General features: G+C 44.9%; 4 protein-coding genes and 2 pseudogenes across 8 annotated transcripts; 4 read left to right on the forward strand and 2 right to left on the reverse strand.

Moving 5' to 3' along the window:
* Window positions 1-409: 409 nt before the first annotated feature.
* LOC117834667 (uncharacterized) lies at window positions 410-2,059 on the reverse strand. The gene is made up of 3 exons (XM_034714198.2): window positions 1,239-2,059; window positions 553-1,134; window positions 410-441 (listed from the first exon to the last, which is right to left on the reverse strand). Exons 1-3 carry the CDS (start codon window positions 1,615-1,617, stop codon window positions 410-412), a joined length of 993 nt encoding a protein of 330 aa, XP_034570089.2. The 5' UTR covers window positions 1,618-2,059.
* Window positions 2,060-4,255: 2,196 nt separating this feature from the next.
* LOC140220118 (uncharacterized) lies at window positions 4,256-9,054 on the forward strand (annotated as a pseudogene).
* A 570-nt stretch (window positions 9,055-9,624) lies between these two features.
* Window positions 9,625-12,997, forward strand: LOC117834668 (protein neprosin-like; annotated as a pseudogene).
* A 4,277-nt stretch (window positions 12,998-17,274) lies between these two features.
* On the reverse strand, window positions 17,275-29,884 carry LOC117866490 (disease resistance protein Pikm1-TS). 3 transcript variants are annotated; one of them, XR_004642907.2, is made up of 4 exons: window positions 28,877-29,884; window positions 28,240-28,311; window positions 17,955-20,331; window positions 17,275-17,688 (listed from the first exon to the last, which is right to left on the reverse strand). XR_004642907.2 is itself a non-coding variant. In XM_034750704.2 (3 exons), exons 1-3 carry the CDS (start codon window positions 29,623-29,625, stop codon window positions 18,069-18,071), a joined length of 3,081 nt encoding a protein of 1,026 aa, XP_034606595.1. In that variant the 5' UTR covers window positions 29,626-29,884; the 3' UTR covers window positions 17,853-18,068. The 3 variants fall into 3 exon arrangements, 2 of the variants coding, with proteins under 2 accessions (XP_034606595.1, XP_034606593.1); XM_034750704.2 differs by lacking the exon at window positions 17,275-17,688 and having other exon boundaries at window positions 17,853-20,331; window positions 28,240-28,308; XM_034750702.2 differs by lacking the exon at window positions 17,275-17,688 and having other exon boundaries at window positions 17,853-20,331.
* Window positions 29,885-33,638: 3,754 nt separating this feature from the next.
* Window positions 33,639-35,316, forward strand: LOC117867019 (protein ALP1-like). Its single transcript, XM_072295618.1, has one exon. The coding sequence runs from the start codon at window positions 33,656-33,658 to the stop codon at window positions 34,970-34,972; it is 1,317 nt and encodes a 438-aa protein (XP_072151719.1). The 5' UTR covers window positions 33,639-33,655; the 3' UTR covers window positions 34,973-35,316.
* A 2,144-nt stretch (window positions 35,317-37,460) lies between these two features.
* LOC117834769 (disease resistance protein Pik-2) lies at window positions 37,461-46,827 on the forward strand. Of its 3 annotated transcripts, none has more exons than XM_034714297.2 (4): window positions 37,461-37,707; window positions 37,802-38,000; window positions 38,364-39,453; window positions 44,447-46,827. In XM_034714297.2, exons 3-4 carry the CDS (start codon window positions 38,447-38,449, stop codon window positions 46,593-46,595), a joined length of 3,156 nt encoding a protein of 1,051 aa, XP_034570188.1. In that variant the 5' UTR covers window positions 37,461-37,707; window positions 37,802-38,000; window positions 38,364-38,446; the 3' UTR covers window positions 46,596-46,827. The 3 variants fall into 3 exon arrangements, with proteins under 3 accessions (XP_034570188.1, XP_034570189.1, XP_034570190.1); XM_034714298.2 differs by having other exon boundaries at window positions 38,367-39,453; XM_034714299.2 differs by having other exon boundaries at window positions 38,370-39,453.
* Window positions 46,828-53,319: the final 6,492 nt, after the last annotated feature.

Genomic DNA, 53,319 nt, shown 5'->3' on the forward strand with positions numbered 1-53,319 from the left:
ATGCTATTACGAGGAGCATAAGTTTTAGGCTTCGAGGACACGCAGTGCCCCCTCCAACTGCATACTGATACTGCTAAAACAAAAGGGGACTGAGGTGACTGGGATATCATTAGTATCAGATATACTAGCAGCTAGCAGCTATGTTCATGAGCTTCTATGTGGTGAAACAAGCTAGAGATGACCAAGGTATAGGAGCTTTTTTTCACAGAACAGTAGGACCATTTTCACGAGATTCAACTGACTGATCTTAACTGAATGGCAAACATAAGCAATACCAGTATGCAACCAACAAAAGATCCTGCACTCCCATCTTACATTCTCTAAAAGAGTAACAATTCTAAGTACACCAATCTAGCGGTACTAAAAAGTTCGATGAACGAATTTAATTTGCCAATGCCATCCTCCTGCTCTACAAAACCCAAAAACTCAAGCAGATTGAACCTGCAAAGGAGAGTTTAAAAATAGCCAACACTAGCAGAATACTACATGAACTAGCATCTGATGTATGGCAGTAAATAAACAGTTGAAACAACATAGCATAGTGTCACATACCAAGCATGTTTAGGAAAAATTCTCTCCTCAGTGTCTCATCCAACGTTAACAGCATGCTCATTTGATCTGGAATTCTCACAAACACACTAGCAGCTTTGACTTGTTCGCTCCCTGTGAACCCAAGCTTGCGCAGCTCTGCTGTAGCCTTTTCTCTTAACTTCTGCTGATGATCCTCTTTAGAATTTTTCTCTTGAACATCAACCTCACATTCCATCACTGCTGCCATTTTCCCAATATTTGTAGACACACCCTTTAGATCACCTTGAACTTCATGTAACATGTCCAAAATAGGGTCACTTGATGTTGCAGATACATGATCATTTCCCTTCCTGTCTGTCTTCTGCCTCTTCAAGCTTGATGAAGCTGAGTCAGTAGAGCATCTAGGGGTTTCTCTAGACATCCTATCCTCCTCCTCCTCTTGATGGTTACCACCTTCAACTGCAAGTTCTTTCTCTATATTTCCAACTGCTTCGCTAAGCCCTTCTGCGCCTTCACCAGTAGCTATGTCACTCCCATATACGGCAGCCAATGAATCATAATAAGGGAAAGCAACACCATATAGGCCCTTCGCTTCAGAATGATACTACAAAGGAATGCACTAGTGTTTCTCAACCTTGGCAATCGACACAGAATGTTGCATTGCAAGTTGAAATGAAATACCTACATTGAAGTAAAGTTTAGACATATCTTACAATGTGCTTCATATTGTGTTTTTTCACACTGAAGCATCTTTCTATTCTCATCCCAGTTGAAGCCACTTTTGTTAAGCATTACCTCCAGTGCCCCGAACTTTGTTCTAAAGTGCCTTACTCTTGACTCAATGTGGGAAACAACAGATATTCCACAGTTAGGTAACTTTTCAGCTAGATGAGTCTCAAGCACTGAACAATATCCATTCTTAAAGCCTCTCTCACCCTTCCACCTTGGGTCCAAAGATATCTCATACAAGGCTTTAACCAATTCATCATCCTCGGCAACAGTCCACTTCCTTTTATTCTTTCCCCTGCCACGGATTGTTGTTGTTGAGCTCTCAGATAAATCCATAGCTGCACAAAATGATAACATGTTAGAAGGGATTGTAAAACAAATCTACAAGTAAACTGAAAACAAAAACAGAAGCTTTAAACTCAGTAAACAGAAACAAAAAAGCAAACCTCAATGAGAAATAGAAGCCCTATAATTATTATACAACCCTTGAGCGAGAACATCTCGATAATTAGTCCACTCATTAGATGTCGACACACACGTGATAAATTCTGGTTCACTCATTTCCCCCTCTGTAATTTCCTCTGATTCCCCTGATGAGTCATCCTCCTCCATTTCCATTGGATCAACAGACATTCTTTGCAAAATTAAATTGTGCAAAAGGGCACAAGCCATTATTATTCGGCATTGAGTCTTTATAGGAAAATACTATGGTGATCTCAAAATTCCCCATCAACCCTTAAGCCTTCCAAAACACCTCTCAATGATATTTCTTGCTCTAGCATGCCTCATATTAAAATATTCCTCCGCACTGTGTGGTGGATTTTGTGCAGTCCAACCACCCAAGTGATACCTTTGACCTCTGTATGGAGCTAGAAATCCATTTGCATTTGCATAACCAGCATCAACAAGGTAGTAACACCCTTGAAGAACATGCAACCCATTTGGCCTTGAAATAGCATCTCGAAGCACACGCCCATCATGTGCTGAGCCCTCCCATCCAGGTAATATATATATAAATTGCATATCAGGAGCACAAACACCGAGAACATTTGTCACAATGTCTCCTTTTCTTGACCTATATCTTCCTTTCAGCCTAGTTGGAACTATTACCTTGATATGAGTTCCATCTAAAGCGCCCAAACAATTCTAGAAACAAAAGACACAACAAATAAAAGAAGGTCACAAAACTACTTCTTTAATTAGGATTTTTTCTTAAAACTAAAAACTATTTGATAAGTCATTTACCTTAAAATATTTCCATTTACCATCCGTGCTATTCTCTGGTATAGGTTCAGGGGCCTTAAGTAGCAAGTGGTGCAACTTTAAAATAGCTACAAGACATAAGTTGAACTGTCTACTAACTGTCTCACCACTTCGAAAGAAAAATTCTTTTATTGTTGAATTCTTCAGTGTGTATAGGAATTGAGCCACTATCTCCTCTAGAGACATATTCCGTGTTGCTTTCAACCCGCCAACATCACTAAGCATTTCACACAAAGTGTAAAATGTTCTCTTGTCCATCCGAAGCTGGCTGATACAAGCAGCATCACTATTGCGAATAAGGTTGCTCAACCACACATTCCTTTGTTCTATGTTTTTTATCCTTTCTTCAATTTTTAAACACCTCCTTTTATATGCCATTGCAAGGAGTGACTACATATAGTAGTAAATAACAATGATGAAGTCATCATATTTCTAAGGGCCATGTTCCTTCTTCGGGTTCTTGTGGATAAAGGAAGGCGAGCCATATTGCTGTACACAACAAGTCCAGAGTAAGCAACACATCTATGTACACCTACAAATGGCTCGAGATAAGTGAATACAAATAGCCGTTGTCCTTAATGCTTTTTTTCCAAAGTCCAAACGATGTACAATACAATAATCTGGGTTGAAAGAATGTTTCAGAAAGGTTCATTCCACAGGTGTAAGTACACTGTATTATTTAAAATCATGAAATACTGGATCAAAGAAGTGACAAGCGAACAAGAAAAACATAAACCAGATTACTATGCATGCACTTATACTAGTAGTTCACCAATAAGAGCTAGGTCAATCCCTAAATAGATTTGAAGAGTTCAGTGCACTGGTGACAAGGCCTACTACTACCAGCTACAGACAAAGAAATTTTAAAGAACTGATAATATGACCTCATCAAACCCAGGACAAAATGCAACACAACAAGAACAGGAAATAAGCCTCGACTGTTGAACTACAACATGCTCAAATCCAGTGCATTGCACTGCAGAGTGCGCTTGTGAATGAAGTCAAACCACACTGATGCCTACTTCAGTATGCAGCAACGATTATACTCTGCAGCGTCATTTCCCTTCTTTGTTCTCTTCAGTCACCAGAGGGGAAAACAGAGCAGCCGACTACACATTTTAGTTGCTCGCGTTCCCCCAAAACAAGAAAAGAAAAGGTCCGAGAAAAAAATCGCAAGAAGAATTTCACCACGCAACCGCGAAAATAAACCCGCACAAAAACGCAAAACCCCATTGAGAGAGTGGGAACGGCACAAGAATTCGCAAAATCCCCGAGAGATTGGGAAGCGCACGGAAATTTCGAGAGACTAGGAACAAAGACAAGTAGAAATAATCGCGAACAGAGAAACAAACAAATTTCCATTTCGAGACCTCCATGATTGCGCAGAAATCGCGCGTAATAATCTCCCCTATGAGCCGAGAGAAAATGTAAAATAGGGATACCTGCAACTATCCCGGCCGAGCTCGCTCCCTTCCCGCTTCCCCCAATCTTCTTCCAGGGACCAAACAATCCGTGGTGCGATCTGGTGCTAGGGTTTGTGGCTTTAGGAGGGCCGGAGGGTGGGGGGGACTGGGGGCAGAAGAAGAGCCGCATGCCCCTCCTAGCTGCCTTGCAAAGAAACGGATCTAGAGTTAGAAGAGAAGAGGATTTGAGAGAAGGATGGGAAAGGGAGGAAGATCTCAACACCTTTGTACCGGCGACGAGGGGAGCAACCGCCGCCGATGTTCGGGAGATGGAGGACAGGCCACCGGCGGCACACTCCTCCCCGGCGCGAGATGGGGGCGACGGGAGTATCGAATACGCGGGGAGTTTCCAGGGCAGACGGGGGGTATTGAGTGTCCGGGGCAGACGGGGGAGACGAGGGGAGCGGTATCGTGGGATACTGGGGAGGGAGCCCTGTAAACGGATGGAAACTGCGGGTAATCGGATTGTGGGTAATCGGATTGCGGAGGAGGTTGAAACAAATGGGTGTATGGGTATTGCTTAACACCCGTAATCTATTTACGTTACATTTACACGAACCAAACGCCTTCTAAGTATTTACCCTCGAAGTTGAATAATTGTTAACACCCAATAATCATGCAATCAAGGGGAAGGATGTGGTCGATTATCTGCCGAAAGGAGCGAATTAGAGCTTTTAAATTTCTGTGACATTGACTGAATAATACCTATACGTGGGTAAGACATTTACTAGTTGGATAATGTCTGCACCCATATTATATATCTACTTGGATATACAATCGTCTATATAAATGGATAATTGTCACACCCAGGTCTAAGGACAAACCCGGGTGCATTACATACATGTGTGATCCAAATTCACACATGTACAACAAATAATGGTCAAACAAAGTCTATGCCATAGAAAATAGAGAGAATTATCCAGTTACATGACCAAAGTCTGCATAACACAAATAAAATAAACAGAACACATGGGAAACGATAAACGACAACTCCACAGGTAGCCAACCGGTGAACGTTAAGCCTAGAAGTCTTCAGAGTCCCGCAGGTACTCCTCCGGGTACACTTGGTCTGTATGGTTGAATGCAAGGGTGAGTACATGTCGTACTGAGCAAGCCATGGGGAATCATGTGTAGTGTAAGGCCATCAAGGTGGGCTAAGGCTAAGCAGCAAGCATTGATTTTAGTTGGTCACATTTTATTATCCATAACTTAGGTGTAAGTTTATACCTCCCAAAGATTAAGCAAGAACATATATAAAGTAAAGCATGAACAAATGATTAAAGTAACAACGGTTTAATGACATATTTCGATAAGTTAATCATGTGAGGGTCTAGGCCACTCTTGACCGTGAGCACGGCTGAGCGATCAGGTTTTTAGACACTCTGCGGAGGTTGTACACTTTACCCACAAGTCGCGTAAAAGTTCAGAGGAACTTTGGACCCAACCACGCGATGCTAGCTAGGCATCATATCACACTTTCGAGGTGTGACCGTATAGGGACGCTACAAGACCTTTACAAAGGGCCATTAGTGATTGATAACCCGCTAAGGTTTCGGTGTCCGGCGCGCACAACCTCCTGAATGCCGATTATGCGACGACTCCGTCCCCCTCTTGCCTCTTCCTAAGGTTACCCCAAACTAATGATCCTAATTACTTAGCCAAAATCAGAGCCATTTAGTTCTCGTGGTTGCACTATTTTCCTAGGTGGTCGCCCCATGTTCCGATTAAATATTATGGTCTTGTAATAACAAAAGGTATAACATAAGCAAAGCCATTTAATGTATATCAGATCTAACCATGACTATGTTTGAGCACTAGACATATCTATTCATCAAGCTACCCAGTTGATCAAGGCATTGGACAATAAAGACTAGTCATCCTTAAATCGGACCCATCAAGTTATTCTAGCATGTGCATTGCGATGTAACGTATGAACAGAAGGTAAAGGAATAGGACTTTAAATGTGAACCAAGGGCACGACTTGCCTTCTTGCTCTGGTTCCTGCTGCGCGTAGTCTTCGTACGCGGGTTCCTCGAACTCTTCGACAAACGAATCGTCTACTCGTACAACACGGCACAAACATAGAAGCATACAAGAGAAAAAGGTAAGAAACAGTACATCATTTCATAAAAACAGAGAGAAACAGAATCACTAATCTAATATACATGTCAAGACGAGCGCGTGGGTATAAAATTTGCTCAAATCGGAGTTAGGACCTGAAATCTACACTAAAAACAAGCTACAGGGGCTTTTCTATGATAAAATAAACATTCCAGGGGCTAGACTGCGAAAAATAAGGACCTAAACGTAAATAAACATTAAGACCGAGGGCTAACATATAAAGACACTAAGGCTGGACCGCGGGTACTAATAGATAAAAGAGCAGGGGCTAACGCGCAAAAAGAAAGGGCTAAAACATAATTATTTTCCGATACAGAAGGACAGTGGGTTGATTAAAAAGAAAATTAGGGGTTCTTTAGAAAAACTGCCATTACGCGGCTCGGGCGAACCGACACAGCTCGGCCAGATTAAGTCTGAACCGTCGGATCGCCGATGGACGGTGGATGCGTGCGCGGGTCAGCTCGGCTTAGCGGCAGGGGCCGGACGGCTCGAAGCCGATAGCCCGCGGATCTGGGCCGTTAGCTGAAAGATTGACGGCGGGTGGAGGGTCGCGGGTACGATCTGATCTGGGCCATCCAGCCGAGATCGGACGGTGGCTAGGGGGTTGCGGTGCAAATTGAATCCACGTCGTTGGCCCGTGGATGGACGGTGGCGAGCGCAATTTAATCTCGACCGTTGGTGTGCAGATAGACGGCCAGCGGAGCTTCGCGTGAGGGGAACGACGGTGTGCGGCGGAGTGCGGCGGTGAGCTCGCCGGAGTTGCCGATACGGTGATTCCGGTCGTGGTTTGGCGCGAGGATGGCACGGGGAAGTAGAGGGAGACGGGGAGAACCCGTTTGTGGGGTTTGCGCGGGCAGCGCGGTGACGGCGTCGCCAGAACGCGCGCGACAGCGGCGGTGGCTGACGAACTACGCGCGGAGAAGAAAAACACGGAGGGGAAAGGGCACTGCCGGCTCACCTGCGCAGCGGCGGCAACGGCTACAAGGTGACGACGAGCACGGTCTTTGGCGAGGAGGATGGTGTGGCGCGTGTGAGTGGAACTTGGGTTGCGAACTGGAGCTCGAGGGCGCGGGTGTGTGGCGGCCTGGGATTTAATGGTGAGGGGAAGCAACGGCTCTGGCGGTCGTGGCTGGAACGTCAGGGAGTGGGTAAGAGGGGTGCATGCGGGGAGTGGAGGGAGAGGGAAGAGGGCGGCGGTTCCGGAACGGTGCGGGCGCGTGCGCCAGAGGAATCGGAGGCCGTTCGCGGCCGGCACGAGGGAGGGGATAGAGCTGACGTGCGGGCCCCGCGCGTCAGGCTCTGGAGGGGAGAGGGTGGCCAGCTGGGCCGAACCGGTGCTGTTGGGCCGGGTGAAAGGAAACGGGCCGGGGTTGTTCTCGGGCTGAGAAAGGTGAGGGAAGAGGGAGAGTGCTGTCGGGCCGAAAGAAGAGGAAAAGGGAGATGCGGCCCAACTGAGGGAGAAGTGAGAAGGGTGAGGTTTGCTCAGATTTCGAATTTGAAAATTGAATTCGGATTTGAATTCGAAATTCGAAAGTACTACTAAGGCAAACCAATAGCATGAAAGGCACAAACAATTCATGACAATTAAATTTATTCAAATTTTTATGAAATTTGGTTTGGCACAAATTTAGGGTGTTACAATGTCTCTGCATTTGCATCTTTACAAATTCAAGGTCAACTATAGCAACTAACCGATTGAATGCTAGATAGTCAAGTGACATAATCAACGTCTGTCCATGGAGTTTGTCAACTCTTGGAATCAGTTTGCCGATTGGTGGCTAGAAAGCTTTTTAGGGCCGGTTTGGGAGGGAGGGCTAAAGTTTGGGAGGGAGGGCTAAAGTTTAGCCCTGGGCTACTGGGTTAAACTTTAGCCCACCCAAATAAAGGGGCTAAAATTTAGCAGTGTTTGGGAGGAAGGTTAAAGTTTAGTACTTTAGTTATCAAAAGACTCTTTTACCCCGTCTCCTTTACCCCCACCTTCTTCCCTCTACTCCCTCGACGCCCTCCCCCCGCTCGTCAAAACCAACCAACGCCACCATCACCACCCCACCACCAGTTACTACTGCTCCCTTCCTCCCTGCGCCTCGCCTACAGGAATCCCTCCTCGGATTCCTTCCCCCGCTCCAGCTCCCGACCCCCATCCCCACGCAGCCGCCTGCACTGTGCTGCCGGCTGCCGCCTTCGGGATTTGGCGGGATCTGGGGCGTCGCATGCCATCATGGAGGAGGTAGCGGACAGAGGCCGTAGGGGCGGGCGAAGCCGGCGGATCCGGCCGGAGGAGGCGGGGACCGGCCAGGACCTCCCCAAGGCGCCATCGCGAGGCTCACCCTCGAGGAGGCTTGGATCGGGCGCAAGGCACCGCGCCCTCCACCGCCAGCGGCTGCACCTCGGCCCCCGCGGTCTCCACGACTCCCCCTGGCACCCCTTGCGCCTCCGCGCCGGCCGTGCCGCCGCCGCCGCCCTCCTCCGTGGCGGTCGGGTACTACTACGCGGTGGAGCTCTACTTCGACCCGGCACTCGAGAACCAGGTGCTCAAGGCGTGGACGCGCTTGCGCGGTGGCAACTCGGCACCCGCCTCATCGACGCCGCCGCCCGCCCGCACCTCCCGCTGCTCCACCTCCCCGCCGCCGCGCTCCCGCCGCCTGGGACCGGTGCCGGCGGGGACCTGCTCCTCCGCCTGGGTCCCTCGCTCCGGGCGCTGCTGGGCCTCCACGCGCAGCTCTGCGAGCTGCTGCGGAAGGACGCGGGCGTCGAGGTACGCGACGTGTTCCGGCCGGACCACTGGGTCCCGCACTGCGCCGTCGCCAACAGTGGGGAGGAGAGAGAGAGAGAGAGGGGAGGAGGCGGCAGGGCCGACTGGAGGCGGAGGCGGCGGGGCCGGTGGGAGACGGCGGGTGAGGCGGAGGCAATGGGGTGCCGTGCGGCGGGATCTGGCGGGGAGGAGTGAGAGGGAGGAGAGAGAGGGGCAAGGGGAGGAATTTTGGATAAGGGGGACCACTTTTAGCCCCTTTAGTCCATTCTAGCACCTCTTGGAGGGCTAATGGATTATGGGGGGCTGAAATTTAACCCCTCCATTTTAGCCTAGGTGTTTGGGAGCACTAGTGACTAAAAGTGACTAAAATGGGAGTGCTAAAATTTAGCACCCCTCTCCCAAACACCCCCTTAAAACAGCACCTCAATTCCTTGGTGACAATATACAAAAGAACCTCGACGGCACGAAACCTCGGCATCAGGTGCTGGCAAATGGCAATTCATGTCAGAAGGAGAGACATCTTGCAGCTCTGACCAATCCATCCGTGGTTCCGCGAACATGCTAGAAACTTTCGAAGCATCTTCTTCTTGTGTCAAAGCGTATGAAAAAACAATACTCTGACGCCAAATGGTAATTATAGAAGGTATCTTGATTATAGAAGGTAGTAGCTAACATAACTTTGTTTCATTCCATAACCCTAAAAGAAATACTCTGACGCCAGAGCCAGGCCGGCAGAGACGTACATCTCCTGCCTTTTAAAAGCCCATGCTGAAGATCAGAAACCGATTTAACAACAGGGATCTTACAATGGCAGTGACGCGAGCGTGCTTGATCGCGCTCGTCGTGGCGGCGGCGGGGGGCGCTGCCGGGACGTCGGAGCAGCGGCGGCGGCAGGTGCGAAGCCTCCTCAAGAGGCTCAACAAGGATCCTCTCGCAACCATTCAGGTACTCTCTTCATTCTCTGGTGTTGTCGTTCAGTGGCTTCATGATTTGCGTGCAGCACACTAATTTACCAAAATTATCTACATATTTTTACTTACTTTTTTGCAACTGAAAAATTTCACATGACCTTCGGATTCATTCCAGTCCTAATGTATGCATAATCCTCTGTTTCTTTTCTACTTTTATTGCGAGTACTGATTCTATGAAAATTAACAACAGAGTGCAGATGGAGATATCATAGACTGTGTGCCCATCTCCAAACAGCCTGCATTGGATCATCCACTCCTCAAGAACCATACTATCCAGGTTCCTCTCTGCTGCACCATTGTCCTTCCCTTTTCATTTCATTGTTGGGTGCAGATAGACACCGCATAAACACATTGCGTGCATCGTCACCTTCCAGATGCGGCCTTCTTACCACCCAGAAGGCCTGAGGGATGACTCCAACATCGCACCACATTCAATCACCCAAACATGGCATCAGAATGGCAAGTGCCCTCCAAACACAATACCAATCCGAAGGACCAAGGAGGAGGATGTCCTGAGGGCTAGCTCTGTCAAGAGGTATGGAAAGAAGAGGCCAAGGAGCATACCGAACTTCTTTTCAGTTGATGACCCTAACAAGCTCAATGTGACGATTGGCCACCAGGTACAAAACCTATTCAAGATCAATCACCATTGTACAATTATTATTTTAAAATGTATCATTTAACTTCATTTGCTCTCTCATTGAGCAGCACGCCATAGCGTATACACCGAAGGCAAGGTACTATGGAACCAAAACCAGCATCAATCTGTGGGAGAGGGCCCAGCTATAGATCTCTGGGGGTTCCTATAGGCGACCTCAATACAATTGAAGCAGGATGGTAGGTTAGACCTCCAAGGGAAACATTAACCCACCTTCATAAATGTTCTGTGAAACGCTGACTTTCAGCTTCCATGGTATATGTGATGCTCAAAGAACCACAGCTATGGCGAGTAGGAATTATCGATCTAAAAAATACTCTTTCATGAGTTGTTCTAGCAGCATTATTACCAGGGGAGAAGGGTAAGTAGAATGCTACAGAGCATATACAGCTCTTGTGTTTACACATGTTCAAATTTTTTGCAAAAACACGGAACAGACGAAGACATTCACATATATGCATGCACACTCACCCACTATAAACACCTTAGTCGTACAGATGCACGCAATATCCACCTTTAGGAAGGCATGCATGCACATCCAACCCCTATGAAAGCTTCGAAGGACAAGGCTCCCACATCTTTAGATTAATAAAGTAACCAAAAGGCGTGTCGTTTTTTACAAGCACATCACCTGCCACTAAAGGAATAATTAGCCAAGAAAGTAAGCACCTATGCTAAGTCAGAGACTTGATTACTTGATGGGCAGGTTCCACCAATCTAACCAACTACTCAAGTTGGACCCTAGATCTTGTAATATTATTGAAGAAAACATCCATAGTCTGTTGTCTTTACTCTATAGAAGATCTTGTAGAATTTAATTATCAAAAAAACAATTGGAATCCCTACAAATTTTGGCAATATACGAATGATTAAGGTTGAGGCAAACTCACTTGGCAAAATGGAATGGGAGTTTTCATCCACATCATGGCCTAAAACAGTAGCTCATAGGAGGAAAGGACACATCTTAAAATGACGAAACTAGCAATAGCCATGGCACCAAGTTACGATAGAAGGCTGCAATAGGAAGTGAAATCGATGAAGCTAACTTTTAAGTAAACACATATCCAAGGGAGTGACAAAAATGGAGAAACTAAGGGTTGGGATGAAAGAGAATATAGAACATTTAGTGATTAATGGAAATACTTCATATGAGGACCAAATTAAAATGTATCTACATAGGTATTTTGAGAAACTCTTGGCAATAAATTTTGTGATTCCTATGCATTTTGTAATGCATATTATTAAGTCATGCAATCTCTTTCAGTATGGCTAACGGTCTGTTCTCTCCACAAAATTGCAGGTTTACCCTGAGTTGTATGGGGATACATATACAAGACTCTTCATATACTGGACTGTAAGATAAGCATCACGTTCCTTTTTATCTTTATCAGTAAGTTAGGAAATGGCATTAAGTTACTAATTCTTTATTGCTACGGAATATAATATTGTAGCGTGATGCATATCTAAGTACAGGTTGTTATAACCTACAGTGCTCAGGGTTCATCCAAACAAACAATCAGATCGCCATCGGTGGTAGCTTCTCCCCTGTATCCAGATACGGTGGCTCACAATATGAAATAACTATTTTAATCTGGAAGGTAACACAAAAAAATCTTACACATTCCGAGCATAGCAAATCAAATTCATGGATGGACACAGAAAATGTGCCAGCTTCTTGTTCTTTATTGAGGCAAAAGTTCAATTGTAAGTTGAGGCTACAACCGTGATGATGTTGGCCTGTTTGTGGCCTCACTCACGAGTTGAGTTGTTCCCATGCACGCAACAGATTTTTTCCACAAATGCAACTAGATCTCTGATGTTAGCCTTCGGAACAAAGATTGAGCTATATCCCCTTGCCATAATCCTGTCTGACTCCCCAGTAATTTTTTTTGCCTCCAGGATCCAAAGGGTGGCAACTGGTGGTTGCAAGTAGGAAACCATATTTTGGGCTATTGGCCATCAACCATCTTCTCCTACTTGCAAATTAGTGCATCCTATGTCATGTGGGGCGGAGAGGTGTACTCGCCTTACGCCGGCCAAACTTCGTCAGACATGGGCAGTGGGCACTTCCTTGGGGAAGGGTACGTACAGCAAGGCCAGCTACATCAGGAACGTACAAGTGGTCGATTCGTTCAACAAACTCAAATCACCAAATGTTGTCGGATTGCGGAATAAGCAGCCCAACTGCTACAACGTGCAGAGCGGCACCAATAGCATCAACTGGGGCACTTACATCTTCTACGGAGGACCAGGGAAGAACCCTAGCTGTCCATAGTAGAACCCTAGCGGCACCATATCTCCTTGTCACATGACGGATAACCCTTTAGCAATGCATTACGCATTACTAGAGGCCCAGTAAGTATTGCTAGTGTCTATACTAGCGCTTGTATATGTGTTGCAACATGTGGCGCTGCAAGGATAAATTACTACATATGTATGTATCTACATATGCATTGGGTAAGATGTGTGAACAAGTATATGAAGTTTGGAAGAAATATGTTAAATTAAAGTTTGCAACAATTATATTAGAGTTATGTTGCACGTTTTGAAATGTTAAATTGTTAGTGGAACTGAGTATGCACTGCAAAGTACCCTAATATATTGGTAAGCAGAGGCATATTAGAATTATGTTGCACGTCCATGAGCACAGACACAAGCAATTCGTGGTCTCTTAAACCTATTGTCAGTGACTCCATACAATTGCTGACCTTTTTGTCATATCCGGACTTTAGTTCAGGGTCTCCAAAGTACATATACCCGCAGCCAAAAAAAATTCTGTCACATTGGAAATGACTTTTAGTTGTCCGGCGAGCCTTGAGGACTGATGAACTTCGTCGCTCTTGCACGCAGGGCAAACAGTGAGACGTACACGTATTATGTATGAACGACATCAGGGGTAGGTGATACAAGATGGCAGGAGTTGTAAGTAAGGCAATGACATGGCACCCGATTCCCAATTCAATGAGCTCGCCGTCGGGGACTTGCTTCTTGACAAAGGCCACTATTGGATCCCAAATCTCGACGAGGTCAAGTCTACCCTATCTTGAACTCGGGCGAGGTTTAGACACAACGAAGATGGAATAATGCTTGAAACGTCTTTTCATTCAACAGTGAACGTAGAAATTTACAACGGGGTAGGGCTCCCCTTTTATAGTGCCTCGGAGGATATTTTACATTCCGCAAATGCCCTCAACCAACCACTACATTATGGGAATATGCTTTACATCAAGATCATTTGGAGGTCACGCTTTTCACGCCACTTGCAGCTCCGCAAATCACACTCTCACAAGGCTCCGTAGATCACACCTTGACAATCGTATAGAAGCCGCAAGCGAAGAAAGGACGGGTTGAGGAGAGCTGGCGGCGCACGCTAGAATCCAAAGTGCATTCTGTAGAAGTAAGAATGTAGGACAAAATCAATCGTCAAGTGGCCCACACAGTTGCCCAATCTGGAGCACAGCCGGATCCAAAATTCGCTAGCCCTTCTCAACGCCTCGGGAGCAACTATGCTTCCACAGGGCTCCCCGATGCGCATATGCCAGGATTACCCATGGACGAGTAACGGTTCGCTGTAGATTTCATCACACAATGCACCTCATGTGAGCCGCATACACCGGTCGGCAACCTGACCATTAAGGTATACTCTTATACATAATATTTATGCAATCTCTCAATCCATCGATCCACACCTCAGGATTGGAGTTTAATAACATCTTTATTTCTGCCATATGTACAGGTGGCATATGGGAGTGTCTTACAAATCCTAGCAGGACAGACAAGCCATGGCATAGAGATTCCACCTGGCTATGCTAGCGTCAGCGTAGAGCGGCTCCCTCATAGCCAATATGAAGGCCTCGAGCTCAATGTCCTGGGAGGTGATAGGGAAAGCACACTAGGAGATGCGCTTCAAGGCATCATTCTATGGTGCAAATATTACATCATCATCCCCAGCACGGAGGCATCACCACTCCCCGCAGATCCCCAGCCGCAACCATCTCCTCAAAGGTCAAGACCGACTTCTCCACCATGGCTTCCTCCAGGACCGTCACCACCAAGACCATCGCTTCTTGGTCAATCAAGGTCTCCATCTCAACCACATCCTGGCGTTGACGACGACAACAACACCCTCCCCGATCACCGACGCCGGCCCCCAGCAAGGAACCTGTGGCACCACTTAAGAAGTCGCGACCACCGCCTCCCAAGCCAACACAAAGAAAGAGGGAAACAAAGGAGCTTGAAGTGACTCCTGAGGAACACTGGGAGGCAATGACTCATGAGGAACACTAGGTCGAAATCCATGCAGAATGCAGGGAGTGGTCTAGGAAAAGGGCCGAAGAAAAAATAGTAAGGGAGATGGAGCCACCTCCAGTAGATCCAAATAAATTACAATTTTTTATTAAGATGTCAAAATCAGTCAAGAAGATGATGAGAGGAAAAAAAAGGAAAGGAAAGTCATCTTCAAGGATAGCAGTAATGCCCTTGGATCAACAAGAATAAGTATTGAAATTCATGGAAGATACAGGTATGGGACTTGATGCATGTCTAGGGCAAGTTGACCTGCCAGCTGCATGGCCAGTTCAACCGAAATGGACCTTTGAGCTGCAAGTCTCTAGTAAGGCCTAAGTTGGTAGGGAAGTTATCAGCAAAGATGTATGAATTCCATGAATGGTACATGAGGACGTCCGCCGACCAGACGGCGATGTTTGGCCTTAAGGTAAACTGATAGATTTTTTCGACGAAGGCGAGAAACTCCTCTGGCTGGAATTCAAAGATATATATGAAGTGTACCATCATGATGCCCTAGATGTCTCTCTCATTAGCGCCTGGGCTCTGTAAGTATCCGTTTATCTATATACAAATTTTGGTTCATATCATTATTTTTTATGTGTGCGTCGCCCTACTAACTTTGTCTTCCATTTTATATAGGACGCTAATATAGAAGTGCCGACGAGAAGGATACTTCCATGTTAGCTTCATGGATCCATCCCTACTTAATCAAGATCAAATATGGGATTTTTTTAGAGAAAATGTTGATGGAAGTATTCAATTTCCTGGACAAACAAGCTTACAAGTGTTACATACTGCTTCCATACAACTTCAAGTAAGTGTTTATATACCATCTATTTTTGTTTTCTTTTCCTTACCTGATTAATGTTAGGTAGCTCTAATATATATGAACATTTACATACGTAGTTTCCACTGGATCCTCATAATAATTTAGCGTGATAGAAGCCACGTCACTGTCTTCGATTCGTTGAGAAAACCACTAGCGGAGTACCAAGACATTGAAGACATCCTAAACTTGTAATAATTCTGGACCTTTATCTCAATGCAAAAGTTTGTTTCCTAAATTTTTGGCTAACACTGTATCATTCATTATTTTAATCCGTAGCGCATGGAGACAATTCCACAAGAAACACAAATGTGCATTCAAAGAAAAACTTACATGGAACACAAAGTACCCGGTACGTATGAAGTTTGCACATTTTTGTACATTCTATATCATGAATATTTCATAACTTGTTTCTTTCCCCACTGAAGTGTTGAAGATAGTAACCCGTGAATAATCTATGTGGCTACTACATATGTGAGAACATGCATAGTTTTGTGTCACACATGGTCAGGTTGACGGAGCATGAAAAAAAGTATGTAAAATAAAACTATTAATAGTTAATTGTTTTCTAGCTCCTTATATTTAATTGTTTGTGTAACATTATTCACATATTTCCAAATTACAGATGCATAATATTCAACATAGTATCTTGGAGAAGGAAAGAATAGGGGCAATATGTGAAGGTCTCGTAGGATTCCTGGTGGACAAGGTGATAAATCCACAAGGAGAATTTCATTACGATGGATGAAATTAAGATGCTCCGAGCAACACCTCGACGGGAAGATCCTAGGAATTGTTTATATACTAAGAATTGTATGTATAATAATTGTATATACACTAAGAATTGTACATATTCTAAGAATTGTACATATAGTAATTGTATAAATACGAGTTTGATTTATTTAAATACTAGTTTGATTTCATTATAAAAAAAATTTCAACTACTAAAGGTTAACTAATGGGGTTGTGATGCATGAAATTACAGGCGCCATGCAAGCGCCTGCATGGCGCGCACCTGAAATTTCGCGGATGCACAGTCCTTAGTTCCAGTTGAGGGACTCGGGACTAAAGACGCCCCCCACCCTTTTGTCTTGATTGGTTTATCCGGGATGGTTTTTCAGAAGATTTGCTCCCTATCAACCGGGACTAAAGGTCAGTTTTCCACCAGTGACTAGCACATTATGGTTTGGTGTTCAAGGGTCAGTTGCTAAGTATACATCTACATTGCATTAGTAAGAGGTTTTAGCGACTCAAATATATTCATGTTTCCTCGTATATGTTATGGAGTATAGAATAAGCAGGTTTCATCATTGTTATTACAACTGTATATGAACTATAGATACATAAATTGGATTATTAAGGAATATCACTGATGATGGAATCGAAAACTGTTCCAGCATCTACATCTTGAATGTGCAACATTCATGACGCATTTGATCAATGATTATCAAGGAACATACGACTCCATCAAGAACATTCAACAGTCAATAGACGACATAAAAATAAGGTCTGAATTCTAGAGCTTAAAAATACATAATCTAAGTTCTTAGTATTGAAAACATTTTCCTTTGAGAACTTGTTCTCTATTTGAGAACTAGTTCCAGCTTGTGCTAGTTTATTTGTCTAAAAAGAAAATATTGTGTTCAAACTGAATGCATAATGCACTAAAATATTGTACAAAGGTGACTTTACAAGGATATATTAAGTTTACAAAATCAGTGGTTGGTGTGACGTTAGAAATATATTTGTCCGGTTACAAAATGAATGAAATAGAAAAACGGACAGAGCTGGCTGTGAGTGTGTCGGCCCAATTTATCTTACACTTTTCTTTCCTTCTCTTTAATTTTTGTAGTAAAATTATATATTACCACACCCACAGAAGCTTGGTGAGCCCAGAAAGCCCCCCGGCCAGTCATTCGACAATTCTCGAAGCCGTTTTGAATCTGATCGACCATGTTGGAAGCTGCTGTCGTCAAGGCAGAGTGTGCTATCATGTGTGGGCAGTTTAGCCGTGGCTCCAACAGGGCTCCCAGAAGGTACAGTAGGGCGAAGTGAAAAAACTGTTGGGAAGAAGATGACATAAAAGTCTGCATACAACCACATTAGCACATGGATGAGCCCATTCGCATCATCAAGACAATCTTCTTGCAACTGCTCCAGAATACGTAGTATGGGAGCAAATTATTAACAGAACTGGATCACTGGCATGAGTCATGGCTACATTAGCTACCATATGACCAACAGAATTAAGTGATCTGGAAAAAATATTGAGAATGACGAACAAGCGTGCGTACAGATAATGTGTGACATATATAGAGAAGGAAGACCCAAGTTCAAAAAATACGTAACTTACTTGAATCCAAAGTTGCAGAAATTATTATTACATAAATTGTGTTGTCCCGCACAAACGGCGCATCGACCTCTAATTCACGAACGGCCACCAACCCACTGAAGCTGAGCTCGCTTCTCAAGGCAATCTTTTCCGTGCTGCCCAGAATAGTTTCTCTCTTTTTTCGACAATGGCACTATCGGCAAGGCTTATCCATTTTGCACCCGTGCCGAAATCCTGTGGCAACATGCCATTGACCCAAAGCGTGATCTTGTTAGGGTGCTCCACGGCTTCTTTTCTCAGTACATCTATTGTCTCGCGGATGCCCGGACCGTCACTTGTATAGTACTCGGAGCATCGGAACACGACCTTCTCAAGACTGCCGAGATGCTTGATGCCCATGTAGTAGTCTTGACTTGCTGTTCCGGTGTAGAACTTGAACTCAAGATGCTTCAGCTTCGGCATCGCTCCTTCCCCGAAGGTGATCACCCGTGGCAGACGGCCATCGACGTAGAACGTCTCTAGCTTTGGAAACCCTCCACCAGTGATGGCAACCGCCTCCCGTGGGAGGACCTCGAACCTTAGTTGGAGAGCCTGCAGGTTGGGCATCTGCGTCTTCAGAAACTCGAGGTCTTCGTGCACAAGTTTGCAGAGCCTGATATCTAAGGAGCAGACATTCCACAAGTGTTGCTTGACCCACTGCGGGACTTTCATGTGTCTCCCGGCAACTCTAAGCATCCGAACTGGTAGGACTTCACACCTCCAGCGGAAATGGTTAAAGAGGATGAGGATGGATAGGTCATCCCTGCACTTTGCTTCAGAAGAGGAAATAATAACCTCTTCACCACCACTTGAGCTAATGACACCCGGAGGCGACATAATCAACTTCTCCACTTCATCATAATCAACAACCACACTTAATAACGGATTCGGGTCTCTACTGCAGGATAGCTCTCGGACCTTAGTACCTCTTATGTCCAGAGTCCTCAGATGCTGCAGTTTCCCGATTTCCTTAGGCAACTCTCTCACCCGTGTCCAGCTTACATCCAGAGTCTCCAAACGCTCAAGGTTCTTGATTTCCATAGGCAGCTCCGTGACCTTTGTGCGACTTACATCCAGAGTCTCTAAGTGCTGCAGTTTCCCAATTTCCCTTGGTAGCTCCGTGACCTCTGTACGACTTACATCCAGAGTCTTCAAAGATTGCAATTTCTCGATCCACGTAGGCAGCTCCGTGACCTTTGTGCGACATACATCCAGAGTCTCCAAGCGCTCAAGGTTCTTCATTTCCCTTGGCAGCTCCGTGACCATTGTGTCACTTACATCCAGAGTCTCTAAGTGCTGCAGTTTCCCAATTTCCGTTGGTAGTTTACTAATCTGTGTACCTGCCACGTACAGGGTCTCCAGATTCTGAAGTCTCCCAATCTCCCGTGGGAGCTCTGTGATTTGACCGCAGCCCATAAGATCCAGATACTTGAGCCAAATCAGCCCACATATATCGACCAGATGACCATTCTCTAGACGACTGCTGTTACGTATTTCTAGCACTCGCAGCACCTTGAACGCCTTGAAGGGCACACCATCCAGCTGGCATTGATAACCAGAAACAACAAAGGAGCGAGTATGAGACAGCACATCCTCATCTGGACAGCCATACGTGTTGAGACAAAGACGACGGATCTGTTTGGCATGCGAGGAGTTGCCGCCCCATCCGTAAGCAATAAAATTATCTTCCTTTGCTTTGCACACGAGGATGGCTGCCATGATGGGGTGAATTGTGCACTTCGCATTCCTGGAGACGAGCAGATTCCTGGACACGAGCACCTCCAGGTAAGAATTTGCTACTTCAACTTGCGAAACAAATCCTTCAGCAATCCATTTTCTCACCATGCATCCCCTATTAATACCATCATCCTTCGGAGGATATATGGTACAGTATAGCAAGCAAGTCTTCAGCTGAACGGGAAGATCGTCGAAACCAAGGCATAGACTCTGGACCAGTGGTTTCAAGGATGGAGTACTCAGAAACCCATCATCCAGAATGTGGCTTGCCCATGTATTATATTCCCCATGATGGTGGCTCTCTGCCCATGCTGACGACAAACAGATTACTGCTAGCGGACAAAAACTAAATTCTGACCCGCCGCACATATTCGCAATCTGCTTCTGCGCGTTGGTTCCCTTGACAGATTTGCTCAGTATCATAGCTGATAGTTTTGCAGCTTCCCCAACAGTAAACTTCTGTTTGTACACATGTGCACCTTGTTCAGTTTCACATTTCTCGGCTAAACTCCTAGCCCGGGTCGTCATGATTAATTTACAGCACAGATTATTCTTGGGAAGAGCCTTACGGATGACTTCCCATTCTTCCCAGTGCCAAATGTCATCAATTATGACCAGGTACCTAAAAAAACAAGACCAAAGAAACTTTAACATTTGGGCCATCTTATCCCTGTTGGGATCGCCCAAAAGACGATTGCCCTCGAGGTCACTCGAATCTAGTTAAGTCCACCGCGAAGTCATGCAAAACAATTGACTTCGGAAGAAAATCACCGGCTTCAAGCAGAACACAACGCAAGGGAACAATCCTAACCTCCAGATTCTAAGGTCGGGCCCAAAGCTAAGGCAGGATTTGGCTGATTCACTAACCAAATAACGTTACCTTGGGCACTCAAAGTTAGGGGTACCGAGTTGTTTGGCTACTTCGTTCAGGATGAAGTGGCGAGCACATCCGAATGTGAACGAGCTTCGGGTGCAAGGTCAAGGACTCCATAACACCCATAGCTGAACGAGCTTCGGGCGCGAGGTTGAGAAGAATGAAGTGGGAAACGTTGAAACAGTCAAAGCGTTGAAGTAGTCAAGGCGCAATTTGTGGGGCCTTGTGAGAGCGTGATTTGCGGAGGTTGTCGGGTGGCGTGACAAGTGTGACCCTCCAATGACCATTGTGTAAAGCATATTTCAGGAATGTAGTAGTTGGATAGAGGTAAGTGTGTAATGTAAAGTGCCCCCGAGACACTATAAAAGGGGAGCCCTACCCCGTTGTAATTTTCACATTCACTATTGAATGAGAGGATATTCGGCGGGAAACTCTTTTCGTTATGCCCTAACCTCGCCTGAGTCCGATACATTCCCGACTTCGCCGAGGTTCAGAACACAACAATCCCATGTTACTATTACTAATTGATTGGAATGTTCATACTCACATGACATACTATAAAAACAGAATCCTAGAAATTCCCAAATACATGCAGCCATCAATTTGGTAGTTAGCCTGGATAACCATAGGCACTGGGTCTAATTTGTTTCTAAATTTTTCAATTCACGCCTGCCATTATATGAAAGAGAACAACAACTTTTCATGCCATTGCAATAACGAAACACTATAATGTATCTACACAAATAATGTATCTACATTTTGACACAAAACATTATAATGTATCTACGCAAATAATTAAATAATATACGACCAAACATAGTTCCTTCATAGATGACATCTTGGTACTAAGTTGTGTGCTGAACCAACTTTTCATTCCATTGCAATAACGAAAAAGTTCAAATTACTCCCTTCAAGTATCGCCGAAGTCTAGATAACCCCCATAAAGGTTTTTTTGGTTTATTTTAGACCTAGATTTATGCCAATTGGTCCAATTTATCCTTATAAGATTTGTCTTGCTAAGGGGTAAATCGGACCAATTAACATAGTTGTAGGTGTAAAATGAACAAAAATAGTTCAGGGGTTGTCGGGGATCCACCAAAAAGACGGTCACCCTCGATCGCATTTGAAACCTAACTTGCCTCGCCCCTGTGCCAAAACCTCTAGCTTTGGTCGGCTTTCACGACATGCCAGCTTCGGATTGGATCGGAACTTGTTAGCTTCACCGGATCATCCCGAAGCTAATAGAAGAGCTCGACAAACTAACTGGCTAAATAACCTCGCTGTGAAGCATGTTTGGCTTTTGTGTACAGGAAGAAAGGTGAAATGCCTTAGAGGATAGATGGTTGACGGACTAGCACAGGGAACTTCTCCTTTTGAATGCAGGTCAAGCGCTGGGATGTCGGAGTAAGTTCGAACACCTGCCTTGCTTGAGCACGATGGATCACTTCTTGGCCTCAAAGCCAAGAAGGAGACGGCAAGCGAAGCCGGAACGGCTTTGGGCACAACACCAGGACCCGAAGCTAAGCGAAGGGAGACGTGAAAGGCGTGATACCTAAATGACCATCCCTAAGAGAATATCCTGCGAATGTAGCAATTGAGCAAGGGAAAATGTGTAATGAAAAGTTCAGGACGTGATGAGTAAAAGCCCCGAATGACCTTCATGTACGACATATTCTTAGGATGTAGTGGTTGAGTAGGGGTGTTTAAGGGATGTAAATGTATCACTTAGGAGCACTATATAAAGGGGACACTACCCTGTTGTAACGGATACGCAATATACATTGATAAGTCCACCTGAGGAGAAGTTGTAAGTTCTTCCAAACCAAAGTTAAGACGATCCTATCCTATCCTTGTGTTGTGATTCCACTTCCCGCGAGGTCGACTCCAACATTTGGTGCCCACCATGTTATAAGCCACTAAGGAACTCACGATGCCACCAGAAAAGAAAACGAAGACTGCCACGGAACCCGAAGTCACAGGAGAGGCAACTTATCCCTTCTGAACCAATACAACAAATTGAAATTAACAAGGGAGAAGGATACAAGAGAATTGAAGACATCCTACGAGCGAAGGCACATAAATCAAATGCCACACAACATGCCCTCAACAAAGATGACCCGTTAGTGGAAACAGAAGATGAACATCAAAGTGATTCGGAAGATGAACTAGCTTCGGTCCTTATAAAACTGGAGCAAGTGAGGAGGCAAAAGGAAAGTTATGCACAACAACTGCAAGCTCAAAGAGAGGCAGCAGAGAAGCTCACCGTGCTGAACGAAGCCAAAAGGCAGTTAGAGCAGCTACAGCAAGAGCTGAGAGAGCAGGAGAATCTGCAAGGCACGCCGTAGAAACCAATATCACAGCCTACACAAACCTACAACACCAACGCCACTCGTATGATATTCACAAACCATGGTTTCGGTTCACAGGGCACACCACCGACTTCGAGCTGCCATGTAACCATAGACAAGACCTCGCCATTGTCTGTCCAGCTACAAACAGCTCCGTGGGCTATCCACTTACATGGCAGTGGCACTGCCCAAGTTCAACGATCAGTCTGACCCTCATCAGATTCTCATGAGCTATGAAACTGCAATCGCCTCGGCCGGAGGGGACGACACAGTACTAGTAAAGTCATTCATTATTGCATCCGAAGGAGCAGCATTGAACTGGTTGTTGGGGGTGAGCCTTAGGTAGACTAAGGCTAGAGACCCCCATTGTGTGTAGAAGAGGCTCGAAAAGGGGGCTAAGGGCCTGTTTGTAATGATTAGGGACTCGGTTGTAAACTCCAAGGACCTTGTTGTAATAATCTAGGGACCTCGTTGTAATATTGAACCCCACTAGTGGAACAAATATAAACAACCTCCTCCCCCTCCTCCCTATAAAAGGAATCAAAGTGGTGGAAGGAAGGACTCTTGGCTATTTGTTCACTTGATTCACTAGACTTGCTCCATCCTCTTTCCTTCTCTCTAACTTGTTTAGGGTTCCAAATCCCAACACTGGTACTCCCTGCTCCCACCATAATCAGTGTACAGCTGGGCTGATCTGAAGGTGAAGCTAACACAAAACTTCCGGGGTTTTCACCAAGCTCCAACTGATGTAGGAGACCTCTACAGCTATAAGCTAAAAGACAAGGAACCTCTGGCAAGTTATGTTAAGAGATTCGTTCAGCTCAAGGCACAGACATCGCAAGTTGCAAATAGTATCGCTATAACCTTGCATATTGGGACTCAACCCCAGCCCAACTGCTTCAAAGCTGTCAAGAAAACCACCAAAGACAATGGAGGCCTTGTTCCCGGAGCTAGAATAGTATTGCAAATTAGATGAAGATCATAGAAGAAGGGTTGCACAAAGAAACCAAGAGAGACGGATGGAGAAAGGAAGAAACTAGCAAGCTTCGACATATAATAACCGCCATCAGGCCAACCAAGTCATGGAAATTGAGGGTAACCAGGCACCTAACCAGAGCTAAAACTACAACCACAACCAAGCCCAAAACCAACACCACCAAAACCACACCAGCTTCGGCAACACCCACAGAGGGGGACATAACGGAAGAGGAAGAGGGTGAAGCAATGGCCCCCCAAAGCCAGACAATCAAGCCAGGCAGCCAAGGCCATTCTACTGCATATTCCATGGAAAAATCTCAACCATGCAACAGTCTGGTGCCCCGACACTTTGGAAGCTGCAAAAAGAGAGGCAGAAAAGAAAGCAGCTGAAGAAGCAGCAAAATCAGCTAAAACCATACATCAAACAACCTTTTATCCACAACCCCCATACTACCCGAACCCAACTGGCTTCGTGCCTTTTCAGCCAACAATGACTTGGCAACCTTCAACCCAATTCCAACCCCAATTCCAGCCAGTCCCGCAACCTGCAACCTTCGCGCAACAACCTTGTCACGAAATCCCACCACCACCACCAAACATGTCAAATGCAATACCCAAAGTCGAACCAAACCCACCAAATAGAAATCCCAATGCCTTACCCATCTATGGCACAATCATGCCAATCTCTAGGGTATCTTCGCAAACTAGGCATCGCGAAGATGACTCAAAGGCCCTACCAACCTACGAGATGATAATGTTGATCGCAGGAGGCTCCGCTCACGAATTTGAAAACAAGATGCATAGGAGGGATTACTTTAGGCGAGTGAACACAATCATACTTGATGGCCCCCCGGCGAAGCCAGAATGGGCGCATTTGCCAATCACTTTTACTGAGGAAGATGTTAAACTAAAGACAACCTCACACAATGATGCCATGGTAATAAACGTTATCATCGCTGGCTGGAAAATTGGAAAAGTCCTGGTAGACAACGGGAGCTCCGCAGACATCATCTTTGCCAATACTTTCAGAGAAATGAAGATTGATCAACATTTACTTCAACTAGCAGAGTTCCCACTGCTTGGCTTTGGAGGAAGACCAGTAAAAGCCTTGGGAAAATTTTCACTCATGGTCTCCTTCGAAAATCGAGAAAACTCAAGAATGGAGAACATCACGTTCGATGTAGTTGAAATGTACTACCCCTACCTTGCCGTTCTCGGGCGAGGCTCTATCAACAAGTTTGACGCAGTCATCAGACAACTCTTTCTCTGCATGAAGATACCAGCTTCGGGGGGAATCATCATAGTTTATGGTGACCAAAAAATAGCAAGCAACATAGAGAAAGGTGAGACAGGCCAAAAGAATGTGCATCACCTAGTACCAACAAAAGAAGTTGAAGAACAGGAAAAGAAAAATCCCTATGTCGAACCTAAGAGGGACAAAGAAAATGTAAGCATGAGTGTAGATGGCGAAACTAAAAAGATCTTGCTGGACGGTTACGTTGAAGGCAGATACATTACAATTGGGGCTAACCTCGAGCCAGAGGAGGAAAAGCAATTGATCGAGTTCCTAAACAGGAACAATGACATCTTCGCTTGGTTCACTAGTGACCTTACAGGGGTGGATAGGGAGATAATTGAGCAAAACCTTGACATCAGACCAGGGGCGAGTCCCAACAAGGATTATCAGAACAGTGGGCATACTTGAGAGAAGTAATTTGGAAATTTTCCTTATAGTAACAAAAAATGAAATGTTTTGTCTTGATTCCAGATTTTAGTAACAAACAAAGAGATGGGTTGGAATTAGATTACACCAAAAGCTAGGTTTTCAAACTAACATGTATCACCTATGGTTTTTCTTGCAATATTAGTAGGCAAGAATGAATTGGGAAGTCAAAATCTAGATTTGTCAAGTCACGAAAGATAGTGTGGGGGCCACTCTTAAAGGAAACCCCGAATGTCATTTGTATTATTTCCTAGATCAGTAGATGATACTGGCATTTCTCACAAGAAGTATCACATCCATACTTCGTATAGTTTTTATCGACATTTTACATAAGTTTACAAAAGAGAAACAAAGTGCATACCACTAAGGGTAGCCTCAGAGTAGCTATACAACGGAGTTCTATGTAGTATTTCCAAGTCCACAAGCAACTTGGCTCCTAAGGTCGATCTCCAAGATCCTCATCATCTTCAACAACCATTTCTTCCTCTATAGAAAGAAAGCAGTAAAGCAAGTAGAGTACTCAGCAAATCCCACTGTCATAGAGTTATTCATGCTATTTCTTCATGGATGGCTCTAGTTTCATATTTGCCAAAAAGCCATTTTTATGCGGGGTGAAAAGTTATAGCTTTAAAAGGAATATAGGACATTTAGCAATAGTTTGTTGGTCCTGGAAGGGGCAAACTACATCCCTTCCTGTCCCTATATTTTATTTAGCATCAGGATCCGTCAGGGACTTCCTGAGCTAGCTTTGCCTTATTTAGTAACAACTCCTCAGGTCAAGGCCTAAGACACAAGATTTTCACAAAAACAATGTTATGACTAATCAATGGGAGCTTTGACCAAGTGAGCTCAAATCTGTGAGCCTCGGCTATCCAGATACATCCCGGGAAAACAGATGCATCATAAATGTGGTATACAATACCACTAGGCCACTCTGGATCTCAACCTATGACCTGTGTCGACCAGACCTAGGACAAAGTGAAGGTCATGTTTCAGTCTACCCATTGCCTACCGTGGCCCCTTGGGGTGGTTCACTATGTTCAGCTAGTGGGGTGCGAATCAAGGCCTCACATAGATAGGTACTCCCGAGGGTTGTACCTTTTCAGCACGTGTGGTTGTACGATTCACCAGATAGACTTGCCCATGAACCGCTCCTTATATGACCAGATTAAGCTTTTTGGATAGGATCCTCCATCAAGGCTACCCTCTTACTCTCGTGTCTAGCCTTATCTAGTTGCTAGACTTGTTAGTTATTTTTATCTAATTTTCAAAGCACTCACACCATTTGGTATTTTGTAAACTTGTGAATGACTCCATAAGTAGTTCCTAAGCGTTTCTATTGCATCCTAGGTTTATGGTATCAAGGAGGGCTTGAATTATTTAGGAATAACTAAGCAGCTTAGAGAAAATATTATGCAAGATTTTGAATGGAAATTCCATGTTATTATTTGGCTCTTTTATTTATAAAACTTGGGATTCAAGGGATGGTAATGCGTGGACTTGCCTTCTTCAAAGTCTTGTTCATTGAAAACTTCCTCTTCGTAGTGCAGGTCGTCAAACTCGTTCCCGGTATCGTTGAATTCTACATAATCGTAGTTATATGAAAGGAAGGATGGGCAAATGGATTTTAGCGTTAACTGAATTTTACTTATGGTATAAGTCCGTTAAGGCAGCAAAGGCGCAGGCTGTAGCTGGTTTCATCGTTCAACATTATGATGAATCTGTTGACATGATAGAGTTTGGCACCGTGGGTTTTGTTTTTTGATGGATCATCGTGATGGATCATCTTGTGACCTCCGCAGGCGGCGCAAGGTTGAGGTCGGGAATATTGGCATCGAGCTTGGGGGCGGCGAGCAGCGCGCTTGCCCACGGAGCTCGCGGGTAGCAGCTGGTCGGTGGAGCTCTGGGAGGAAGACTGCGGCATGCGCACCGGCGGAGGTCGGGGGAAGCAGCTCGTCGGTGGAGCCAACAAGCTGCATGCGGTCAGCTTCGGAGCTTTTCGAGTTTGACGTTTTAATGGAAGAAGCGCTTCTGTTTGCTTCCTTGAGTTAAAGTTTAGTCCTTATCACATCGAATATTCGGATGCTAATTAGAAGGACTAAACATGAGCTAATTATAAAACTAATTACAACGGAGGCTAATTCATGAGATGAATCTATTAAGCCTAATTAATTCATGATTACCACATATTTACTGTATAGCATCACCTTGTCAAATCATGAACTAATTAGACTTAATAGATTTATCTCGCGAATTAGACTCCATCTGTGCAATTGGTTTTGTAATTTGTCTATATTTAATACTCCTTATTAGTATCTAAATATTCGATATGACAGGAACTAAACTTTAGTCCGTGGAACCAAACGGGACATAGAAGCTGCACTTTTAGGTTGGGAGGCTACACAGCTTAAAAATAAGTAGAAGCTGCAAATAAGCAGCTCCAAACCGGGTCATAGTGACACATGATAGATCCAATTTGTATTTGGAAATAAGTTGCATTATATGCATATTTTAATCGTTACATACACGTCCAGGTCCAATTCTTTTAGATAAATGACAGTTACAATTTTTATAAATTCTTTTAGAGTGGGAATGGAGACGACGTACCTCTTGTCAGAGAGGAAATTTGATATGCCTTTGATGAAATCATTTTGCTCGGCTGCAGGTTCGGTGCCACTGCTAGCAGAAAGAAAAAAATAATAAATTTGAATTGGTCAATAATGCCACATCTGTCACTTATAAATACTAAATTATAGGCATTTTACGAAGTTCAAATATTATCTATATGGATTCTCAAAAAATAATGCAAATATGTGTGGACGCATGCATGTACGGGTTTTGGCACTAGCGTTCCAATTTCCTAAGGCCTTGTTTAGTTCCCAAATTAGGAGTGGTAAAATTGGCATTTTGTCATAAATGCGTAACTGTAGTATTTCGTTTGTATTTGTGAATTATTGTCCAAACATTGACTAATTAGGCTCAAAAGATTCGTCTCGCAAAGTACAACAAAACTATGCAATTAGTTTTTGATTTCGTCTACATTTAGTATTCCATGCATGTACCGTAAGTTTGATGTGATGGGTAATCTTCTTTTTGCATAGTGCTAAAGTTGGAAATTTGGGGGTAACTAAACGTGGCCTAACATACTATGATTTGTTCAAAATAGTAGCATCACACGCACAATGGAGAGGCGGTACCTCTTCTCAGAGAGGAATGAAGTAGAGTGAGAATGGAGAGGCGGTACCTCTTGTCAGAGAGGGAAATTGATATGTCGTTGATGATATTTTGTTCGGTGCCACTGCCAGCAGACATTGTTACTTGGCTGAGGATGGTACCCAGAATCTCCGTCATGTTAGGACTTGGGTGCACGGACACGAAAGCCCGGCATTGGAATTCATCTCCTATTGTCTCATACACCAGGTCCGCAAGAGTTGTTTTGCCCATCCCTGCAGATCCAAGAATGCATACCATTTCGTTGTTCTGAAGAAATTGCATGACCGACTTCTTCCTTCGTTCCATGCCCATGAGCTCCGATGCATCCTTGTGTAGGAAGAGAGCTCGAGGGTCGGTGGTCAGCTTGCTACGGTTGCAGATGATGGCGTCGCCAACCTTCTGCATCTTGCCGCACCGCTTCGATACATCGTTGACCCTTTCCATGAATTCCTTGAAAGGGCTGTCATCCGTTGTCTCCCGCTGGATGAAGCCACCGTCGCCATGCTCCAAACTGAGAGTGAAGCCGTCGATGCCGTCCTCCATGTCGTAGGACAGCTCTCGGGCCTCCGCCATCCAATCCTTGCATGCCACATCAAGATCCAACCTCCCCCATAACTTCCCCAGGAGATGGTGAACTGGCTCGAGCTCGGATTTGATGGACTGGATGCCTCGCCGGGTTCCCTCCTGAAGCTTGTACTCATCACCCAGCAAAGCAGCGAGCTTCAGCAGGACCGGCCCCAACGCCCCGGTCGCTGCGGTCACGGCAAGCCGCTCCTCCATCTCTCTCGCACTCTCTATGCCCAAGCGAATGGCAGGAGCAGGAGCAGACTCTCTATGCACAAGTTGGGCCCCATCCAAAGTCCAAACAATGATATTGCTTCCGTCTTCCGATGATTGACCATCTCTCTTGCACTGTCCAAGGCAATAATGTATCTTTTGGCATGATTCACGAAGTTCGTCTACCACGCTCCTCTGCACTGCCCAATGAAAAAATTATTAAATCCTTCCTTTCGTCTACCACGCTCCTCTGCACTGCACAAGGCAATAATGGCACAAAGAATTAATGGAGGACGACAGGGTGCCGGTGGTTCATAGTGACGGCGCGGCCACCGAGTCAAGTCGTCGGCCGCAAACCACTTACGGCTGTTCCAATGGGACATTGGTGCTAATTTCTATATCCATTAATTACCTTGACAACTATGCTGCGAGGGCTCAGAGATGACATAGCAGGGGTGTTTGGAAGGAGGGGACTAAATTTTAGTCCTCGTCACATTGAATATTTGACACTAATTAGGAGTATTAAACCTAGACTAATTACAAAACTAATTACACAACTCCTAAGCTAAATCGTGAGACGAATCTATTAAGCCTAATTAGTCCATAATTTGACAATGTGGTGCTACAGTAACCATTCACTAATGATGGATTAATTAGGCTCAATAGATTCGTCTCATTTAACCTAGAGGTTCTGCTATTAGTTTTGTAATTAGCTTATATTTAATCCTTCTAATTAGCATCCGAATATCCGATGTGACATGGCTAAAGTTTAGCCTCTGTCTCCCAAACACCCCTGCACCGCCTTTACAATGAAGCAAAACCGCTCGGTATCTGCTTCCGAGTCGCACCCCCGGGAAAAACGGATCGACCCCGCGTCGTCCCGAAGGTGGCACATGTGCTATGTAATTGAAGGCGGTTGTTAAGGCACTCCGTCCACGGTTACCGGTTTTTTAAGAATTTTTTAGCGTGTCACATTCTACAAAGAAAAGCTCCGTAGTGGAAGCGAACGAGCCGTTTAAAAATTTTCGGGTGCGCGGTCCAAGTGAGATTACAAACGGGTTAATATGTAAGGGAGTCAACGGCGAGTAATCAAACAGGTTAATATGTAGGCACATGTGCTGAGAGATGGCACATGTTGCCGGCCTACACGTGATCTGCACTCGCTGCGAGATGGCACATGTGCTGCATCAATACTCTTTGCCTCGATCAGACCTCTTAGAGCACTCACAATGCAGACTTCATCGTGGAGTCTATCCCTATTAATTGCACTGCCATGTAAGCATTTGGATGATGTGGCAAGTAATTTAACGAGGAGAGAGGAGCAAAAACGGAGAAACGACGTCTTATTTAGACACCGAGTCTTCGATTCGTTCGAGGCTGGAAGACTCCACCAGTCTCCGCATTGGGGGAGGGGAAGGTCGAGTCTACGGATCCAGTACGCCATGCCGTCGCCGCCGCCGAAATTCCTCCCGCTTCTCCCGCGCGCCATCTCCCGCGTGCGAGCCGGAGCCCGCCGATTCCTGCGTGCAAGGTCTCCCGTGCGCGCGCTCTCCAGCTCGTCCCCCGCGCTCTCCAGCTCGTCGCCGCTGTACAAAAGGAACCCAGTTCCAAATCAAGGTACGCCCAATCCATCCCCAAATCTTCTCCCCAACTGATCTCCTCCCCAACAAGCTTTAACCCAAATCCATACACAAATCTCGAATTAGGGATGAATCGATTGACGAAGCCTAGTTCCCGGCGGGGCAGTGGTGGCCGTGGAACCCGACCTCCGGCCATCCGTGCTCCTGGGACCTGTGTTCCGGCCGCAGGTGCTTCTGCAACTCGGAGCCTTCCCGCTGGCAGCGCTGCAACAGCAGGTGTTGCTGCTCCCGTCACCAGTTCTCCAATCAGTGCTTCCCCCTTTGGTGGATGGTGGCCAACATCTTCTCCTAGTGAAGTGAAGGGTATGTCAACAGAAATACGTTTCTATGGATCACAGATTGTCTATGCACATTGTAGTTACAGATTTTATATATAGTCACAGCTTTCTGCGTTAACTAGATGAATTGCGTGGATGGCATGCCGTGGTGTTATAGATTTTGGTCACAGCTTCTTTGTAGTTATAGATTATAGATTGTAGTTATAGATTTTAGATTTTAGTTACAGATGTGAAAAATGTATATATGCATAAATGACATGCCGTGGTGTTGCTAGGCATGCCAATTTCATAGCAATTATTTTTCCTATATGTTGTTCTCAATTTGCCATGTCGGTGTGTTGCTCTTGAAGTGTTTTATGGCATGCATTCTGTGGATTTTAGTAATTTAGTATATATATATATATATTTCATGGATAATAGTTTGAATGCCTTTTGCCAATACTGTTCCTCTCATTTTGAAGAGATTAGGTGACTGCTAATATCACCTCTTCCTTTTTGGTTACGATTGAGCCACTATATATTGTTGCTTTCAGTTTTCTCTGAAGTTACGATAATAACAGACAACCTTACCACACAACAAACAATATGGTTGCAGGTTATACCCACAAGGAGGGTTCTCAAATCTTCTGCATTCCAACCCATTTCTTAACCATCCTAATGGAACCAATCTTCCAGAGAATTTCCACTTTGTTGGTGCTGCAATGAATCGGTCTTCAGTGTCTCCAATTGACCTGGGTGCTACAAGAACTCATTCTCCAGCAGAAGAAGAAGATGGTCTATCTCATGATGCAGTGAAAGATGTAGGTGCAGAAGAAGATGAATCAATTAATGTTGATGACGATGCTAGAACCGACAAGCGTTTGAACTGGACCGTTGAAGAAGATAAACAATTGGCCAGTGCCTGGTTGCGTAATTCAAAGGACCCAGTCGATGGAAATGGCAAGAAGGTAGAGCGGTATTGGGAAGATGTGACTACAGAATACAACAAGAACACAGAAACTAGCCGTAAGAGGAACAGAAACCAACTGAAAATACGTTGGGATCGCTCTAGGAAACCATTAACTGATTTTCATGGTGTTTGGGTAAATGCCGATAGAGTATGGCAAAGTGGGATGAGTGATGACCAGTTGACTGACAAAGCATTAGAGATGTGGGCTGGCCAGAATAGTGGTAAGGCATTCCATCTGCTGCATATGTGGAAGGTAGTACGTGGTCAGCAGAAATGGTCAGCATATATTGCTAGGTTAAAGAAGGAAAAGGAAAAGAGTACAAAGGCTAACAGTAACCTATCTGCAGTGGTGAATTTGGACTTAGATGGAGAAAAGCGACCAATGGGACAGAAGAAAGCCAAAAAAGAATTGAAAGGCAACAAAAAGGGAAATGACGCCTTGTCTAATTTGAACAATAAATTTGACAAGTTCATTGAAGCAAGCAACAAAAACAGGGCAGAGAGAGAGAAGATGATAGAAATTCAGCAAAGTTTGGCTGATAAGAAGATTGAAGCAGCTAAGATTAGTCATGAAGCAGCTCATGAACAAACTAAGTGCAAAATGCTGGAAACTTACACACAGCTACTGCTTACACCTCATGATCAGCTTAATGCAGATGCTTTGGCTGAGAGAAATTTGGCACTAGAGAGCATGAGACTTGCTTTATTTCCTAATGTATGCCACTGTCAACCCTTCTTTAATTGCTTATTCAATTGCAATGAACTGGTAACTGATGGACTTGTACCTTTTCTAGAATTGATCATGCAATAGCTACAATGTGAAAACAAATGTGACCATGGAAGTGATTTATGTAAGGTAACTGAAATCCTTTGGTCAGTGCTATATTAATTCCTGTGATTAGTTTTTTGCATGCAAGTGTGAACTCCTTCCACTTGTGAAATGAGACCACTAATTTTTGTGAAACTGAAACAGCCACGGCAAGTGTGAACTCCTTCCACTTGTTTTGTGCATGCAAGTGTGAATAGATACAGCCACGGCAATTGTGACTATATATAGCACACAACCACGGCACTATTCTGAGTCCCCTTTCTGCTACTGCTCCCCTTTCTGCTAGTGCTTCCCTTTCTAATCTGCTTTCCACTATTCTCTGGTATCCTTTGCTACCATGGATGGAGATGGCAACATGGACCCTGCTGATCTGTACTCCATGGATGACTATCTTCAAGAGCAAGAAATTCTAGATGATTTAGGCGACCATCTTGTAGCTGAAATGCAGTCCATTGTTGATGACATACAAGGTGGAGGATCTCGGAGTGGTCCTAGGCGATATGTGGAGAGGCCTCGTGAACAAGCCAGCCAGCAACTAATGGATGACTACTTCTCTCTTAATCCAGTCTACAATGAGACACAGTTTCGAAGAAGATTTAGGATGAGGAGACCCCTCTTTCTGAAGATTGTTGAGGCCTTGAGTGGATGGGATGAGTATTTCACCTTGAGACCGGATGCTCTGAATCGTCCTGGGTTCTCACCAATTCATAAGTGTACGGTAGCTATCCGTCAATTAGCATATGGCGGCTCAGCAGACCAGCTTGATGAGTATCTGAAGATGGGAGAAAGTACTGGTGTGGAGTGCTTGAAAAAGTTTGTTAAGGGAATCATTGAAGTATATGGTGAAGAGTACTTGAGACGCCCCACAGTACAAGATGTTGAACGACTGTTGGAGATCGGTGAGCGTCGTGGTTTTCCTGGCATGTTAGGGAGCATTGACTGTATGCATTGGCATTGGGAAAAATGTCCCAATGCATGGAAGGGACAATATACTCGTGGTGATCATGGTGTACCAACCATCATTCTAGAGGCTGTTGCTTCGCATGACCGATGGATATGGCATGCTTTCTTTGGAGTGGCGGGATCCAACAATGACATCAATGTGCTGAGTCATTCTGATTTGTTCGTCAAGGAATTAAGAGGAGAAGCTCCACAGGTGCAGTACTTTGTGAATGGAAGGCAATATACCAAAGGTTATTATCTTGCAGATGGAATATACCCAGACTGGGCTGTTTTTGTCAAATCCATACGCGCACCACAATCAGCTGAGCACAAGCTGTATTCAGAACATCAAGAGGGGGAAAGAAAGGATGTTGAATGTGCATTTGGCATTTTACAATCTCGTTTTTGCATTTTGCGTCGGCCGGCACGTCTATATGATCAAGGGGATCTTGAGAATATCATGTTAGCTTGTATAATACTTCACAACATGATAATCGAGGACGAGAAGGATATAGAGGATGATTCGTTTGACCTGAACGAGGAAGGAACCACGTCTACTGTTCAGGCGTCTACAATCGCTCATGGATATGATCCGGTGATGGAGGAGGTAATACAGAGAAGTGCCGAGATTCGTGATCGTGAAGCTCACAGGCAACTACAATCTGATTTGATTGATCACATTTGGCAAAAGTTTGGGAATCGAACTAATTAGGTAGAGTTATGCATTTAAATATATATATATACACACATTAGCCTTCATATTCAAAAATCATTGATATTTGTTTTTTTACTGAACCATTGAGATTTTGTTAAATCAACCACCTGTACAATTTTGTTAATTTACTAACCCATTCTTATTTTTTAACAGTTCTGCTTGGAGTGGCTGGAGGATGATGGACATGGAGTTCTGTATGCAGGATGATGATGGATGGCTTAATATTATCTAAATATTAGTATTATCTATTCAGTTTGCAATTCATATCTTAGTTTCCATTGCTATATATTGTAATGGATGACTCATTGCTACTATCTAAACTTTCATCGAAGTTCTGTGGAGTTTGTTTGCCATTCAGTGTATACTGTAGGCATTGTGTTTGCCAGTATGGGTTGTGCTTCTGGTGATATATATCCTATATGCGTTTGCTGATATATCTTGTATGTGTTAAAGTATGTGTTGTGCTTCTGGTGATATATATACTGTATGCGTCAGTTCAATTGCCGTTTGATCACAACACCGTATTTCTGGATGCCTCTGTTCAGTTGCCGATTAATCATGTCGTATATGGTTGTTGCAAGCTGTTGAGGTGCAGGGTGGATCACATGGTAAGATGCCACAACTGATCAGCTTTCTTTGTGTTGCATAATAAAAATTTTTATCCATAGAAACTATTGTTACAAACTTTGCATTATGGAGCATAGTTTCTTGTGATAGAGTCTTCGACGTATAGACTCTATGGATAGAGTCTGGACTGTGAGTGCCCTTATGTGCCTTAATTTTCGGCTCTGTGTGTTCTTTATCGATGGAAAGAAACTCATCTGATAACGGTTTTTGTATTTTCATTGATATATTAATTAAACATACTGAGACGATGAAGGCATCAGATCAATTCATATTTCGGACTTGTAATTTTGAGAGACATAAATATTTAAAAAATTAAGAAAAAAATAACATGGCAACTAATAATGATAATATCTTATCTACGCCTTCTCTGATTTATCAAATATTCTCAAGTGGTATTCATACAGATAATGGTACTAGCTTTACCCATTTATAAAAATTTTGGAATCGTATTTTGATATATATTTTTATAATCGCAAATGATAGTAATTTAGAAGCAGATATGGGAGTTACTATATGTTATTTTTAATAGGTGTTACTTTTTACAATGGCATATAGGGTAATTTAGAGATTTAGGTGTTAATTTACATTATTTTTCAAATTATAGTGTGGATAATTCTTTTTAAAAAATATTATAATATATGATAACTATGATTGGTTTACTAGATTGATGACTAGATATTTTGCGAACGGCTCGTATTTTTTTGATTTATTTCAGAATTTTACTGGTACTATTCTTTATGTGGTAGACAACGTGCCCGTTAGCAGCGAGGTACCAGTGGTGATTTCGTCAATCTCGAATATTTTACAGCTTAGTTTTTGGGAGGTGCTCATAGAAGGGTAGGGTTGTTTGCTTGTGTTTGTAGGTGTGAGTGCGCGTGCGTGCATGTAAGCGTCTACGTTCGTACTATATGATTCATAAATAAAGATGACCGGATATTTTTATTTTTTAACCTCCGTAGGGGAAGCTGGGTCTTGTTTAGATCCATAGTGGCTAAGGTGGTGTTTGGATCCAAAGTTCACCGACTAAATTTTAGCTTCTAAAATTTAGCCCCTAAAATTTAGTTTTGCTGGGGTGTTTGGATCTATGGGCTAAATTTTAGTCATCATCAAAAAATGACTGATTTGCCCTCCCTCCTCACTCCTACTACCACCACCAGAGCAGCAGCGAGATCCAAAATCCGGCGCTCCAGCTCCTCCCGCCTCTCGTCCGCGCGAGCTCGGGCGGCGCCGGAGGCGGCGGGGCTGGAGGAGGCGGGGAGCTCGGGCGGAGGCGGCGCGGCCGGTCGGAGGCGGCGGGCGTGTGGGAGGCGGAGGAGAGAGGAAGTGCGGGAGGGGCAAGGCACGGAGGCCGAGGAGAGAGGAAAGGGGGCAGGGGTGGAATTTGTGGTCCAGGTTCACTTTTAGCTCCTTTTAGGGCCTCTTTGGGGGCTAAAAATTAGCTCCAAATTTTTAGCTATTGTACACTTTTAGCCCACCTGTTTGGATCCCAAGAGCTAATTTTTGGCTAAAAGTGCAGAGCTAAAAATTAGCCCTTGGATCCAAACAGGCTCTAAATTTAGCCAACTAAATTAAGTTGGTGGATCCAAGACGGAACCTAAAACTTTATGCTGCTAGAGGAAGAAAGCAGCTAGTGTGGCTTGGCAGACGATTATTATGGAGCCGGCCAAAAAAGAACCGCACCATGCAACACGTGATTGGGTACGGGGGAAGACCTTGACCGCGCAGCCTACGGGAAGTCGTCGGCCCCCACTCACTTAGAGCACTGTGCTGCGCACTCGCTGAGAGATGGCATAGCATGTCGTCCCGAAGGAAATTCCGAGTCGCACCCCGGGAAAAACGGATCGCGCCCACGTCGTCCCGAAGGTGGCACATGTGCTGCATCAATGCTGTGTAATTGAAGGCGCGCGGTTGTTAAGACACTCCGTCCACGGTTACCAGTGTTTTTTAGCGTGTCACACTCCACGAAGAAAAGCTCCGTAGTGGAAGCGAACCGGCCGTCCTGCGCCACGAACCGATACGTTCCCCCCTAGAGGCTTTGCATTGCAGGTCCGCCCTCCGCCGCCCGGCCCAATTGGATTTCCAGCTATGGGGCTTTCGTTGCGCAGGTTCCTCACTTCACTTGTTTGATTCTTTTGCCCGATAGGTTCTTGTTTCCTTGACATGGTAGTTGATGACCCGTATGTTTTCTTTCCCGCACAGATTTACCCCTGCTGGGTAGCAGTGGCACATTTTTCTTGTAATGGCATGATGATAAGATGTTGATCTAAACCTTTTTATACACGGAGGAAAACATCCTGATTCGAAGGAACCATTTAACCACACCTTCGTCCTGCGCCGCTTGCCGTCCGCCCTGCGTCGCCCCACCCGGTTTCCAGCTACGGGGGCTTTCGTCAAGCAGGTGATTCTTTAGCTCCATCTCTGGTTCCTCCACTTCTTTGATTCTTTGGGGCGATAGCTTCTTGTTTCCTTGCCATGGTGATGGTAGTATATATAGTATATGCTGATGCCTGGTGAACAAGAACAACCTTTAATATATGCTGAAAAGACAGCATCCAGCTAGATTGATTTCAGTATTGATAAGCCGGCCATCTTGTTTTTCGAGAAATAATTTGGGATGCCATCTAATTCGAATCAGCTAGTAGTTTTATCCCCAGTAGCAAGGATCTGGGGTTACTATATTTGGTTGATTTTGCGTTCAGTTAACATGAGAATTTGATGTTCAAACATTTGATGACCATTATGGTTTTCTTATTTCAACCAGTAGTAGATGTGAAGTTTCAACCGAGAGGGAAGTCTTTGCTTCAGAACCTGCTGTGAACACTGTATATAGAACAAATTAACAAGATGGAGTTGGTTGTGGGCGCTTCAGAAGCCACCATGAAGTCTCTGCTTGGCAAGCTGGGTGGCCTTCTCGCCCAGGAGTATGCTCTGGTCAGGGGCGTCCGTGGTGACGTCCAGTACATTTACAATGAGCTGGCCACCATGCAGGCCTTCCTCCGCGACCTTAGCTCTGCCCCGGAGGAGCAGGGCCATCGAATGAAGGACTGGATGAAGCAGATCCGTGACATGGCCTACGACTGCGAGGACTGCATAGATGACTATGCCCACCGCCTCCCTAATGACTCCATCAGTGATGTCAAATGTGCCTTCATAGTCAGAACCATATATGAAGTCTGGACATGGTGGCCTCGCCGTGAAATTGCTTCCAACATTGCTGACCTCAAGATCCGGGCACAACAGATTGCCGAACGACGTAACAGATATGGAGTTGACAACCCATCAAGCAACTGCAATGGCAACAGTTCCGGACCCCGTGCCGCTACGTATGACATTGCGGAGCATCAGGTCGCCAGCCGTCAGCTCATCGGTATGAAGGAGCCTGTGGGTGTGATGGCTGACATGAACAAGCTTGAGGACTGGATTGCTAGATCTGATAAGGAGCATGGTGTTCTGTCCATAATCGGATTCGGCGGTGTGGGGAAGACCACCATTGCCACAGCATTGTTCCGGAAAGTAAGTAATAAATTTGACTGCCGTGCTTGGGTTAATGTGTCCCAGAACTACGACAAAGAGGCAGTCCTAAGGAGTATTCTGAAACAAGTCATGCCACAAGACAAAGATCAGATTTCTCCGAAAAAACAAGACGGAGATCAGGAGGCACTGCAAACCACATGGGGGGAAAGCTTGGAGAAGAAGGACCTAGCAGCACAGGTTATGAACACATTAAAGCGAGCTGTGGGGCACAAACAGCAAGGCAATGATGCGAGCTCTGATGAAAAGCAGATGAAGATTGAAACAATGTACGGTGATGAACTCGTCAACAAAGTGAAAGGACACCTGGAGAAAAAGAGGTACATTTTAAAAGATTATTTCTTGTTTATTGATTACTAGATCTGTTCACCGGTTTAGTCAACGTCAGCTAGCTAGAGGGAATTAATACATGATTTATGAAATCATTGAAAGATCAACAATAAACATCGATCAGTTAACTAATGGCCAGACGCTTTGCTATCTTTTTAGAATTTATAGTATTTCTGATAAGGCTAATCTCAAAGGGAGTGTCATGGAAGTTTCATGGGCATAAAATCCCATGCCACATCAACAAAACTGCTGACTTGTCAGGATAATTATGAGGAGAGAGGATAGGGGAGTTTCATCCCATGAAACCCACCTAGCATTGTTACAAGTCCCGTGAAACCCAATGAAACTTGCATTGAGCATGTTAATCTATGAAACTGTATAATGAGAATGACAATTTCATTTTGTTGGAAACTAACATGGCACTCTTGGTAACAGTGTGATGAAACCATGTATTGTGACTGGCCTAACACAAACAGCGACCTTAAAGAAAATTGTCATCCAATGGTAATAACTTGGGAGGGCCTGTTGAGAAATCGACATCCCAAACCTTGACACCAACTCCCTAGAAGTGGCACCAAAGTGGTGTGACACCACTTCTTATGTGGACCTTACACCCACACTACTCTGAGGAAACCTTCACACCGACACCAACACGGGAGACCAACTCTCTACAAGGGAACCCGAATCTTTTATTTACCTACTCATAACTTGATACAACACTTACTTTTACACTCTTCATGTGGCTACCATACCATGACACCACTACACTACATAGCAACCTTGCCATCTCTTCACATATGACTCACATGCCACTCTATGCCATGGTATTGTTGGGATACGAGGTAGGCTACGCTAGCGCAAAACAAAATTTTTCTACCGCGTAAACTAGGAAAACTGTCGTATATGGATCACGGGATTACCACTCGACGCACTGGTGCGGAAGATGTAGAATCACGTTGGGGTAGCGAAGTCAATTAGCGTAGTCGAACACGTAGTCGATCACATCGACGTCGAGCAGCTCCTCAGCAGCTCGTCCACGTACAGTGAGGTCCTCCTCGTGCCACGGATGGTCATCGGCGGCTCGTCGTGGCTCGTCAGCGGCTCGTCCAAGTGTTGCAAGTGCAACACCTGTAAGGTATCCACACATGCAGGGAGAAAGCGTCGCAAGCCGGACTGCTAGGTCCGCGAGTTGCAACGAGATGAGGGCGTGGGAGGTACGGCAGCTGTGGTTCGGCCAAAAGGGATGAACCCTAGGGCGCCCCCCTACCCCTCTATATATAGGGGTCCCTGACAGGCCTCTAAGTCCAAGCCCCATTAGTACTCCTAAACCTAGTCCAATTCAGATCATATTCGAATTGGGCTTCCAGCCCTTTTAAGTGTGTGACCCTATAGGTTCATATGCGTATGGACATGGCCCGAGTACTCTTACTCGGCCAATAGTTAGTAGCGGCCTCTAGCAAGACGTGCTAACTCCTATACGCACACGAAGATCATATCAGACAAACCATCACAACATCACGCACATGTTATTCCCTTTGCCTCATGATATTTGGTCTAGTTCCAAGCGGACCACTCTTTCTCAATGCTGTGATTTGGAATCCCCTTCTAGGTTAACTCTTAACCTCATGTAGCATGGCCATGCATTTCCGAATTCTATCACTTGAGGGGCCCAGAGATATCTCTCTCAAATAGAGAGGGGCAAATTCCATCTTGACTGACCATGCCTCACAGCATGCTTCTTGACAAACCCGAAAGTTACTTTTGTGACTACCCAGTTACGGTGTAGCGTTTGATAGCCCCTAAGTAAGTCGATCCACATCTTGAGTACATGCGACAATCTAAGGACAAAGCGTACACGTTGTGTAAAGAGGGAACTATGTAACTCGTGTTGGGTCAGTCCTAGCACATGTCTCTACACGTGCCCACATCATTAGTTTGACATGTCCATGTTCATGACTTGTGAAACATAGTCATCAACTAATACATGTAGTAGTCTAATATTCATGTGTGTCCTCACATGAACTCCGACTAGGGACAACTTTAGAATAACCATACAATTTCACATACAATTCACATAATTACAAATCAATTCAACTAGCTTTTAATGGATATTCAGGGAACAAAATATAAATCATGGATACAAATGAAATATCATCATTTCTATAATTGCCTCTAGGGCATACCTCTAACAGATATGGCTAGGATGGAGGGGACCACCTCTATTTATAGGTGCTCATGGTCCTTGTGGTGTTGCCATGTGGCAACTTCCACACTCTTCTTTACAAATATCTAACTCTAGAACTTTCTCTCATCCTTATCTAGTTTCTTATATTTCTACCATACTAAAATATCTAGTTCTAGAGTATTCTACACTTCACCTTGAAGCATGACAACTATGGCTCATGCATTCTCTCCAAGTTTCTAGAACCTTCTTACCTTGCCATGATCTTATCCTTATACATGGCAAAGTTAGTCTCTTAAGATCTCAATCTTCTAGAATGTTCCAAGTATGCATTGCATATTTCAACAGGGCCCACTAAACTAATGGCCAGATGCTTTGCTATCATGTTAGAACTTATAGTATTTCTCTCCTTTCCTACTGCATCTCGAGGATTAATGTGGACAAAAAAATCTAAGAGCCTCCAATGGGTAATACCCAAATAACCTGGTATACCATGCAAGCTTGAAACAGCTGTGGGAAGACTGGCCTATGGTGGTGGCACTAAGGTGGTGGCAGCTTGGCATAGGAGCTAGTGACAAGGAGTGGTGGACTACAGAGGTAGGGCAAGAGAGAAAGAGACAACTATAAACTTCTTCTTAGTGATTTCTGTACAATCTATGAAATAAGCAATAAAACTAAGCAGCTACATAGACAGTCGTGAACAAGATAAATGAAATGTTCTTCCCAAGGATCAAGGTTCACTTACGTACACTCTCACTACACAAATGGATATGCTCTAAGTGTTGTGCAGTAGCTACGTACTAGCTAGCTCTGCCTTTTCCCACTCTCCTACTATCAGTGGCATGAGGAACGACAATGATTAAGCTTTTCACCGTGGCTACCATTAAGACCGCTTAAGTTCATATGACAATGCAAACATGTGAAATAAGAACACACTGATATAGAACTTAATAGAATCAATGATCATAATCACAAGTGTATGTAGCAGTAAAATATAGAGATCCCCCTTTCATCCCAGGGTAGTTTTGCAAAATTGCAAACCCTCTTTCCATAGACAACCAAGATATGTGCTATTAGAATCTATGTCGATCAGGACTTCATGTGGACGAATTGTTTTGGGAACACAAGATATATGACAAGGGAAGCAAAGGGGCATGTAGCCTAGTGGTTGCAGAGGCCTTAAAAAAAGTCACTCGCTGGTTCCCTTCATCGACATGGGCGAACTAACCTGTGGTGGGCGGGTCCTCGTGTAAGGGGCTGGTCGTGTGGGTTGGGCCTCAAAGCATGTGTCAAGGCTTGAACCACAGGGGGTGGCATCCCCATGTATGAGGGGGCCAACTTTCGTCACTTTTCTCGGCCGGGCTCCGGTTAAGCTCTTCTTAATGTAATACAGTCCGGTTATATAATGTCAAGGGCTTTCATCTTTGGGTTTGGGTACTTGAATTGGGCTTTGGGTTTGCCAACCAACAGGGACTTGGGACAATTGGCCTGACCCCTATATGGGTCTTCTTGTGCTCATCTTCCTCATGTAGGCTCCTAGAAATGTTCCAAGTGCAGGCCCAAATCAAGATTTGTACAAAAACTCCCAATATATGTTGTATTTTAGGCGCCAAGTGGCCTGATAGTATATGGATTAGTCCAAAAATACTGCTAAATGAGTACTAAAAGTTTCCATTATCAAAAGTTCCCCTTATTAATGAGGGGCAACAACACTTCCCCCATCAGTTTTCTGATTTTTGTTCTCCCTTTTTTCTTTCAAAGGCAAACTCTATTGTGGCCAATGTGCATGATCTCTTCAGGACCAATATAGTTCACATTGCTCCTCAAGCTTCTCTATCTTATATTTCAGGATCTCAGCATGACCTTTGTTATTATGTGCATTCAACTTCCATTTTCCAAATTCCTATAGGGGTTGCTTTGTGCATTTTATTCTCTTCATGAGGTCTCCCAAAAACAAAATCTACTTCAATCCCAAATGTCAGTTGCCACCTCTTGATATGGCATCACCCATGTTCCCTAACCTAGCCTCCATCATCAACTTCCATGCATTATCCACAATTTTTCCACAGTTCCGTGTACCCAGCCAACCTCAAAGCGGAAGGACAACCTCCCTTAAAATTATCTTGATCATCTCCTCTTCCACGTCTATAATCTGGATAATTGATTAATTTTTCTATGATCTGAGTGCCTCGAGACACCGTTGACCACTCGGAAATCGGGACCTCCATGTAGAATGAACAATGGCTTGATATCCAGCTGCTCGCATGCGTAGTGATCACTCAAGTGGCTATTAGGATTCGCGAAACATATGAGACACAAAGGATATGATTGGATAACTGGAGTTCAAATATATCCAGTTAGAACTGAAAGATGAACTGAGCTAGATATTGAAGATTAGCTCAAAGAGGAACATCTCGATCTCGGACTGAGGTTAAACCCAACCTGAGAGAGGAAGTTAGAGAATAGAGATAGCATTGGAAAATGTATGAGGACTTGTCGTTTAACTCTGAACAGAGTTTAATTTGAGCAAATAGATTTAAGAATAATGGTTTAAATTATGAAGTGAGTTCAAACTTAAACTGGCACAAATCAAGGAAGCTCAAACAAGAACACGAGCGTTGAAAACATTTTAAAACACAAAATAGTTTGCCCATTTTGAAGTTAGTATAAGAAAGCAAAAGTTGGCAGTTTTAAATTCTGAAAATATGGTGTTTTATGAAAAACATCCTCGCAGAAAAGATAAACTTGATTTGTTTTACTGTCTCATCTCTAACATATATGTTCTCCTCTTTTCTCGACAGGTACCTGCTCTTAATTGATGACATATGGTCTGCAACAACATGGGGAGATATCAGAAATTGTTTGCCTGTAGAGAACAAACAATGCAGTAGAATAATAGTGACTTCAAGATTTCAAGCTGTTGGTGCAGCGTGCTCACCAGTTGGCACAACTAATCTTCTGCATACAGTTGATTTTCTCAATGCTGTTGAGTCCAAGAATTTGTTCAAGCAAAGTGTCTATGAATCCAAAAGCAGCAAAGAAAGCGAAAAGGTACAGGACAAAGTCCCAGAGGAGATATTGAAAATATGTGGACGGCTGCCATTGGCCATAGTCAGCATGGCTGGTCTTGTAGCCTGCAACCCAAGCAAGGCCAGTGATCACTGGGATAAAGTTTGCAAATCATTGTTTCCAGAGAGTGTGACTGCTCTCTCCTTGGATGGGGTTACAAGGATACTCGATTTCTGTTACAATGATTTGCCAGGAGATCTCAAGACATGTGCACTGTACTTGAGCATGTTTCCAAAAGGTTCCAAAATTAGTATGAAGCGTTTGACTCGGCGATTGACAGCTGAAGGTTTTGTTAGTGAGAAGCAAGGGCTCACGGAGGAGGAAGTTGCAGAGACATACTTTAATCAGCTCATGAGAAGGAAGTTAATACGTCCTGTGGAGCACAACAGCAATGGAAAAGTAAAAACATTTCAAGTTCATGACATGGTTCTTGAATACATCGTTTCCAAGTCAAGTGAAGAGAACTTTATTACTGTGGTTGGCGGCCACTGGATGATGCCACCACCGAGCAACAAAGTACGTCGACTCTCTATGCAAAGCAGTGGTTCCAAGCATGAAAATATGACAAAAAACATAAACTTGTCTCAAGTGCGGTCAGTGACTGTTTTTGGAAGCCTGAAGCAATTGCCTTTCCATTCATTCAATAATGGAATAATACAAGTGCTAGATCTTGAGGGTTGGAAGGGTTTGAAAGAGAAACATCTGAAGAATCATATATGCAAAATGCTTGTGTTGAAGTATCTAAGCCTCCGAAGAACAGAGATTGCAAAAATCCCAAAGAAGATTTGGAAATTGGAGAATCTTGAAACTCTTGACATAAGGGAGACACGTGTTGAGGAGCTACCAAAATCTGTAGAGAAGCTAAAACGGATCAGTAGCATACTTGGTGGCAATAAAAACCCACGGAAGGGCTTGAGGCTGCCTCAAGAAAAAATTAAGGAACCAAAGGAAAGTACATCGGCTCAGGAAAAAAGCAAGGACAAAGTTACAAGTACGTCCACGCAAGAGAAAAATAAGGAGGGAATGAAAGCACTCCGTGTACTGTCAGGGATTGAGATTGTTGGGGAATCAACAGCTGTCGATGGCCTTCATCAGATGATAGGGCTAAAAAAGCTTGCCATTTACAAGCTCAATATAAAGAAAGATGATAAAATCTTCACACAACTACTTTCCGCTATTACGTACCTTTTCAGCTGTGGTCTGCAAACTCTGGCAATCAACGATGAAGGTTCTGATTTTATCAACTCACTGGACTCCATGTCCTCACCTCCAAGGTACCTCATTGCCCTTGAACTGTCTGGCAAGTTGGAAAGGCCCCCAATGTGGATATCCAAACTCCACACCCTCAGCAAGTTAACGCTATCTCTGACAGTTCTCCGGACTGATACATTGAAGCTCCTCCAGGACCTGCCATCACTGTTTTCTCTCACATTTTCACTTAGTGCAGCAAAGCAGAATCAGGAAGTAAAGGACATCCTCGAGAAGAATAAATCAGATTCTGATGGGGAGATCTTTGTTCCAGCAGGATTCCCGAGTCTTAAGCTGCTACGCTTCTTTGCACCCCTTGTGCCAAAGCTGGGATTTGGTGACAATGCAATGCCAGCATTAGAGATGATTCAGCTACGGTTTGAAGCCTTTGAAGGTTTATTTGGCATCGACACATTAGAAAACCTCCGGGAGGTGCACCTCAGAGTTAATGGCCTAGCGGCGGAATTAAAAGAAAGTAATGAAGCAGGAACACAAGAAACAGAAACCCCTGAAATAATAAAAGAAAAAGAAAGGAAGGAAACCGCTGAAATCACCAAGTTCTTGGTCGAAGATTTGAAGAACTACACTACTGATAAGCTGAAGGTAATCGTTGACTATATCATCAATGCTTGAAGTTGCAAAATAATCTGGTTGTTGTTTGCTAAATAAATAGGGATGGCAGGTATATCCATCCCATGGCACTGTGTATTTTTATTTCATTGTCAATTGATCAGTGTTTCGTTCTGTCATTGTATGGCTGGAGCTGCTAGATACACCGTTTCAGTTGTTTGTTGGGGTTGTAATAAAAGGGGATATCCCAAAGCAACTATTGTAATATTTATGTTATGTTGTACACTATTTCCTATTGCTACTATTGTAAAGATTGCTTGGCTTGGCTATTATAAGTAAGTAAATGAAGTAGTAGCTGTGTGACTGCATATAATAGAACACTGGAGCGTCCATTACACCTCCCATTGTATAAGGATAGCAATATTGCCAGTTTGGCAGTTTAAATAATGTGTGTGAATAAAGTCTCAAACTGGTGTAGCGTGCACATGAGTTTAGGAAAACACCGAACAACTGCTACAAGAGGGACAGGGTGTTGGATGCCCAAGAGGGCCTGGCCCAACGAGCAAATGCTGGCCCATTAAGCAAGTCTATAAATTCTAATGAGGTGTTAAACCCTAAGCTTTCCTGGCCGCCGCATACTATTTCCTGGCCGCCGCACATCTTCCTGGCTGCCGCACGTCAAGCTCCTCCTGCGCAAGGCTGCAGGACGCCAGGCACCTCCTGCCGCACGCAAGGCTTCTAGCTGCCGGCCAGGGCTTCTGCCAGTGCTGCTGCCGGCCAGGCTCCTGCCGCACGCAAGTTGCGCCGCACGCCAGTGAAAGCAATAGGGATTCCATATAATGCATGGAGTATATTGCTTGAAACCTTTGGACTGATTATACAGGAGTACATGGTTTGGAGGGCAAGTAGCCTCTCCTAAAGATAAGGAAGGTTATCCCGAGATTACAATCAATCCTAAACTAACTATATCCAGAGTTGCTTAATATACTCTAACATTCCCTTGTAGTCACAAAAGGAGCACGCATACGATGAGACTGGAGAATAAGCCGAAGAGATGACATCCTCGTAGTCGCAACCGTTGATGCATCGCAGATGTTGTGGCTGGAATGGAAGCCGAAGAGGCTTGTCAAGCAAATGGTAGCCCCTTAGTGCCGAAGTAGTCGAGGTCGAGGTGGACATGATCGAAGCGGTGGAGGAGGGCACAGGTCCGAAGCGTCAGCGAAGGCACCCGAATATGCAAAAGCAGCAGCTTCTTGTCGACAGGGTCAACAGGATGATGAGCCGAGCGCGATGGTAGATGATGCAGCTAAAGAGCGCAATTGCATCTTCCTTCAACAGTGTCGGCGGCGGTGTCCGTGAGCGTGCGGCAATAGGTGCGGACTCGGATTGAGAGCCAGCGTGATGAGGACCAGCAGCATAGGTGGCGCCACCGCTTGAAAAGGCGGCATCACCGACGAGGATGGCTTGAGGGCGCAATGACAACCTCATCTTCGGGAGTGTCGACGATGAAGCGACGACAAGACGGCAGGGCAACGCAACCCGATCTCTGACCGGTCGAGGCCCATGGAGAACCGGTCTGACCGGTGGAGGTCGGCGAAGGACCGGTCAAACCGGCATCTCTAACCGTGCTGGTTGAAGCTGTTGGATGCGCCGGTCGGAGGTGCGGACGGAGCGGTTGGGAGCGGTTGGATGCGCCGGTCGGAGGTGCCGGTCGGGGGCGGCACCAGGATGCACTTGGAGGGTGCTCGCCGCCGTCGGGTGCCGCTGCGGCCTGGAGGGGTGCCCGTCGCCGTCGGGGCGGTCGAGAGCGGTCGGGGGTGGCCGGATGTGCCGATTGGAGCGGTCGGGGGCGGCGCCAGGTTGCGCCTGGAGGGGCGATTGCCACTGCATGGGCAGTCGGGAGCGGTCGGGAGCGGTGCTAGGTTGCGCCTGGAGGGGCGCCCACCGCCGCTGGGGCGGTCAGGGCGGCTAGATGCACCGGTTGGAGCAGTCGGGGGCGGCGCCAGGATGCACATGGAGGGGCGCTCGCCGCGGCCTGGAGGAGTGGAGGGGCGATCTGCTTGCTGCTTAACCACGATGGATCAGAGGGATCGGCCGTGCATCCTACAAGGGCGCTGCCCCGGTGGAGATTGATCTCTCCAGGGGCGGCGCGAGGGCAGCGTAAGCCGGAGGACTAGGGTTTGTAACCTAGACTCGTGATACTATGAAAGCAATAGATATTGCGTATAATGCATGGGATATATTGCTTGAGCCCCTTGGGTTGATTATATAGGAGTACATGGCTTGGAGGACAAGTAGCCTCTCCTAGAGATAAGGAATGTTATCCCGGGATTACAATCAATCCTAAACTAACCATATGCGGAGTTGCCTAATATACTCTAACAGCAAGGTTCCTGCCGCCGCCGCCGCACCTGCAGTCCTCCCTCCCGGATCAAAGGTTGATTGCGGGGATCTTTGAGTACGTGTCGTGGAGTGCTAGCACGCTCCGATTCGTTGTTCCATTCCGTACATGTGGACTGCCATAGAGGTGTCACTCGGTTGCGCACTTCGTCAGATCGTATGACTACTTCCTTGACGTCGATCGGATCGATTACTCGCGCTTCATGAAGACTTCCGTTGCGACGCGTGACGAGCGAAGGTATAATCTATGATCATCTACTCTTAAGTGATTCTGTTTACGCAGTTATATTTTTGTGTGCTAGCGAGTAGCATACCGTGTATCCCAACACAGGGCAGCACAAGGGCAAGTGAGACATGTGGACCATCAAGCTGTACCCCTTAAATTTCATCTGATGAGGAAGCAGGAAGGTTATACTCGCGATTACCTCAAGGCCTCCTGACCTTTTGGCACCCGACGATCTTCTGAGCGCTATCTTCAGCGATAAGATCATTGCATTTTTGTGTCTGCTCTAGTGCGCTGGCCGATCGGCCAGGCGACGACGGCAGCGGCAGCGGCAGTGGCGGCACCTGGGACAGGAGCCTGTCAAGCTTGGTGGTGCTGGTGAGGGCACGCGCGGCGACCGGAGGCACCTCCGCCGCCTGATTCGATCACCTCCGTGCCCATGGAGGTATCGAGCAGTGGATGGGGCAGATGAAAAAACTGCAACCATGTGCACTCGCCCTTGTTTTATCGGATTTTTTAATGCAATCTTTTTTAATGCAAATAGATTTAATCTAATAATTTATTTTAGGTTAAGGGGGTGTTTGGGAGATAGGAGCTAAACTTTAGCCTTGTCACATCGGATGTTCGGATGCTAATTAGGATGACTAAATATGAGCTAATTACAAAACTAATAGCAGAACCCCTAGGCTAAATTGCGAGACGAATCTATTAAGCCTAATTAATCCATCATTAGCGAATGGTTACTGTAGCACCACATTATCAAATCATAGACTAATTAGGCTTAATAGATTCGTCTCGCGATTTAGCCTAGAGGTTGTGCAATTAGTTTTGTAATTAACCAATGTTTAATACTCCTAATTAGTGTCCAAACCTCCGATGTGACAGGGGCTAAATTTTAACCCCTGTGTGTCAAACACCCCCTAAGTCTTAGGTCTCGTTTGACCTGTAAAAAATCTCCATTGAAATGTTTCCAAAATTCGAGGAGCCTCGAGCCTGCTAGGCCCAAACCCGCTTGAAGCTGAAACGAATTCGGCCCTGTTTGGCAACCCACTCCTAAACTTTTAGTACCTGTCACATCAGATATTTAGATACTAATTAGGAGTATTAAATATAGTCTAATTATAAAACTAATTGCACAAATAGAGTCTAATTCGCGAGATGAATCTATTAAGCCTAATTAGTCCATGATTTGACAATGTGGTGCTACAGTAATCATTTGCTAATGATGGATTAATTAAGCTTAATAGATTCGTCTCGTGAATTAGTATAGGGTTCTGCAGTTAGTTTTATAATTAGCTCATGTTTAATCCTCTTAATTAGCGTCCAAACATCCGATGTGACCCTCTAAATGTTAAACACCCCCTTCGCTTCCAGCCAGAGTGCAAGTACAAATCTAAGAGGTGGCACGACTTCCACGTCAGCATGACATGATCAGTGAGGTCGTCAAAGGCAGAGTGCTCTGCATCAGCATCAGCACCACCGTTTTCTCACGGGAATCCAAAGTCCTTAATCATGTGATTGGGACGAGTTGAAGCGCACAATATATATTATGTATACATATATACATTCCGCATAGGTCACCATGTCCATGACCGCTCGAAAAGTTAATTAAAGCTGACAGGTTTTAGTATTTTAATTTTAATAGCTCGCTGATGCATGTGTCAGTGTGTGTAGGTGAATAGCTCAATAGCAAAGTCTATTACTGAACTGCCACCTGTTCTTCGCGAAGGTTTTTTATGGATCTGGTCTCCTAAGCACACAGAGCGCCATCCGCACTGCATAGCTTGATGGAGTAATAGTTTAATCAATCTAAGCGCTTAACAATAGATGTAGACTAATTTCCTCCGGAGCTCGATCATCTGCGACGATCATATTTTGTGTGAGGGGAGTGCTGAAGTGTACTCTTTTTTATTAGACTAGTCGTTTAGGTACAAGAATAATGTTAAGCGTAATAAAAAGACTAAAAGAGAGGGGAGTGCTGAATAATTTGTGTGCGTGTATATGGATCAGTACAAGAATAAGGAGGTAAATATGCAAAACAGAAAAGCATAGTAAGGGCGGATCGGAGATTGATGTCGACAATGCTGCTGCCGCAAGGGACTCTAGACGCCCTGGACGCATGGCATCTCAATTTCTTGTGGTCTGGCGAGGAGATGGTCCATGGAGCGCAGTGTCTCGTTGCTTGGGAAAATGCTTTGTCAGCCAAAAGTCCAAAAGAACAAGGCGGCCTCGGTATCAAGAATCTTGCAGTAAAGAACAAGTGCTTGCTGCTGAAGCTCCTGCACAGATTGCAATCTCCTGGTGACTCTGCTTGGGCACAGTGCAGTGGATGCGCGCCAGAATGGACATAATCATACCCTTGAAGGCGAAGGCGATGTGGTGGGTGCGCACTGGTGTGACCTCGCTTCTTTGCTCCCCATGTACAGAGGAGCCGACGGCTGGGCTCAAGGTGCCCGTCCTTGCGCTGCCCACAGTCGTGGTGCCTATCGCCCCAGAAGCACTGCATGATAGCATCAACAGGAGAAAAGCCTCTGCCATTTCAAGATGATGCGGCTAGAGAAATGATACGATAAACTTCCGCACTCGTGTCTTGTTCCCAAAAGACAATACGGAGCCACCATCCAGCATGGTCTTCTCAGGAAATCCACAAGCAACAGGGAAGAGGCGGGTGAGTATACTCCGAAGCCGGCTATGGAATAGGCTATTCCGTAGCTAGTCCACGTGGCAGCAGTTACGGCATTAACAAGCGACGATTGATTGCTCTCATGCCTGGTGAGTCCATCTCCTGCGCCGAGAGCGGAACTTCATTACGCTAGATTCTCGGAGCAATTGGTGAGACGCTGACGCTGCAGTGTTCCAGGGCTCCGTGGTGTAGCGAGCAAGGGGAACGGACGAGCAGTGGGCGAGCAGGTGGCAAGGAACTCCGGTGAGCATCTAACCATATGCTCCTCCACCATCAAACCCACGCAGAATGCGTTCACGGTGTGTATGATTGATTTGCTGATTTGATTTGATCCTGTACCTATGAGTTTCGATTTTTTGCAGATCTCAGATGGGTAGCTTTGATTGATTTTGTTCCATGGGGGCATTGACCCTCTGCCACTGGTCGTTCACAAGCAGGAGCGGGGGGGGGGGGGGGGGGGGGGGGGACAGAGGTGAGCCTCAGCGACCACCCTCCCCCACCTTCCCATTCGTGGCTCCCATTTGTGATTTTTTTGCAGGCTGGTTCACGAATATTGTGTGTGTTCTAATGTTGAATTACAACTTCACGTGTACCCTGCCAGCAGGTGATTACTGAATGCTCAAGTGCATTGTATTGAGCTGTAGGCTATTTGGGTTTGGTTAGGCAGAGCATTAGAAGGTCAATGCCTTTTTTTTCAGTAGCATTGAGTCTATTAGTAATCCAGTAGAAATTGTTCCCTCTTCACTAGTAGCCCCAACTGTCTTTTTTTTTGTTCAGTAGTATTTATCATTATAATTTTTCTCCCTTCAATAATAGCACCTAAGTTGCAGGAATCGGAGCGATCAGCCACTTGCGAACTTTCGTGGATGGCGCAGGTGTTGGAGGGCCGTGACCTCTGAGAGCTCCACTGTGCTAGGAAGAAAAGATATAATTTGACTGCATAGTGATGAAATGTTTCCCTAGCCACAAAGGATTCAACCAGCTGTGAATAAGATTATATGTCATGTTACTAATAAGAGAAATACCAGTTACTAAAAGGAACAAATCTACTGAAAGATGTTGCCTATTGTAATTGAGAAATGTTTTGGTAAAAGATGTGAAATGTTTTTGTAATCAAGTAGGCTATAGTAGTATAGAGATCAGTAGTATTGAGGTATGGTTTTGTAATCAAGCAGGCAGTAATATAGTGTTTAGTAATTGATTGTCTTTTGGTAATTAGCTCTGGCAATCAAGTATGACAGTAATAATAATGCTCAGTAATGTTTTAAACAATATCTAGCTCCAGTGTATTTTGTTGTTCATTAGTGTCGTTATCAAGATTAGCGAATCAAGACTACGGCTAGTAAATTTCTTTTATACGCGTAAGGCTTCGGATGGTGGCGTGAGAGGACACGGGGTTAGACTGGTTCGGCAAAGAAGGCCCTACGTCCAGTATGAGGAGCCGCTCGTGTTACTCACGCAAGGTCTGTAGTAGGGGTTAC

This window comes from Setaria viridis, chromosome 8 (assembly GCF_005286985.2).
Source record: "Setaria viridis chromosome 8, Setaria_viridis_v4.0, whole genome shotgun sequence".
Classification (NCBI taxonomy): Eukaryota; Viridiplantae; Streptophyta; class Magnoliopsida; order Poales; family Poaceae; genus Setaria; species Setaria viridis.

Excerpts from the sequence above, each read along its gene's own strand:
- LOC117834667 (XM_034714198.2), bottom strand. The coding sequence starts at position 1,617 with ATGTTATCATTTTGTGCAGCTATGGATTTATCTGAGAGCTCAACAACA. Across the intron at positions 1,135-1,238 it reads ATATGAAGCACATTGTAAGA|ATCATTCTGAAGCGAAGGGC; the intron begins TATGTCTAAACT and ends TTCCTTTGTAGT. Across the intron at positions 442-552 it reads ATTTTTCCTAAACATGCTTG|GTTCAATCTGCTTGAGTTTT; the intron begins GTATGTGACACT and ends TCTCCTTTGCAG.
- LOC117866490 (XM_034750702.2), bottom strand. The coding sequence starts at position 29,625 with ATGGAGGAGCGGCTTGCCGTGACCGCAGCGACCGGGGCGTTGGGGCCG. Across the intron at positions 28,312-28,876 it reads ATTTCCCTCTCTGACAAGAG|CAGTGGCACCGAACCTGCAG; the intron begins GTACCGCCTCTC and ends TCTTTCTGCTAG. Across the intron at positions 20,332-28,239 it reads AATTTCCTCTCTGACAAGAG|GTACCTGGTCATAATTGATG; the intron begins GTACGTCGTCTC and ends TTGTTTTTTTAG.
- LOC117867019 (XM_072295618.1), top strand. The coding sequence starts at position 33,656 with ATGGATGGAGATGGCAACATGGACCCTGCTGATCTGTACTCCATGGAT.
- LOC117834769 (XM_034714297.2), top strand. The coding sequence starts at position 38,447 with ATGGAGTTGGTTGTGGGCGCTTCAGAAGCCACCATGAAGTCTCTGCTT. Across the intron at positions 39,454-44,446 it reads GGACACCTGGAGAAAAAGAG|GTACCTGCTCTTAATTGATG; the intron begins GTACATTTTAAA and ends TTTTCTCGACAG.